General features: G+C 37.8%; 1 protein-coding gene and 1 pseudogene across 2 annotated transcripts; both read left to right on the forward strand.

The window, feature by feature from the left end:
- The first annotated feature begins 42,755 nt into the window (after positions 1-42,755).
- LOC149176816 (disease resistance protein ADR1-like) lies at positions 42,756-46,678 on the forward strand. Of its 2 annotated transcripts, none has more exons than XM_089419980.1 (5): positions 42,756-43,648; positions 43,781-44,190; positions 44,590-44,945; positions 45,045-45,256; positions 45,515-46,678. In XM_089419980.1, exons 1-5 carry the CDS (start codon positions 43,006-43,008, stop codon positions 46,351-46,353), a joined length of 2,460 nt encoding a protein of 819 aa, XP_089276106.1. In that variant the 5' UTR covers positions 42,756-43,005; the 3' UTR covers positions 46,354-46,678. The 2 variants fall into 2 exon arrangements, with proteins under 2 accessions (XP_089276106.1, XP_089276108.1); XM_089419982.1 differs by having other exon boundaries at positions 45,048-45,256.
- Positions 46,679-62,880: 16,202 nt separating this feature from the next.
- LOC149176817 (putative aquaporin SIP1-2) overlaps positions 62,881-72,089 on the forward strand; it is a 13,161-nt pseudogene continuing 3,952 nt past the window's right edge.

Here is a 72,089-nt window from a genome sequence, read left to right on the forward strand (position 1 = left end):
TTACCTCAGTCATTTTCTTTCTTCTGATAACTTCTAAAGAAAATTCTGAGTGATAACATAGTGGCGACTCCACTGGGGACTCGAATCCTCAGTCCTAATAAAGCTTTAAGAAAATTCTAAATCTACATTTTGAGTATCTTGAAGTCCTTTGTTAGAAGTTATCTTGAAAATTCTTACAAAAACAACTAAAAAATCTGAAATTCTGGCTTCGAGGAAGATACATTTTACTAGGGCTAATCCAGACCCAAATCCTACCCCAATAGTTGATAATCCCAACCTAATTTCAAAAAAATCCAAAAAAGAAGAAAGTTCAGTTAGCCAGATACCATTAGTTAAAGCTAATTGATGCCCTCATGAGTGGTTATTTTTAGAAGAACTTCTTCCCTTTGATGTGCCCTTTGATCTTTCATTATTTAGAACAAAATCCAAAAATGCACTCAGTGAAACTATTCTAGATCCTGATTTTATTGCAGACCTTGAAGTTCAACAAGCCAACAAATCCATTGATGAATACATTCTGAAATCTCCACAATCATCCATTAATATTGCCACAACCCCTGAGCTTTCTAAACAATTTTCCATTACTTTGAGTTCACCTTTATTCCCTTCAACTTCATCAATAATACCTTCTAAAGTCCATTCTTCACCACCATTTATACCTACTCTCCCTCACCAACCTATCATCTCCCATTCATCACCTACTAGTCCTGGTTCCTCATCCACTATTGCATCATCTCTGAGTACCTCAACCCCACATCTTAGCCCCTCCCAGTTTACAGCCATGGCAAATAGATATTCTCCTCTTGTTTTACCTGCCCAACTTGGTGCTATGCTAGCAGACTACCAAAGTAAAATTGTTCAATTTGATGGCACAGGACATTATACTGCACAACAACATGTTAACAAGATAACAGATTACTTTGAGTTGCATGAAATTGACACAAATAATGTTCAAATGAGACTCTTTGCCTAGACTTTAGCTAGTGATGTTAGGAAATGGTTTAGAGCATTACCTGTTAATAGTATTGATAGTTTAGATGCATTTCACCAGCAATTTTTAAACAAATGGGAAAAGAAAAAGAATCCCCTACAAATCCTTCAGAATATGAGAATATTAGAAGAGGACCTAATGAAACTGTTCAAGATTACTGCACCAGATTCAATAATATATATAGCATCATCCCAGTTAATCTTAGACCCCCACCTGACTTAGCATTAATAAAGTTCCCTAATGGTTTTGACACAAATATGGAATACCGACTTAGGGAAAGAAACCCCCCAACATTAGAAGAAATGAAAAGTGTAGTTGTTAGTGTTGAAGCTAATTTATTAGCTAAAAGGGCTAGAGTTAGAAATGAAAGAAGAGGAACTACAAAAGATGAAGCTTCACCCTCTGACATTAAAATAAATAGTTTAGCCAAAGGTATGGAAAGACTAATGGATAGAATAGATAATATGGAGAGGAAACCCCAATGGGATAACCAACAAGCACCTCCAGTTAGAAACCCAAATTTTAGAAAAACCAAAATCAAAACATTGGGAAAAATGGACCAGATCATAATATTAGGCCTCCTTTTCAAGAAAATTATGTAGAGACATCCCATCCTGAAGATCCAGAACAAGATACACAAATTAACCTAATGGGAATAAATGATGAGGACATTGTTTTTCTAACCCAGGATGAGTAGGAACAGCATATGCTGCAACAATTACAGACACAGTCTGGAGAATCATTTGATTATAAACAGGGATATGATTCTGCCATTTTTTAAGTACATTAACAGTATAATCTAAGAAGAAAAAAGAATGTTGATGTCCCTGACCAAACCAAGAAAACAGTACAAATTCAACCCAAGAAAATAAAAGAAGCCCTTGTTTCAAAGATCCTCCAAATTCTCCCTAGGCAGAACCCAAATCCTTCTTGCCCACGATTGTAGATATAACCTCTAATCAACCTTCTATTGATCCACCATCCACTTCAATTCTACGTAAAGAACCAGTGGACAAATCTCAAAACATCATATCTGAAAATCCACATAAGGAGATCCCCAACAAAGGAAAAGAAGACAAGTCTACTCAAATACCTTCTTCAAAAATTCAAAACCTTCAAACAGAAAAAGTCTCTTTGCCATTCAATTTGGGAGCTAAGATAGCAAAGCCAAAGATTTCAGTTCCTTTAACATAACTAATCAAGAATGAAACTTACAAGTCACCTATAAACCAAACCTTAAACTTTGCTGAAAATGAGGATTCTGGGAACTTGTTTGATGACCAACTAGAGCTCATATTTGGTCCTGATGTTAATGGCAAACCATTAGAAGGAGGAGTTCCACCTTTTTACATTAGCCTTAGTATCCATGACAAAATTCTAAACAACGCAATGTTGGATTCTGGGGCCTCTCACAACTTAATGCCCAAATCAGTCATGGAGAAATTAAACCTAGACATTACAAGGCCTTACAAAGAATTATTCTCATTTGACTCCAGTCAGGTATAGTGTCTAGGATTGATTAAAGACTTATGTGTCACATTAGTTCAATATCATGCCAAAAGCATCCTTATGGATATTGTAGTTGCTGACATCCCACCCAAGTATGGCATGTTGTTATCCAGATCATGGGGAGCCAAACTTCAGGCATCCTTACAACTAGATATGTCATATGCAACAATCTATGTTTTTGGACAACCGAAGAAATTATACCATGAGACCTTAATGAAATATATGGTCAGTAGCCAGGATCAGCCTCAAAACTTTCCCATATACTCCATACACTCAGATATCGATTATTTTATCCTATATAATGCTGATCAAACACAAGAAGAAATTTCAGATAGTATTAATACAGAACCAAAAGAAATTGCAGTTTCTACACAAAATGAAACTAACCAAACTACAAAACTTTCCAATAAACAAGATGGTCAAACTGCTGTAAATGATGAAACGTTTGTTGCACCAGATAGTGAAAATTATGATCATGAAGTATTATGGCATTTAGAATTTGAAGGATCAGTCAATAATTTAGGAGTAGGAGTAGGAGTGTGGATATATAATTTGGAAAATAATCACTCAGAAGGTCATGCATATAGATTGAATTTTAAATGTACTAATAATATGGCCGAGTATGAAGCATTAATTTTAGGTCTTAAGTTAGTTAAGAATCTAGGAGCTAAAAGAGTTTCTGTCATGGGAGACTCTGAACTTATTATAAAATAGATTGATGTTGTATATATGACAAAGGACCCTAGATTAAGTTGTTATAGAGGAACTATCGTAGAAATATGTAACACTTTCCTAGAAATAAAGCTTGCAGTAATCCCTAGAAAACACAATATGCAAGCTCATGGTTTAGCAATGTTTGTCAACATCTGCAAGTTACCCTTCCAATCTAATCATCAATACACTGCTGAAGTTAGACACAGACCTGCAATTCCAGATAATTTGAAGAATTGGCAAATATTTTCTAATGACAAGCAGATAAATAACTTTTTACTTTCAGAAGAAGAGTTTGTAAATAACAATATAGATACTGATACATCAATAGATCCTGACACTAAGGGTGAGATAGAAATAAATGAGATAGAAGGTGAGGAACTAAATAGACTCAACCTAGCTAAATTTACCAAGTTAGATGTAGATAACCTAGAGAAAATTGAGACTGATGACATAATCAGTGAAGAAACCGAAGTAATTAATCTCAAGGATAATTTTTTACCAAAGGGATTAACCCCTTTGGAAGATTTATTTGATTCAAATGATGTTCCTAGGAAACCTAAAATGGAACCTTTAAATTTTGATATAGAGGAATGTAATATAGGCACTGATGAAAATCCTAAGCTAATCAAACTTTCAAAATCATTATCCCCAATTGAAAAAGTGAAATACATTGAGCTAATGAAAGAGTTTCAAGATGTTTTTGCTTGGAGTTATGAGGACCTCAAATCCTATGACACCAACATCATCGAGCACACAATTCCTATTAAAGAAAATCAAAAGCCTTTCAGACAAAAACTTAGAAGGATCAATCCTGTCTTATTACCTGCAATTGAAAAAGAAATTCAGAGGATGTATGATGCAAAAATAATTGCACCAATCAGATTTTCTGATTAGGTCTCAAACTTGGTGCCAACTAGAAAGAAAACTGGTGAGATCAAACTCTACGTGGATCTCAAAAACCTCAACAAAGTGTCACTGAAAGAAAATTACCCTCTCCCCAAAATGGACCACATTTTACAGAGAGTAGTTGGAGCAACCAGAATCTCATTGTTGGATGGGTTTTCTGGTTATAATCAAATCTTGGTTCATCCTGATGACCAACCCAAAACTGCCTTTACTACTCCTTGGGGCACATTTATGTATGTGAAAATTCCTTTTGGGCTAATGAATGCAGGAGCCACTTTCCAGAGGGCTATGGATATAGCCTTTGCAAAAGAAATTCATGATTTCCTTGTGATATATCTAGATGATATTACTGTATTTTCAAAATCTGACAATCAACATTTGGATCATCTAAGACAAGTTTTTATTAAATGCAGGAAATTCGAAATCTCCTTAAACCCTAAAAAGTCCTTGTTTGGGTTAGAGGAAGGAAAGTTGTTAGGTCATATAATTTCAAAAGATGGTATAAGAATAGACCTTGCGAGAATAGAAGCCATCTTGCAAATACAACACCCTAGGAACATTAAAGAGTTACAAGCTTTCTTAGGAAAAATTATTTTTCTTAGAAGATTTATATCTAATCTAGCAGAATTAATTAGATCACTAAACAACATGTTGAAAACAGATTCCACCATAAAATGGACTGTTGAGGCTAAAAAATCCTTTGAAGATATTAAACTAGCCTTAACTAAAACACCTGTGTTAATCAGTCCTAAATTTGACAGAGATTTCATCTTTTTTTCCTTTGCTTCTAAGCACACAATTACTGCAGTTCTATTGCAGAAAAATGACCAGGGCTAAGAATAACCCTTTGCTTTCTTTAGAAAAGCCCTAAGAGATGCCCCCTTGAAATATAATATAATGGAAAAACAAGCATTTGATTTAGTCAAAGCCGTTAAGGACTTCAGGGTGTACATCTTATATTCTCATATAGTAGCCTACATTCCAAATTCAGTAGTCAAAGACATCCTAACTCAGGATGCTCCTGATGGAAAAAGGGGAAGTGGATTGGTACTATTATAGTATGATATAGAAATAAAACCTACTAAGTTAATCAAGGGCCAAGGTTTAGCCAAGCTCATGGCTGAATCGAATTGTCAGGCCTTGGATATAAACTTTATTGCAACAATAGATGATGGAGAGGAGATGGCGACTCCACTAATCAACCAGGCCTTTATTGAATCACCTTGGTATGCTGATATTATTTATGTTTTACTGAACTTACAAGCTCATCCTGAATTATCTAGAACTAAAAGCAGGTTTTTGAAGATGAAATCCTTGAAATTTTGTATATTAGACAATGCTCTGTTTTGGAGAGATCATGAAGGTATTCTTCTTAATTGCTTATTAAAATATGAATCTAACAAAGTTTTGCAAGAGTTTCATGCAGGTGACTATGGAGGACACCTTTACTAGAAGACCACTACAGATAAAATCCTTAGAGCTGGTTTCTACTGGCCTACCTTGTTTGCTAATGTCAAAAAATATGTGACCTCCTGTCACAAATGTCAAATTTTTGAGGGGAAGAAAAAGCTTTTACCTTTAACCCTCAAGCCAATCTCTACTGAAATACCTTTTCAACAATGGGATTTAGAATTCATTGGTGAAATTCACCCACCCTCCTCTGCTCAGCACAAATGGACCCTCACAGCCATAGACTACTTCACAAAATGGATAGAGGCCATACCTTCAAGACAAGCCACAGATATTGTTATCATAACCTTCCTTGAAAACAATATTCTATCAAGATTTGGATGTCCAACTAAGCTCATTATTGATAATGCAGCAGCCTTTAAATCTAAAATAATGATAGATTTCTGCAATAAATATCATATCACCCTAGGCCATTCTATAGCCTATTACCCTAAAGGAAATGGACTGGCAGAATCCTCAAACAAAAGCTTGGTAAACATCATCAAGAAGTTACTAGAGGACAATAAGAAAACTTGGAATAAAAAGCTAGTCAATGCCTTATGGGTAGACAGATTGACTACTAAGAAATCAATTGGTACTTCTCCCTATCAACTAGTTTATGGAATGGAAGTTGTCTTTCCATCCTCTTTTGGAGTACCATAATGAATATACTTCAAGAATTGTAGTTTGAACCAAATAGTATCTAAAGAAGAATCAACCAAACTATTCATCTACAAAAAACTAGAGAAGAGGTCTATATCAAGTCTCAAGTTGTGCAAGAAAGGGTTAAAAAGATTTTTGATAAGAGAACCAAGGCTGAAGATTTCTACTTGGGGGACAAGGTGCTCAAGTGGGATTCAAGGAGGGAAGACAAAGGTAAACATGGGAAATTTGATTTCCTATGGAAAGGTCCCTATGTCATTTATTCTTACAGAGGAAACAATTCTTTCTTTTTGAGAGAAATTGATGGTACGGATGCAGAAGGTGGGCCAGTGAATGGTCGAATGCTAAAACATTACTTTGAACCAAATTACTAATTTTCATTTCCCATTTGTACATACTTTATTTTACAAAGTCTCAAGTTGTACAAGAAAGGGTTAAAAAGATTTTTGATAAGAGAACTAAGGCAGAAGATTTCTACTTGGGGGACAAGGTGCTCAAGTGGGATTCAAGGAGGGAAGATAAAGGTAAACATGGGAAATTTGATTTAATATGGAAAGGTCCCTATGTCATTTATGCTTACAGAGGAAACAATTCTTTCTTTTTGAGAGAAATTGATGGTACATGTTATCTCAAAATCAGGGCCTGGAAGGCTGCAGACCAGGAAGACTTCAAGTAACTGTTTCAGACCAATCTTTTAGCTAAGGCTTAGCCTCCTTAGCCTGAGAGGGCTCTCTCAAAGGATTTAAGGTTTGTGATTATGATTGAGATGGCTAACTCTTTATGAAACAAATAGGAATGAGGCTAGTAAAATCTAAATTAACAAGCATCCATTGGGCCCATGGAGTCATATGTCATTTAGCATTAACAGTGGATTGGCTTTGCAATAAAATCAAGGCATTCAGATTTCAATATAGATAGAGTACAGCAAACACAAAAGAATAGTCTATGAGTATATGAAGGAAATTAGAACACTGCAAGTGATTTCTAAGTAATCAAAGACTCATAATACTGTATACAACACGAAAAGACAACAAGAGGAATTCATACATTGAAATCTCTATGATTCTTGAGCAGCAGAAGCCAATACTATATTACCAAAAGAAACAGAGTCTTTACATAAGCTTAACAACAGAGGTTTTTTACATAAACTTCCAACCCTGATTACATTTCCCTTTCTCCTATTTATAAAGTTCTTCTACCTGACTGAGATTCCTCCTCAAACCTGAGGGGAACTCAAAATCTATTTCTAATGACACCTGTTCAACTTTTAACTGCCTATTAAATATAACAAACTGTAACTAGACTTTCTAGAGATTTAAATCAAGTAGGAGTCTAACTCCTTATTATGCTAATAATAGCCTTGATTACAAACATTCTCATTCTTTGACATCTGGTCCCTTTTTAGTTTGGTTGTGATGAATGTTCAAAACTCCATGCTGGTCTTCAATGTCACATCTTCTCCATTGCCCTGAAACATAGGAAACTACCCTTGCTCATCGGACTTTAGTTTGCCTCAAAATTTACGAATCCAAAGAAGCATGTCCTTTATCTTTGATTATCCAAAATGTAATAGATGGCCACGTCCTTGATGTGCTGTCCACCTCTTTTATGTGTAAACGCAAAAACTCTTTCAAGCTGTTTTGACATATCTTGAACTGTGGTAAATGTGCTCACTTTATGACAAAAAATTTAAAGTTGGATTCGAATCCATATTTTCTCCACTTGTCTTGACCTGGTTGAATGTTGATAGCTTCAGATGATGCCTTGTATATATTCCCCTTTCAAAATTCCCGCTTATGTTTCAAAACTGGTTGATTGATATTAGATTGTTTAGCTTCAGCAATTTCGTAGCGCGCTACGAAACTGCTGAGCACTAGTCATCACCTTCAAAATTCACAGTTTCAACCCAAAAATTTGATGTTTGATCACTTTGTTTTTTAAACATTCTTTCAACTATTCCAATACCTTCTAACACTGAATGGGAATGTAGGATTCTTCAAGAAAGATTACACCAAGAAAAATCATCAAAATTTGAAACATAGCCTTACTTGAAGTGGGATTTCTTTAAGGAGATTCCTTCAGCTGGCTTAACTGTATTTTGAAGTCTTCAATTTGTTTCTTCATGACCTTGATTCCAGATCTGAGGTTTGTATTGACCTTTCTTATAAATTGAGCTTCCTTTATTGCAGGAGTAGTCCAGCTACGGAATTGAACACTAAAATCAACCACCTCGGGAATTTGAAATGTTTGGTCTTCCCACCGAGCTTGCATTTGGTTGAAATAAGCCTCCTTAACTGCAAATTTCCTGGCAGCTTTCTTCAATCTAGCAATTTCAAAGTTGGCAGATTCCAATCTCCTTTTCAAGTCTTCCACACTACCTTCTTCTTGAGTGGCAATTGTTTTGCCTTTATCCTTTCTTTCATGAGGTCGTGTCACCTCTCCTGTTTCATCTGCTCTTGGCGGCACCTCCTGTACTTGTTTGAACTTCCTCGTTATGGGTCTCCTGGGTTTAAAAACAAATTGATCAACTTGATCATCGAACTTGAGTTTCTTTGAGGCTTTGACCCTCTTAGCCTCCTCTTTTCCTGACTGTATCAACTCAGCTTGAACTAGTGGGGACTCTTCAATGTCAATTGCTTGCAATAAATCATTTAAGTCTCCCTTTGAAACAGGGCTTTCTTCAATACTCACTGACTTACCTTTTTCTTTAGCCACCTGGCTCCTAGTCCTTCTTCTTTGAACTCCTCCACCTGTGCTTGATTCATGTGCAGTTTCTTTGACTTGAGTTTTCTCTTTAATTGACTGCTGGGGTGTATCCTGAATAGTCAGTGGCTTGGTAGATTCTCTTACTTGGTTCCTTGCCTTTAACTTTGAAAACCTCTTGGCTCTTGTTTCTGCTTGAGGACCAGTTGTTGTTGAAGGTTCTTTTGCAGCTTGAGGGCTGAGACCGGTCTTGCTCTTGAAACCGGACATGAATATGAATGTGTCCCAGTCTCTGCCTACCCTCTAGAGTTCATGCAGAACAATCAAATTAACCAAGCCATGGTGGAACAATGAAGTATCACAGGCTTCTTTTCTCAGTTGTACCTTGTCACACATTTTACTTAAGTTGTGGAATAAGTAAAAAGGTAGATCAATAGATGTCTTCCCTATGAAATGCAACAAAAGTTTAAAATGGTATGAATACACTTTGTTATATCTCCCTTCACAGGTCAAGTACTTCTGTATACAAGTAAGCAAATGGGCATATGATTCTTTGACATAACTTCTAGGAACAGACTTGCTCAAATCTGAGTTAATGAACTCTTGCTTTAGAAATTCTTTGCATGGGTTCATGTCAAATTTGAAATTCTTGAACCAATTTTCTTGCCCTCTTGGAATCTCTGTAACTATGGATATCATGTCTGGTGAGACTTGCAATTCCAGCATGCCAACCTTTGAGTTTAGTCCTATGAAATTCAATGCAAATTCCTTAGTAACTTGTGCATGACCTCCCTGAAGCTTCTTGCAAAAATTCCAACATCCAGCTTGTTTAAATGCATGCTCGACTTCTCTGTTCTTCAAGGTTATGTCTAAACCTTCAGGCTCGTTTCTCAGACATTTTCCTGATCTGTGGTCTTTCCTTTCTGTCGATCCCTCCATGAAGATTCAGTGTAATGGAGGCTGGAAATGCTAGCACTGCTCAAACTCCAAACTCTGCCTCGCTTGAATTGTTGCCTCGCTTGAATTGCTACCTCGCCTGATAGCTGCCTCGCTTGAATTGCTGCCTCGCTTGATGACAATGTTTTTCAAATTGAAATCTTGCAAATTTGTTTCTCATGCAAGGCTTACAATCATCATTAAAACTGTGCATACCTGGCTTTTCTTGGAACTTGTATTCCGTGTGTATCAATGTACCTGGTGGTTGTAATAATGGAGATAATCAGTTGGACGTGATATGTGGAGTGCACAAACTGACAATGAATGACGCAGCCATAGATTAACTTGACATATTTAACAGTTGGGAAAGATTCGCTGCGGAATGCACGAATCTCCGATTTCGCAGCGTCGTCAGTGTAAATTTTGAATTATGCACTGCGAAATCACCTAATAACATATCGCGCTATGAAATCACCTAATGGACTTTCGTGCTGCGAAATCGCCTAATGGACTTTTGCGCTGCGAAACTGCCAAAAAGGATTAATGCGCTGCGAAAACACTTCAAGATGGTTACATGCGCTACAAAATCACCTAAAAGGCTTTGTAGTACATAGTAATTTTTTAAACCAAACTGACACATGGCTAGGAGACCGGTGATGAATGAGAATGAACAGTGATGAATGAGAACGCATACCTGACTCAAGACCCCCTAAGACGCAGACTCTTAGGAAAAACAAAATCAAACTTAGACTAACACCGACCTTTGTAGAAATTTTGAATAATTTAACACATATTCAACAGAGATTATCCTGATCATGTACTATTGTGGAATACATACACAATACATAAGCTCCTCTACGTTGATCATCAATATAGCAGCATCAATAACAATAAAACATCAAGAGCATTCACACATTAACACAGTATGTAACCCGGGGAAAGCATCTCGCTAAAAACCCCACACTATCTGTATATTAATGATTGAGAACATGTAACATTACAAAGTACAATGCTTATCACAAGCAATCCAGTACTAGCTCCACCTGTTACACACAATACAACTCAGATCTGATCTCCAAATCTATTCCACTGCTTGCCTGCCTCTCCAGCTCAATACCTACTCAAGAACTGATGAGAATGGTTTACCAAACTCGTATTTCACCTGCAAAGAATCACTCACACTCTGTTGGACATGAGCACAGGCTACAATTCTTGATATTGGCCAATTCATTGGCATACTCAATCCCTCTGATTGTGCAAATCATCATGCACAGCTATAGTCACAACTGATAGCAATCTGATTCTCTAACACCTGTCCCTGCTGAACTAAACATGCACTGACATGAAACTGAGTTAACTAATGTATTCTATAGTTGTATTATGAGTTAAAAATTAGTTTAACAACTCATCATTAGTCTATTTGCCGGTTAGACTAAATACAACTAGTTTAACAAAGCTAAACTGAACACAACTCCATCAACTGCACCTCCAGTCCACTAAACTCAACTCACTTGAGTTCTAACTGAAGTCATGCATGCAACAACTCAACTGACTCATAAGAAATGTGTACTTCCTTCTGACAGCTGCATGGGCCACATCTGTAGCTCAAACTGAAGTGCTCCAAGAGAATAAGATCAAGTTTATAGTCCAAATATTATTATGAGACAATAATATTTGACTTTTCTATTTTTGACAGCCAGTCTAAAAATAGAATTTGATCACTCACACTGCGATCACTCACACTGTGGTCACCCACACTGTGATCACTCATACTGTGGTCACCCACACTGTGATCACTCATATTGTGGTCACCCACACTGTGATCATCCCTGCTGGGATCAAAAATAGAACTTGCGCCATAATTTGCCTGCAGGCCCCCTTAATGAAGTCGACTCTTTTTACTAAGCTCCATCATCTTGTTGCAATCTCAACACTCCCTCTTGACAAGATATGGATTATCAGCAACCCCTATCCTACCTGGGTGGTACTCGAATTTGTTCCTGGTGAGAGCCTTCGTCATAATATCAGCATCCTGATCCTCCGTTGGAATGTATGAAAGCAACATGATCCTCCGCTGCACACAATCTCTGATATGATGGTACCTAATGTCAATATGCTTAGATCTATCATGAAATACAGGATTAGCCGAGAGTTTAATGCAACTCTGGTTATCACAGTAAATCACAGTAGGATCCAAATGAGAACTGAACAAACCAACCAGGATCTTCCTCATCCATATAGCCTCGCATGTAGCCAAACTTGCTGCCATATACTCGACCTCCGCTGAACTGAGTGCCACGGATCTCTGCTTCCTGCTGTACCAAGAAACTGCTGTCGATCCAATACTGAAGACCCCTCCTGATGTGCTCTTTCTGTCCGTTGTTCTCCCTGCCCAATCTGCATCCGTGAAGCCACATAGCTTCACCTCATCCTCCTATCTGTACCATAAACCATATCCCGATGTGCCTCTCAAGTAGCGCAATACATGCTTGCCCGCCTTCCAGAAGAGCTTGGTAGGCTTAACCATAGCTTGTGAAAGCTGGTTAACTGCATAGCATATATCAGGTCGTGTATTGACCAAATACATCAGCGACCCCACCAACTGTCGATAAACAGTGGCATCCACTTCTTCTCCCAAAGTGGCATCCTCCTTCCTCCAACCTCCAGGAAGAGGAGTATCAACAGGCTTGCAGCCATGCATGTTGAACTTCTCCAATATCTCTCGAGCATACTTGCCCTGAGAAACAAACAGTCCACCATTGCGCTGCCATATTTCCAATCCTAGGAAATAGTGAAGGAGGCCCAAATCCTTCATCTCAAACTCTGTAGCAAGATCCTTCCTGCATGACAGTATCAACAACTCATCACCCGTTAGAATCAAATCATCAACATACAGTACAATGATAAGCAACTTACCCTCCACCACAATCTGGTATAGGTTAGGATCCGCCTCGCTCTTGGAGAATCCAAGTCCTGTGAAATAGCTGTCTATCCGTGTGTACCAAGAACGTGGTGCTTGCTTCAACCCATACAGCGCTCTCTTGAGCCTCCACACATGTGACTCGCTGCTGAAGACCTCAAAGCCTTCAGGTTGCTCAATGTACACCTCCTCCTCAATGACTCTGTTGAGGAACGCAATCTTCACATCCATCTGATGAATGTGCCATCCCATCTGCGCTGAGAGAGCAAGAATCGTCCATATGGAAGAATACCTTGCGACAGGTGCAAAGGTCTCCTCATAATCGATCCCCTCTATCTGTGAAAAGCCTCGAGTAACAAATCTTGCCTTGTACTTCTCCACACTCCCGTCAGCTGCCTGCTTGACCTTGTAAATCCATCTCGAACCCACCACTAATTTCCCTTCTGGTCTAGGAACAATCTCCCATGCACTGTTTCTGACAATAGAATCATACTCTTCCACCATGGCGTCTACCCATGTGAGATCCTCCACAGCTTCCTCCAAAGAGGATGGCTCAGTCACAACACACTTGCTCATAAGAGCCATGTATCCAGTGTACCAATCAGGTGACTATCTCTGCCTGCGTTGGGCTGTAGGTGGTCCTACAACTTTCTCTACATCTTGAGCCAGTCGCTCAGCTTCTGTCAAGCGCTTTCGCCCTCTGATGGTTGGCGCTGCATGAGTGGTCTCTTCCACTCCATGAACCTCGTCCTGTGGCTAATCCACGTCCTGAAGCTCATCCTTAGGAACTAATAGCTCCTCATCTACATGCAAGTGTAGCTCCCTCTCAAGCGAACACTTCATGGCTTTCTCCTCCTGAAATTTTATATCCCATCGCACGACAGTTTTACCACTGTCTAGCAAATACACACGATAGTTGTGGGGCGTATCAGTGTACCTCACAAATATCCCAACCTCTGCAGTCGGCTCCAACTTCTTCTTGGCATCCTTCGTCACATGCATGTAAACGTTAGCACCAAAAATCCTCAAATGAGAAAGATCAGGCTTCTTACCAGAATAAGCCTCCTCGGGTGTACTCATGCCAAGTATCTTATGAGGACAATGGTTCTGCACATAAACTGTTGTATTGCATGCTTCCGCCCACAAGTGAAGGGGTAGGCCCTGATCATGCAACATTGCCCGTGCAGCACCCACAATCGTTCTGTTCTTCTGCTCATCTACCCCGTTCTACTGTGGGTTATGGGGAGCTATGAGCTCTCTACGAATCCCTTCTGCCTTGCAGAAATCCTTGAACTCGTCCGAGATGTATTCACCACCATTATCGCTCCTAAGAGCCTTCACCTTCTTCCCCGACTCCTTCTTGACCAGTGCTTTGAATTCACAGAACTTTGAATATGTCTTGCTCTTCTTCTGCATGAAGAAGATCCAGCACTTACGAGAGAAATCATCAACAAAAATCACATAATACCTGTGTTTTGTTGTCGAAGCAACTGAGAAAGGTCCACACACGTCTATGTTAATTCTCTCAAGGATCATCGTGGCATGACTATCCTTCTTGTGAAGGTGGCTTTCACAAACTTCCCCAAATTACACCCCTTGCACTGATCTGACTGCGCAATTGTGCCTTTAGGAAGCCCTGTAGTGATCTGCTGCAGTATCTTCAAGGCTCCATGGTGAAGGTGACCCAATCTCCTGTGCCACAACTCGCCATCATCCCGGCTCACCAATCCTTTTTCCTTGCCCGCCATTGCTGTGCATCCATCTACATGCAACTGATAAAGGTTCCTCACTCGAACCCCTATCTTCCAAGTCTCACCAGTTGTCTTGCTGCACAGGAAAGCCTTTCCCTCGCTGAAAACAACATCATACGCCTTGTCTTCTAACCTCGCAACTGAGATGAGATTCTTCTTCAATCCTAGAACATGCATGACTTCCTTCAATACGAAGGGTTTACCAGACTCCCTCTCAAAGGAAATGGTACCGATACCGGTCGCACTGTATCTACCATCATCGACCATCTCAATGTGCACTCCAAGATCTTTATCCTCCAGATCAGAGAACAAATCTCTATCTCCCGTCATGTGAAAAGATGCACCACTGTCCAAGAACCACACCGATCCCATCACACTTGAAACCAAGCATGCGATCAATGAAAAATCAAGCTCAAGCTGTGAGGCTAGAGCCTCTCCTGTTGAAGATCCAGCACCCTGCTTGTTCTTCTTCTTCTGCGGACAATTAGTGGCATAGTGTCCGTGCTGGTGACAATGAAAACACTTCACCTTGGACATATCCTGCTTCTTACCTTTCACACCAGACTGAGAAGCTTTCTTGCTCTTCCCTTTCTTTGCTTTGGCAACCAAAGCACAATTCTCTTCATCAGCTCCCTTTGACGAAGATCCGTCCCTGGTACTCTGCCTGATCTCCTCCTACACAAGATCTGACCATAGTCTTTCCCATCCTGGAAATTTCTCCCGACCATTGACAGAGTCCTGATAGGAATGCCAACTCTTCGGAAGACCAAGGAGAGCCAAGCTCACCAAGTCCTCATCATCGACAGTAACCCCCACACTTCCCAGCTCATCTCGACATTGAGTGAACTTCGTGAGATACTTGGGTATACTGTCACCCTTCTCGCATTTGATGTTTCTGAGTTTATCTTTGAGCGCCAGCTTCCTCTGATCGCTCTTGCTTTGGAGTAATTCTGTTAATGATTTCCACATCAAATATGGAGTAGCCTTTCCATGGAGGCTAGACACAATGTGATCCTTCACGCCCTCCAACATAATCCTTCGACATTTTGCGGTCTTCTTTTGCCAAGCATCAGCTTGAGTAGCATCAGTAGGCTTTGGGACATCCGTCTCTATGAACTCCTTCAGCCTGTTATTATCCAATACTGCCTCCATCTTGTCCTTCCATGCAATATAGTTTGAGTTTCCCTCAAGAGCATACTCCAATCACAATCCGTTGAAAGACATTGCTGCGTTACCACCAAGAAAACACTGCTGCAAATTCGAATTCCACCAGCAACCAACTCAACCACCTCGGATCTAAGATTCGTGAGAACACAATATTTCTCATACAGAGATTGACTGTATGGGCATTCACCGGATATCTCACCTTCCAAAGGAAGGATGAATCCAGAGGCTACCTGGCCCGATTACAGACTCTGCCTGAAGAAATAAAATGTAAACACTTCCTGAATAGTAGATCTGATGATCAACAGCTCCGATACCATGTAGAAATTTTGAATAATTTAACACATATTCAATAGAGATTATCCTGATCATGTACTATTGCGGAATACATACACAATACATAAGCTCCTCTACGTTGATCATCAATATAGCAGCATCAATAACAATAAAACATCAAGAGCATTCACACATTAACACAGTATGTAACCCAGGGAAAGAATCTCGCTAAAAACCCCACACTATCTGTATATTAATGATTGAGAACATGTAACATTACAAAGTACAATGCTTATCACAAGCAATCCAGTACCAGCTCCACCTGTTACACACAATACAGCTCAGATCTGATCTCCAAATCTATTCCACTGCTTGCCTGCCTCTCCAGCTCAATACCTGCTCAAGAACTGATGAGAATGGTTTACCAAACTCATATTTCACCTGCAAATAATCACTCACACTCTGTTGGACGTGAGCAAAAGCTACAATTCTTGATATTGGCCAATTCATTGGCATACTCAATCCCTCTGATTGTGCAAATCATCATGCATAGCTATAGTCACAACTGATAGCAATCTGATTCTCTAACACCTGTCCTTGCTGAACTGAACATGCACTCACATGCAACTGAGTTAACTGATGTATTCTATAGTTGTATTATGAGTTAATAATTAGTTTAACAACTCATCATTAGTCTATTTGCCAGTTAGACTAAATAAAACCAGTTTAACAAAGCTAAACTGAATACAACTCCATCAACTGCACCTCCAGTCCACTAAACTCAACTCACTTGAGTTCTAACTGAAGTCATGCATGCAACAACTCAACTGACTCATAAGCAAAGCGTACTTCCTTCTGACAGCTGCATGGGCCACATCTGTAGCTCAAACTGAAGTGCTCCAAGAGAATAAGATCAAGTTTATAGTCCAAATATTATTATGAGACAATAATATTTGACTTTTCTATTTTTGACAGCCAGTCTAAAAATAGACTTTAATCACTCACACTGTGATCACTCACACTATGGTCACCCACACTATGATCACTCATACTGTGGTCACCCACACTGTGATCACTCATACTGTGGTCACCCACACTGTGATCACTCATACTGTGGTCACCCACACTGTGATCATCCTTGCTGGGATCAAAAATAGAAATTGCGCCATAATTTGCCTGCGGGCCCACTTAGTGAAGGCGACTCTTTTCACTAAGCTCCATCATCTTGTTGCAATCTCAACAACCTTTATCATCAAGCTAGTATGAGAAATTTTGTCATTAGAATTCTTAAGTGATAACAGTACAGATGCTGAAGGTGGGCCAGTGAATGGTCGAATGCTAAAACATTACTTTGAACCAAGTTACTAATTTTCATTTCCCATTTGTACATACTTTATTTTACAAAGTCTAGTTTGGATTGGGTGGTGATCTTTGAAGTTGAAGCCCGAAGAGAAGGCCCTAAGATTTAAAAGATTTACTATCATAAGTATCAATAATGAAAATTTGCAAAAGGACACTTTACAAGGTAACATTAGCAACAATTCAAAGGCTACTGATCTGTAATGTTCTTGACATTTCACTAGAAAATACCATCCCCAAGTGGAGCCACTATTCCTATACCAATAGGAGTCATAATTTTGAATGACTAAGGTTAAGCCTTGTAATATGGTACATACCTTTGCTTTCTGCAAATGTTTTCCATAATAAAAAAAAAATAAAAAATGTAAAGAGGGTATGTCCTAAAGGAAAAATCAAAGGACAAAAGGAAGGAGAAAAGGTCAAAAAAATGAAAATATATGAACCCCAAAAACCAAAAAGAGACCATGGAAATGAGAAAATCTAAAATGCCACTACTATTTACTTTTATGCATAATAATGATTGTGTGCAGCTTGTTATTCATTCCAAAATCCATGGTAATCAAACTGTTTAATCTTGATTATATCATGCTTTGAATTTTGTGTTTATAGTTAGAGTAAAATCTGACCAAACAGTTTAATCTTGGCAGATCATTAGATAGGCAAAGAAAATAAAAGGAGCTCATTAGTTTACTCTGAGCCCTTGGATGATATAAGGTTAGAATTAGATAGTTTACTTTGTAAAATAAAAGGATTGATAAGGGTTTGCTAGCCTAAATGCACCCAAATAAAATGAAGAAAAAATGGTAGGGTAAGTAAATGGGTAAGTAGAAGAAAGGTTGTAGAAATATCAAGTGATTACACAAAAGCACTTATGTCATGTTTAAATACATCTTTGAAATGTGCATAAGCAGTAAACAAAGCAAGGACAATGGTTTACAACTTGGTTTATTTAATATCCCCTCAGTCATTTCACCCCTCTACTTACTAATTTCCCATAAATAAGTTCTAAGAAATTAAATCCTTTAAGTCAAAGAGCCTCTGAGCATTTCTCTGACTTTTGGAGGGACCAGACCCTCGGCTTAATGACTTATGGACAAAAAGTGTTAGAATCCCCTTCATAAAATTCATCTCCCTTCATTTCCCCTCATTAGCTTAATAAAACCCCTTTTCCTATGGTTAAATTCATTTGCCTAGGGAAAGTAAAAACCACCATGTAAATTCTATTTCATTCCAAAACCCACAAAAAGTACTTTATCCTAAGTATCAAATTCATGAAATAAAATGCGCATATTTTACATTTATGCTTAAGGAATAGTCACTCTGCTCATTTCATATTAATTTCTAATTTTATTATATAAATCCCCTGTAATTACCTTTTTCCCATATATTAATTAAATCCCTATGTAAATACCCCAAACCCTTAGTTTTAATAAAAACTATATAAATTACCCATATCCCGATACAACCTTACTTAATTTACGTAATCCCAGTAAACCTAAGTTAATCTCGTCATTAACCTCACCCGATTCCCTCAATCCGCGATTAAACCTCGCCCGATCGCTTAACCTAAGATTAATCCTAAATTAATCCCAAACCATTGTGACTAAAACCCCTAGGCCCCCCCTCAACTCTCGTCCATTTCCTTTGTGCATCTTCTTTGCCCGACTACCGTCAGATCACAAGCGCCCAAATCTAATGGACCACAGCCATATCGGCCAAGCCCGATAGCTGACCTTTACCCACCCGATAAGGCAGTTTTCCCCAACCCCCCGAATGCTACATGTCGCGCTCTAAAGTAGATCGGGTGACCCCTCCTAAAAACTGCCCACACCAAAAGCGGTGTGATAGCCCTCCAATACCACCTCCCCACTCAACCCGCCAAACCACCTGATGTTCATTCATAAAACTACTGCCAAAAAATAACCATTGCGCCATAAAAGGCTAAGAAGCCCATTTTCTCATTTTTTTTCTTGTTTCCTTTGTTAACCTCTGTGAGCCAAGGCGATACCTAAAAATAATTTCACCATTTGAACCCCGAATTCGCTCCTGAAAAATCCGCAGAAATCCCAGTTGACTTTTCAGTCCGTACTAGTTCCAATCGAACCTCTGCAGCCACGTGAACTCTAGATTTGCAGATAATTCACCCAATTCCAGGTATTTTACCAAGAATTACTACTCCCTGTTCAAATTTGGAAACATTCAGCCTATCAAGTATTTTCATTAAGTAAAATTAATTGAAAAATACCTTAAAATTGAAAACCTGCAGCCAAACCCTCTGATAGTTTCCAATTCCCGTTCAAAACCTTTGAATAAACCCCCAGAGCCTAATTCAAATCCACAAGAACTAAATAATGGCTGCCCTTGTCGCCATGAACGTCAGACCTGTTACAAATCCACATTTGGACCTAGACCACCTTCCCATTGCTGACAGGGATTTCCAAATTAAAGATACAAGTGCATCAAAGCTCCTACTCAAAATTCATTATTTGAGCAAAGACAAATACATGAACCATTTAGATAAAATTGACCTTTGGGAATCCAATTTACCCAAATATCATTTCCCCCAAGTACATATCTTCCCAGAAATTGTCCATATATTCCATGCATGCTTCGTCCTTAGCCATAGAGCCATAATGTCTCATGACCAAAAGGTTTTTTTTACTATCATAGTTGAATCCATCAATGAAATGTTACATTTCCAACCAGGACAAAACCTAATGCCACTCTCAATTGGAGATCTGATAGACCAATACACCAAGTTAAGTCCATCAAGATTGGCCCAGTTATCTCAAACATTCATTGTAGAAGAAAAACACGTTCCTAAAGATCCCTCTCCATATATGTCAGATATTTTCTCTACAAGGGGAAAGAATATTGTGACCATGATATCATGTATATTGGGCTACACTACAAGTGAATACATTGATGAGCTTATACTTGCCTTCATGTCCTTTTACACCCCAGGATAGCCTCCTCCAACCATGTATGACTATGCCTAGTTCATAGTTGATAGAATGCATGAGTTGTTTACTAGAATGAGCAATGAGAGAGTATTCAAATACTCATATGTATTATACCACCTATTTTTGTATTATCAGCCAGACAGGTTTCTTTTCACTCTCCAGAAGCTTGATACCAGAGGCCAGCCCAGGTCTATCATTTTTTGGACCCCACTGTTCCAAAAATTTGAATCACCATACACCTATTTAGATTTCATAGATTCTTTTGTTCATCCAGTCATGACTATGCTGACAGGAAATCCTCCACCTAGGATAAGTCAAGAGATAAAAAGAGTACTCCAGCTATCCAAGCAAACCAAAGTGGGAGATTGGTACCTTCACTAAAACCACACAGAGATAAGGAACTATGGGTGCCAACTTGCACCATATAAACTACCCAGATACCTCACCATGATGTTATTTTCTTTGGAGTATTATAGGCAAATAATGAACTCAGATGAAGTCAATTTTGTTTCGGCCAAGAAGAAAACCCAATTTAGAGTCCAAAATCAATTAGGTCGTTTCATTTATAATTCTAGAGAAGTAGGGGAGGAGGTCGATCTCATTTTGCAAGAAATGAAATTCCAAAAAAGTTTCATGTGGAGATATGACCCTCAAGGATTCATGACCAGACTTAGGCAAAAAGTTAAATTGGGGCCTTACATTCATCACCCCATACCTGAGATAGAAGCATATGTCAATCAATCTGAGTGGTTGGAGAACACTCTTATAGATAAAGATAGTACAAAGGTAGACATTGAAAATACCTTGATTGATTTAGAGAGGCAGCTTGATGAGAGCTCATTTCTACAGGTACCTGAACAGCAAGAAGCCACCATGAGTACCCCTCCTATCATGCAGACTCCCCAAAATGAAGAAAGAAATCCCAAGAGAAACAGAGAGGTATCCTCCACTTCAGGCATGGATACATCTAATGTACAGTGTGAAACCAGTCACAGCAAGAGGAAAAGGCTCAATTCTATTTCTGAACAGTGAGATACAGAAGGATCAACATAGGTGACCAACATTGAGTTGGACAGAAGTAAGGCCACAACCCCATCTGGGGAGACACAGGAACCATCCACATCACAAACTCAAATGTTGGAAAGGCAACTAAGTATAGAAGTGTCTTCATTCAGTGGACCTGATGATAAGGACAAAGACATAAAGGACAAACATAAAGAAATCAAGCTGAGGAATGAGAAACTGAAGGCAAAGACTTATGCTCAATATCTCAAACTCACACCCACCAATCAAACTAGGTTGATTTCAGCTTTTGACATCAAAGAGGGGAAACTACACATGTCTTTCATAAAGTCCACTGTGCAACAACCAAAGACATCTGCAAATTTCAAAAAGATTGATTTTAAGGTGTTGGCAAGGGATATTCATCCCATTAACCAAATATAATTTCATAAACAGGTCGGAGAGATGATATACTCCACCCTGACAGGTAAAGCATGGCTGCCCATCAGCTACAAAGTTCATTAACCAACATCTCAACTCAATATCAATTGGACAAGGCCTCCTCACAGGCCAAGGATACTAGAATTAAGTCTTTGGAAGACCTAGTAATTGAATTGGGACATGATCCCAAAGATATTAAAGGCACAGAGCAGTTGATTAAAAGAAAGAATGATGACATTGCTGCAATGAAGAAACAATTGAAGATACCTCAGCTACAACATCCCCAAACACAGGAGGTCTTAGAGACCCAAACCAGAGATCAAGAGTTGATGGACTTGGTCCTAAAACTTCATGATCAGTTAAGGGAGACAGAGAAGGAATTAGACACTTTAATTCAATTGAAGCAAAGTGATATTGCCACTACATTGGCAAATGTCATCCCACTGGTCTCAATAGTATTCCCTTCAACGCTAGCAGCTCATTGGCTCCCACAGCTCCCATGCCTACAGCATAGCCAGTTTCAACAGAGTCTACATCAACAGCAAGTGCATCAGGAGAAAAAGCAGCAGAGTTGGTCAAATCCATGGAGGAAATGTCTATTTAGGCTACAAAAATGAATAAACTATAAGAAAAGGTGGCAAGCTTAGAAACAAATTGCAAGCTTGCCAAGATCATGCACAAGGAAGAATTGCAGAAAGCTACCAGAATGAATGAAAGATTAAAGGCCATGGAGAAAGATCTAACACCAAAGGAACCCCTTGGGCAAGCCAAGGAACTGTTATGGGCCAATATCATTGATTCTATCAATAATATTTGGCCATCAATTCAAGTGTTTTTTGAATAGATAGACCTAATAAAGGTAGCTACACAAGCTATCCAAAAAGTCAAGGAAGAACTAGGAGACATGCCTGAAGATACAACCAGACTTATCCACTTCCTCAATATTAAGAACAAGTATGAAATTCAAGAATTGGATATAGAGGACAGAACATAAACAATTTTGGAGGTAAGAAAGGTCCTTTCCAAGAAAAAATTGATGTTAAAATTGGAGGACAAATGTAAGAACATGCAGGTAGCCATTGATAGATTCATGGCTAAGTTTCAAATTTTGAGGGAGAAAGGATTACCCAGTCCCTTGGTCATTAATGACAAGCTTATGACACAACAAGATTATAACACTAAAATTAGAGAGCTAGCTAAGGAACAGGCCAGCACATCATCAATCAAAGCATTGCCAACAGGCAAGGTCCTTTAGCAGACATTTGAAAACTTGTTTTACCTCCAGCATGAGGTAAAACACTTGTTCATCACCAAGCCTACTTTTGCCAAGTATACTGAGGCAGATGAAATTTATAGGAGGATGTTGAAAATTAAGTTACTTGATAGTGAATTTTGGGAGAAATTGACTGATTTACTATAGTAAAAAGTTAATACACAATCAGTAGGGTAAAATGTAAAGGTAGGTCAGCATTGTTAAAGAGTATGAGTGACAAAGAGTATCAGATGAAAGACAAGAGTAATTAAAGCCTCCAACGTGAAATTTCAAACAACAAAGAGCATAAAGGGCTACAAACCAAACTATAAAGGCCAGCAGTACCACAATAAATGGGACAGCATGAAAATGGTTCAATAGCTGTCTCTATCTTCTTGCAAGAAGATATTTGTATTTCTTAGATTAAATCTCAAGTTATTTTGAGATATTTTGTAATAAATTTTGTATAAATACTTCACAATTTGAAGTATGTAGTGTGGATTCTTAGACATTTCTATAGACTTCTTGATCAAAAGATTGTAAATCTATTGTATCACTGACTGGACCAGCAAGCTAGATTGATGAATAAAGACAAGATATTTCATAGGATTCATGAGTAGAGCGAAGTGCAAACAAGTATTTTCTCATGTTGTTGTTGTCTTTCTGAAAGTTTTTCCACAATCTTTAATTTATTTCTGTTTCTGAATGTTATACATGGAATGATATCTCAGAATTTGCTTAATTGCACTCTGTTTTAACTGTTATGCATTTAAATATTTTCTATTGATTATCTAAGTTAAGGAATTCTTAATTGCTCCTTAGTTTAGGTTGTCTCTCTGTAATCTATAGCAAAGGATTCTTAATTTCCCTTTGTTTCCGATTATCCTCTGTTCCTCGTTTTAATCCTGGTCTGAGAATTCTTAATTTCTCTCTCACCCTGGTTAAGACCATTTCACCCCTCTGGCCCAAAGACCTGCATTGTACTCTGCTAGCTTGCCCTTTGAACACTCCCTTTAGTGAGTTAATTCCAATTCTACTTCCCTTCTATTGACTCCATAGCCTAATGGTCTAAAGGCATCATTCTATCCATCTGTTTTAAGGATTCCACCATCTAATCTTCAATACAAATAAACCCCCCCCCCCCCTGAACATTAAGAACTAGCCTGAAATCCCAGCAAACAAAGCTAAATCATATAGAGAGAGCCCTCTCTGAGCCATAGGTTGGCTAGAGCCAATGCTTAAAAGTTGGTTTGTGGTTACCGTGGTCATTTTCTTTCTTCTGATAACTTCTAGAGAAAATTCTAAGTGATAACACGTTGCATCTAGTGCATTAGTTCGGCCCCTTCATCCAACTCGTCTGCTAACATGCACATGTTCTTCTTGGATGCGGTTGAACTAGCAGCACATTGATACATAGTGTCTGTGATGATTTTCAAGTGTTTGTTGGTGATCATGCGCATCAACTTGTCGAAGTACATGTTCAGCTTCAGTTGGAATTGCTTCTTGTCTTCGCCTTGGTGAGTGTGTTTGTTGGGTCCCTATAATACTAGTGATTACCCCATTACTATTGTATTTATACCCCTTATTAATATTTTTGTGCCCCTATTGCCCCCATATTGTTATTACTGTGCCCCATAGAATCCCTCTATTGTTATTTTTGTGGCTTTATATTATTATTGTTAGGTCGGCTGGATTATATTGTGACTCCTTAGACTCCTATATATAGAAAGGAGGTTTTGTCATTTGAATCATCCAGGAATTTTTCATTTATGTAATGTAAAGGAGGTTTCCCCCTAGAAGAGGCTGAATTCTAAGGCGTTGATCTATCTTTTCTATCTTTTCTTGAGTTGGTTTCATAACATTTGGTATCAGAGCTTTGGATTCTAGGGTTTCGCTGCTCCAAACAGGTCATCGTGGCATTTTCTCTATAACTTTTTTTCTGCGACATTTTAGAAGTTGCAAAACAAATCCATTTGAGAAGAAATCGCGCTGAACCTCGGGTCCGAATTTCAGAGCTTTTCGCGCTATATTTGCGGAGATATGATCTGAGGAAGTTGGTCTTTTTGCAGACTCCTGAATTACATTCCAAACAGGTGACCTAGGGAAAATCGTCATAACTTTCTCTCTGGGGATCGGATTGAAATTTCATAAGAAGGTACAGAAAGAGGACAGAATGTAGTTTCTTGTATGCATTTTTCAGATCCAAAGGTTGAAACAGTGACTTGTGGCACGTCGTACAATTTCGCTCTACTGAACTAGCCTATAATCAAGTCACTGTGGGAGATTTCACATAAATCTTCCTTGGAGAATCCAATTTGGGTCAGACTTGTGGCATTGGAAATAGGACATTGAAAGCTACTACAGGTCATAATTTCAGAACTGGATGATCTGAAATTACAGAGATACATCAGATTCAATATCAGGCTTCTACAAAGCGAAAAAAGGTGTGTAGTTTTTTTTTTAATTTTTGCGTAAGCTTCGTTTGAAGGAATTCAAAGGGCATAGTAAAGCATTATTATCGGTAACTGATGCCTCGAGGAAAAAAAATGCAAACACCTAGTAAGGAACCTGAAAGCTCTAGCATGACTCATGAAGAAGAGGAAGAAATGCTACATGATATATCAAAATTACAAGAACAAGTGCAACAATTGTCACGCTCACAAAAGCTAACAGAAGCTAAGATAAATGGCGTGGAATCTAAGATAAATGGCGTGGAATCTAAGATAAAGGGCATGGAAGCTAAGATGGATGATTCGAAGACAGATTTGAAGAGAGGCATGGCAGATTTGAAGACAGACATGGTAGATTTGAAGACAGATTTGACAAATTTTCTACAAGAAATACTTACTAATGGTGAAAAGGTTGTAAAGGAAACTCATGATGTGAAAAAAAGAAATGTTAATCATGATTCCATAGACTCTAATGTTGGATTGAAGACCCACCATATTCCAAAAATCGATATGAGGAAGTTTGATGGCAAGGATCTCGCCACATGGATATTACAGATGGAGCAATTCTTCGATCTCAATAATGTGCAAAACACACAAAAGGTACGTATGGAAACTTTATATTTGGAACCAAATCAGTTTGTATGGTATCAATGGCTTTGCTCTCGTAAACAATTTATCGCTTGGGCAATTTTTACGGAAGAATTGATAGCACATTATGAGGATACAAAAAGCAACACTTTTTTTAGCTAATTGATAAGTCTCAAACAAAAGGGTTCAATAATGGAGCACATTGAGGAGTTCCAAAAATTGAACATAAAGGTAAAAGATATTCCAGAGGAGCATAGGATTGATGTGTTCATAGGGTCTTTAAAGGATAATATCCAACATGATGTTCTCCTTTGGGAACCTGATTCATTAGAGAAGGCATTCAGGTTAGCAAGAAAAATGGAAAGCAAAATTATGGCAACCAGGAAGCATAAACTCACAACTATAAAGACGGAAGTGTTTTTGCCCCTAGTCTTCCACAACCTATAAGGTTGACACCACAAAAATTGGAAGAAAAAAGAGCAAAAGGGCTTTGTTACAGTTGTGATAGCAAATACACTAAAGGTCATAAGTGTGCTGAGAAGAAATTATTCTACATAGATTGTGAAGAGAAAGAAGAAAAGGAGCAAGAAAGGTCAAAAGAAGAGGATATACTCCAGGAACAAAGCCTAGATGAAGAACAAATAAATCTGACCATATCTTGTAATGCATTGGCGGGAATTACCACTCCTAAAACCATCAAGATAGAAGGACAAATCAAGAAGAAAAAGGTAATAGTGTTGATTGATTCAGGAAGCACCCACAATTTTATTCATTGTAAGGTAGCAAAAGAATTGAATTGCTTCCTATATCCAGCACCAGAGTGTCAAGTGATGATTGCAAATGGAGGAACAATAAATTGCTCTGGAAAGTGCCATAATATCAAGCTATCCATGGGAGAATATGTATTGACTAGCCCAATGCTTTCCATTCCAATGGGAGGTGCTGATGTTGTACTAGGAGTCCAATGGCTACAATCCTTGGGTACAATAGCTTTTAACTTTCAAGAACTTTTCATCAAATTTTCTACGGAAGGAAAGGAAGTTGAATTAAGGGGTATTGCATGGAAACCAGGAAAAATAATCAGCTCTAATGGTATGACAAAGCTTCTAAAAAAGGAGCAAAGAGGTGTAATTGCACAATTATGTTCACTAGATGTTTCCACATCAGAATCATCTATTTCTCCAGATCTCCAAAAAGTCTTGGACAATCATTCCAAGGTATTTGAGACTCCCAAAGGTCTCCCACCTATGCGTGATCATGATCATGCTATTCATCTGATTCCAGGAAGTGTTCCTCCAAACATCAGGCCGTACAGATATCCCTATGTCCAAAAGAGTGAAATTGAACGTTTAGTTGCAGAAATGCTAGAGGCTGGTATAATTCAACCGAGTCAAAGTTCTTTCTCTACTCCAGTAGTATTGGTGCACAAGAAGGATGGATCATGGCGCATGTGTCCGAATTATAGGGAGCTCAACAAGCTCACTATTAAAGATAAGTTCCCCATTCCTGTCATTGATGAATTACTGGATGAATTGCATGGATCAATTTACTTCACCAAGTTGGATCTTCGTTCAGGATATCATCAAATCAGAATGAAGACTGAAGACATTCTGAAAATAGCATTTAGTACTCATGAGGGTCATTATGAATTTTTGGTCATGCCTTTTGGCCTTACCAATGCACCTTCAACATTTCAAGGTTTGATGAATTCAATTTTCAAACCATTCCTTAGAAAATGTGTGTTAGTATTTTTTGATGATATACTAATCTACAGCAAGTCTTGGAAGGATCATGTTGAACATGTTGACAGGGTGCTACAACTATTGGAGGAGAAACAATTATATGCAAAAAGATCCAAATGTTTCTTTGGAGTCCAGGAGGTGGAATATCTCGGTCATATTGTATCTCATGAAGGAGTTAAGGTAGACCCTAGCAAAATTAAAGCCATTAAGGAATGGAAAATCCCCACATCCATAAAGCATCTGCGAGGATTTCTCAGGTTGACAGGGTATTATCGCAAGTTTGTTAAGAATTATGGGAGAATAGCAGCATCTCTAACAACATTATTGAAGAAAGATGCATTTTCATGGACTCCGGAAGCAACAAAGGTCTTTGAACATCTTAAAGAGGCAATGTGCCAAGCACCGGTCTTAGCTACACCGGACTTCACAAAAACCTTTATTGTGGAATGTGATGCTTCAGGAAATGGAATTGGTGCTGTTCTAATGCAAGATGAAAGACCCATTGCTTTTGAAAGTCGTCCAATCAAGGGAAATTTTTTAAGCAAAGCTATTTATGAGAAGGAAATGTTGGCAATACTCCATGCACTTAAGAAATGGCGACCCTACCTAATGGGAAGACACTTCAAGGTAAAAACGGATCATGATAGCCTTAAATACTTTTTAGAACAAAGATTATCCTCTGAAGAGCAACAAAAGTGGGTCACAAAGATGTTGGGTTATGACTTTGAAATCATCTACAAAAAAGGGAAGCAAAATGTGGTGGCAGATGCACTCTCAAGAAAGGATGAGGATGTGGAAGCATTGTTGTGCGTCATTTCTATTATCCAACCAGATTAGATAAACGAAGCAAGGGAGGAATGGAAGAATGACGAAGAAGTGTGGGCACTTATTCGAAAGTTACAACAAGATTCCAGTACGTCTGATACATTTAGCTGGCAAAATGATTCGTTATGGTACAAAGATCGCTTATACCTATGTAAGAATTCCCAGCTAAAACAAAAGATTCTTATGGAATTGCACACTTCTCCCTTAGGAGGGCACTCAGGATTTTTAAAAACTTACCACAGGGTTAAGAAGGAATTTTTTTGGGATGGCCTTAAATCAGATATTCAAAAGTTTGTGGCGAAATGTTTGGTTTGCCAACAAAATAAAGTTGAAACAATTAAGACACTAGGTCTATTACAACCTTTATCCATTCCAAGCCAACGTTGGGAGGAGGTTTCAATGGATTTTATCACAGGTTTACCCAAGTCTGAGGGAAAGAGTGTCATCATGGTGGTAGTTGACAGACTTACCAAGTATGCACACTTTTGTGCATTATCACATCCATTTAAAGCCAGTACAGTTTCTACTGCATTTATGGAAACAATTCAAAAGCTACATGGAAACCCAAAGATTATTGTAAGTGACAGAGATCCCATTTTCACTGGAAATTTTTGGACAGAATTATTTTCTTGTCTTGGTACTCAGTTAGCTCATAGCTCATCTTATCATCCTCAATCTGATGGGCAAACTGAGATAGTAAACAAATGTTTGGAAGGATATCTTCGTTGCTTTGTATCTGATAAACAGACACAATGGGTCAAATGGTTGCCTCTGGCTGAATGGTGGTATAACACTTCCTTCCATACAACAACAAAAATGACCCCATTTATGGCACTTTATGGGTATCAACCACCATCCATCACATCATATTTAAGAGAAAATTCTAAGGTTCAGGCAGTGGAACATCACATCGAACATCAACAACAAGTCCTCCAACTCTTAAAGGATAACCTCGTGTTGGCACAGAATAGAATGAAACAACAGGCAGATCAACATCGCAGTGAAAGAAGTTTTGATGTAGGTGATTGGGTATTCCTACGGCTACAACCATATAAGCAAATTTCCCTCAAGCAAGCTAAGAAGGATAATAAATTATCACCAAAGTATTATGGTCCGTACAAGGTGTTGCAAAAGATTGGTACTATGGCATACAAATTGGAGCTTCCTGTAGCTTCTCGATTGCACCCAGTTTTCCATGTTTCATGTTTAAAGAAGGTTATAGGTGACAAGCTCCCAATTCAAACAATATTGCTAGAACTTGACGAGGAAGGAAAAATTATATTGGAACCGGAAGCAGTCACAGAAACAAGAACTCGACAGCTACGAAATCGATCAATTTCAGAGTATCTTATCAAGTGGAAGAACTTATCCGCTGAAGATTCCACATGGGAGGATGAGAATTTTATGCAGAAGTATCCAGAACTACTCAAGCGTTGAGGACAACACTTTTTTGAAGGAGAGGGGCATGTTGGGTCCCTATAATACTAGTGATTACCCCATTACTATTGTATTTATACCCCTTATTAATATTGTTGTGCCCCTATTGCCCCCATATTGTTGTTACTCTGCCCCATAGAATCCCTCTATTGTTATTTTTGTGGCTTTATATTATTATTGTTAGGTCGGCTGGATTATATTGTGACTCCTTAGACTCCTATATATAGAAAGGAGGTTTTGTCATTTGAATCATCCAGGAATTGTTCATTTATGTAATGTAAAGGAGGTTGCCCCCTCGAAGAGTCTGAATTCTAAGGCGTTGATCTATCTTTTCTATCTTTTCTTGAGTTGGTTTCATAACAATGTTGAATGGGTTGGATTACATGCGAGTGCACAATGACATGCATGTTGCTGAATCCCTTTTCTACGATCAACAACGTTGTTCACCATGTCTGCTCCGTGTCAGCTATTGGGATGGATCTTTAACTTGTACAAGTGCAGTTTCATCCGTGAGTGCACATTGCACCCATTGTTGTTCCTGATCCTGCTGCAACTCATTCTTCTATCTGTGGAGCTTCATGTTCTTCCTAATTTGTTGCTTCAACACATGCAACTCCTTCTTTTTTCCATTCCCTATCTTCACGCGATCTTCATGTCACACTGTCACCTCATATCTTGAGTCTCCAAAGTTTCTTTCATCATCAGTGGATTTGCTTGAGCTTGCAACTTTGTTCCACCTCTATGTTGTCAACAACCTTCCTCTTGCATTCATTACATCCATTGCATTCACTGTCTTCGCTACACTAGTTGCATTCGCTACATTCATTGCATTTGGTATGCTACCTTCGGCTGTTGTTCATGATGTTTCTTGTTGTGATGTTGTTGTTGTCATATCTTGATGTCCTTTTCTACGAAAAACTTGATATCTTCGTGAGAAGGCAAGCTCATAAACATTTGATCAATTGCATCTCCAGGTGTGCTTTGGATGGTGTCTTCAACTCTGCTCTCTTGGAAACCATTGTATCTGCACTACTAAGAGGCAGATGAACATCTGCAATACCTGGAGACATGGAAAAGCTCATGGTAATCAATTTATCAGTCGAAAACCAAAATGAACTTGAGAACTAACTTGCAACATACCTATGTGACTGATCATGAAGGTTGCACAATTTTGGACAAGAGGTCAGGAGACCGACTGCCCAAGGAACAATCTGGGCTACTGGGAGACTGACTGACTGTTGAAACTATGCAATGCATAGTCCATTCTAGCATCTGACTGCAAGGATTACGTAATGCACAGTCTCAATTGGCATTGGTTGCAGGCTCAGTGACTGCATTGTGCAATTTTCTTGGCCAGCAGTCACTGTCCCTCAGGATTGCACAAAGCATGCCTCGGGAATAGTTGCAGGGAAGAAATGCACATTTCTGGAGAGGAAGGTAGAGCCTTCCCTCTCAGGATTGTGCAATGTTGTCTTGGTGAGGCTCTTGGTGAGGCAGAGTCCCGGCCAAGGCTACCCAGACTCGCCGACGGGCAACTGAAAGTGAATGTGAGTGTGAATGCATGATGATACCAAGTGTAAGCATAACTAAATGATCATGCACACAAATGGTGAATGACAGATTCATAATATGGAACAACATGCATGTGGGTGAGGTGAGTCGCTGAATCGGTGGTCGTTCACGAAAAAGATTTTTTATTCATGCGACAACAATGCGATGTTGAAGAAAACTAAAACAGTGCTAGGATAAGCTAATATACATGTAAATGATAGCAGGAATTCAAAGAAATCAAGAAAATAGTACTCATACAAGTGAAAACGCAAAAAGCGATAGAAATGAAACACAAGGTATGGGAAACGGGCTTACCCCAAAACAGTTGAGTCGAATGTGCTGACTATTCCTAGATGTGATGTGGGATGTTAGAGTTGCAAGGTTAATGTGAGGAATGAGCTCTGCAATGTCCGATTGATGAGTTTTGATAACATCGAGGTTGCGATGCGCATGCCACAAATCTAGGGGAAGAGACACTTGGTGGGAGGCTTCTAAATCGATTCTTGCACATGTAACCTCTAATTGCTAAACATAGATCCCTAAAACAAGGGATATCTTTGCATGTTGCCTTGGTAGAAGTACCCCATGCATGCAAGTCAATTTTTATTGGTCTCAGAGGGAGCCGGTCAACTCAGCTGCACATGCAATAGGTTGTTCGACTACTTGAAGGAAATGCGCATTTCTGGATGGGAGCTAGGCTGACTGCCCAGGAGATTTGCACAATTTCTGGGTAGAGCAGCTGACTTCTGCCCATATTTGTGCAAATTCTAGGTTAAGCAGTCTTGCTGGGGAAAATTGCACAATTCCTGCTGGAAGTGTTGACTGGCAGGATTGCACAATCTTGGAGCCTAGCAGGCTGTCAAACAGTATTACACAATTTCTAGAGGGAAGGTTGGTTGCCCTCTATAAATGCACAATTTTCTAGCGGAAGCTACTCAACCTGCAGCTCAACCAAGTCTGGGTGAACAACCTATGATGGAAGTGCATCGAGTTTTGATCGACAGGATGCCTTTGTGCAACAAAAACACTAAAGCTTGTGAACTTGACGAGGCAAGGCAAGCTGTTGTGAAGGTTGGAAGGGAGGCTCCAAAATGAAGCTAAGGCAAAATTTTGGAGGGTGGTTGTATCCGCTACAGCACTTGCCGACACACTGGTAGAACTCCAACTCTCTAAATGGACCTTGTTCGTGATAAACAAGCCTAACACCTCCAGAAGTATTGTTCAATTCTCGGATCCTCTTGGTTTCCACACTAGATTGATTGTAGGATGTAGCATCTACCAAGCTCTTGGTTGATTGACACACATTCCAAGCCAAGGCAACACAGTTGTTTCAATTTGGGTTGAGGGGTAAATTGGTGCACAAGCAGTATAGTCGTTAGAGTCTTAGTTTCATCTTTGGTGTTTCTCCGCTACCAGCAGGCCTCGACAGTACCCTGGCGGAGTCACATAGTAACACAAGCATGGCTCCGATGCTAGCGAGCTTGGTTAGTACCCTGGCGTAGTTACTTGCATCACGTCTCTGCACAGGAATCCTTTCTCTTCTTCGCCTTATTCATTTTTCATTTTTTTCAAACTTTTTTCATTTTTATTTATTTATTTATTTTTATTTTGTAACTATGCATAGCACTTATTCATTTTAAAGGTGGAAGAGGGATCTAGACTTATTGAGAGCAGAAGAGGTTGTTCCAGCAGAGAAGTAGTTTATTATTTCTCTAATGTGTCTGTTAAGGTTTTTCCCCCTCACCTTACTCTACTTGACTGAGCCAATAGGGGTTAACCCAAAAACAACCGGCTAGAGTAGGTGACATTAGTTAGCGCGCAAGCATTATGTTTTCACCAAGGTTCACTTCAAATAGTACGTATTTTCCATCAATGTATCGTGGACTAAAAGTAACAAGTTCTTCATATAGAGGCAGGATGACACATAACCAAGTAGTGATAGCAGAACAAGGCATTGTACTTTACCCAGCTTGCTTCAAGAGTCATACATGGTTTCATGTGAAACTATCCTATGAATCGAAACAAGCGAACTAACAAACAAAAAAGCAAAGCAAAAGCGAAAGCAAAGAAAGTAAAAAACAAGCAAGAAAACAAACAAACAAACAAAGCAAGTAAGAAAACAAGCATGCAAGCAAACAACTCAAAATAAAACACTAATCCTACTCCTAAGCTAACAGTGCATGGGTCATCTCACGTGAAGTGATACTTCCAATGAAACCACCGATGAATTGGTTGACCCATGTTGGTGAAGGCATGGTTCTTGAACAAGACAATTGTATGAACCAGTAAACACACTGGCCTTTCTCTTTGTATGCTACTTGACCTTACTAGAAGAGCTCTAGCTAGGAAGAAGCTCACCGAGGATGCGTAAGCAGGCTCGACCATAAGGGAGAGGACCGACAGGCGCTCGACTAATAAGGAGAGGAAACCTGATACCTTCAGAGAAATGAGAATTGTGAGGTACTACGAAAGTTGAAGTCAAGCCCTCCTAGCAGCTCTTACCGAGAGGAACTGGCATTTGTTCTTAAGGAAGCTAGCCTTGTTCTATTATGCTAAATAACTCTTTCATCTTCTCAAGCGGCAAAGCCTCAATGCCAGAGTGCCGTTTAGCTTAGTCTGAGGAAGATCAGTCTATGGGACTAACTCTCTTAGTCTGAGGAAAGACCATCTCTCTCTGAGCATGAGATTCTCCAAGCCAGCTATCCCTCTGAAGCTCACTCTCTTAGGCATGAAGTGAAGGAAAGGAGCTCTCTATCTTATCAATGGAACAATCCTAATCTCTGGTCTGAAGAAGGAACACAAACACTAGGTTGATCGATCCATCAAACTCTGAGCTTGAACTAAGGAACGGTTAGAGCTCTAGGAGTTTGAGTTCAAGGCCTAAAAATCCAACCTCTAAGACAAAACACGCTTGATTGCTACTTGAAATCCACAACGAGGAATCTATCGTCGATATACCCAACGTCGATATACCCAAACTAGTCATACAGCCCTCGTTTGATGAATAATTTGATGTTGTCTGGCCATTAGCGCAATATCACCTTTTTCAAGAAAAAGTGCGTTTATCGCTAGTTTGTCGAGATCCATTATAGATTATTTCCAATATGAATTTTTTGATTAGGGAACCTCATCATTTCTCATACCATTTGAAGTAGGATCAGTTTGATCTTCTCAGTCGGCGAAGCCTCACTCCTTTAGGTAGCTCGAAGAAAGAGCTCTTTGGACTCTCTATAGCTCATCAGACTATCTCAGGAAGGGTTTGAATAGAGACAATCTTCATCTGGAAGGATAGGAGCCTCATGCTCAAGGCAAGGACCCCTGAGGTTGAGCTGCCCAAACAAACGCTTCAAGTTCCGTTCTCATACCGCATTCCGATGGGTTAGCCTCCCCCCTTGCGGGGGCCGTCTGGCTCTACCCCTGCCTGTTGGTTTGAACTTCAGGTTCTGGAAAGATTGAGAGGTGTTCTCCGAAGAGAGTTGGTGCTCTCCGAGGGGCCGGACCTTGAGGTGTCCTCCGGAGGCCGGGCACCATACTGAGAAGCTATCTCTCTATCATCCTTCTCCCCCTCTTTGTTATTGGGGCCCCTCCCCTAATAGAGCAAGCTCCTATCGTCGCTTCCACATTCTATTACTTCATTTACCATCTTCATAAGGCTAGGTTCATGTGGGATAACTTGATAGGCCCCACCCTGAAGGTGAAACTGTTGGGAATTCCTACCTCTATAAAGTCAGCCAAGTAAATAAGCAAGCCATAACTCCATAGATCACTAGGCGAAGTGTTGCTTCTTTGTATAACGTAAAAAACGATTTCATTTCGGTCACTAGCCAGGTATCTAAATGCATAAGGATCAGTTGGCAAGTGAAATCCCGCTAGCATTCGCAAGAAGAAAGTGTGAGTTCGGGCTTTAACTGTAGCAAAGCCCTGTAACGTTACGGAAGGCAGGGAAAAGTGTCTTTTTTCTGGGTTATACCTTACCTGAGCATATCGAGTTCGGAAATAACTGAATCCACCCCGCCCGGTCAACTTGCTTTGTAACGGACTATCCAATGCTTGTGGGGTCTTTCAATTTCGATATGGATCTCCACCTGGGTCGAGAACTATGAGTGTGAGTGCTGGAGGTAAGGTAAGGGGTAAGGATCACTTACATTGCAAACTAAGTGGTTCCTGATCAATTGGACCTGGAACGGGGTCCGGATCAAACTTATGGTGGTGAGACAACCGGGTCTACGACGGATGCTTCAAATATGGATTTGGATCTGCCATGGTGGTGAAACTCTCATTTTTTATGCTTCTATCGTCTCTGCTCCTGGTGGCATTTCTTAAACTTAGTCCACTGGTCCCGGCACCTGGATAGGCATCCGTTATCACTACTACCTAGAGCTTCACAGTGATATCTGGGCATGGAACTCAATCTGCCGTCTTAAGCCTTACTTGTCTTTTTAGAACTAACAGTGGCCCTCAAGCCAAGTATCTTATCTGCCCTGCCTTACTCCAGATACTTACTGCCTACATGCTCTGCCCTCCCACAGACGGACGCTACATGCCCTCCCTCTCTCTATATGGCCCTCGGCTGGGCCCTTCTTTAATGCTGCGCCAGCTGACCGAAGTGGGATTGATATAATAAGCTTCTATTTCCTGAGGTCAGATGAGAAATATGATCCAACACGCTCCTGCATAATGAACAGGCTCGGTATACCTTGGTCCTGAATAAGGGATGCGCAGAGTACTTATACCAGATGGAGGGCTCCTGCTGTTTCGAGTGCTGCTCCTCTTTGGACACTATTCACTATTATAGTGTTATTACATATATAATGAATGACTGGAAAACAATGAATTCAATGATGTTATTACGATGGAGCTTCGCTGAGCCAACTTCCCCCTATTACTACCTCAAATTCATGGAACTATCCATCCTTGATAAACACCTCCCACTTCGTACTATCTACGTTACTATAGGCCTTTTATAACTGCTTCAAACCTCAAGTCGCCCTTCCTACAGTGCGGTATTTTGATATGAAGGACCTGGTGGCATTCATCAATGGTTGGTGGTTCATTATATGAGCATTCATTGTGTGGTGGATAATAATCTTAATTCAGAATTTCATTCTCTATACATGGACAACCTTACCTAAATCATAAGAATTATTGTGATTATACTTATAAATATGTTTATTTATTTTTTAATAGGGATTTTAAATATAGGTTATGATTCATAATATATTCACAAAGCTATTATAAAGTTGACTTAATTTTTTATAAAGTATATTTGTAGATGTATATATATTTAGGTTAGCTGAAATGTATAATAAAATAATTTTAGTAAATCAGTATAAATCTATTTTAAATATAAATTTAATATAAAGACAGAAGAATACAATTTTTAGATTTTTTAAATTTTTTTATTTTGAAATTTGATGATAGAAAGACACTTTTACACATCATAGTAAACTATAAAATAAACTTTTGAACGCAATAAAATAAATATTTTATAATTTCTTTATTTATATCTGCTTTAATGATACCAATTTTACCAGTTTCATAATTAATTAATTTATAATTATGTTTTAAAATAACTTGTAACTTCGAGATAAATATCGATGCAGATAAGAGACCTCCTTGACTTGAACTTCAGGTCACTAACCATGAAGATCTCTATTGATAAGAAAGAATTTGAAATGTAGTAGTCTAGCGAGGAAGGCCACAATTTCAAATTTCAAACTAGCTGACAATATGAATGTTGCTTCTTCAATTTTAAATTTCATACTAGCTTGGAATATGAATGGAGGGATTCAAGCTCTTGTTTGGGTAGGTTTGCAAATGCAAATGAGCATACGGTACATTGCATATTTAGTACCATCACGGTTAGAGTTTGGATTCCTCATTATTTGTAAAACAATATTTTTTTTTTTTTTTTTTTGGGTATTTTCATTAAGGAATATTATGTTTAAAATTTTTCTCTTTAATCATCATGTTTTGATAATAAATTGACTTTCCAATAACTGTTTCATTAAAAAATTACATTTCAATAATACAAATGTTAAATTTTTTTCACATATTTATTATAAGAAAAAAACAACATGACACACAAATGACTTATTGAATCATGAAGTCTATTTACTCATTGATGGGATCCACATCTCCCAAACCATCGAGATTCCACTTATCAATTCTTCTCCAAAACACATGGTACAAAAATTATGCACAAATCTAGAAGCCATCGTCCTCTCCATCATCATAATTGCATGAAATCGATCTGGGGTCAGAGTTTGTAGTAATTTCCATCTAGAGTTGATCAGGCTATCCTCTAGGCTCATCGTCCTCTCCATCATCATAATTGCATTGATCTGGGGTCAGAGTTTGTAGTAATTTCCATCTAGAGTTGATTAGGCTATCCTAGAGTTTGTAATAATTTCCATCTAGAGTTGATCAGGCTATCCTCTAGGCTTATCTTCCTCTCCATTATCATAATTGCATGGAATAGATGTGGGGTCACAATTTGTAGTAAGGTAATTTCCATCTTAAGGACTCTGGAGTTTATCATAGGCTATCCTCTAGGCTCACTGTCCTTTCCATCATCATAATTGCATGGAATCGATGTGGAGTCAGAGTTTGTAGTAAAACCAATACGATGTATTAAAAGTGTTTTAATATTTCGTAAAGTTTTCACATGGGAGTGTTGGTTGGTAACCTATTATCAACAGATGAAATATTGAAGTTAGAAACAGAATCAGTACATATGACATGTATAACCAATTCAACTATAATCTGCCATATCATTACTGTAAAAACAATTACTACGCCTCACATGTATAACCAACTCACCTATAATCCACCCTTATTAAGGAGAATTCCTTCTCCTTAGGAGCCAAATCAGTGCCATAAAAAAAATTACTACATGACATGTATAACCAACTCACTTATAAAATCAATGCTATAAAAACAATTACTACATCTGACATGTATAACCAACTCACTTATAATCCACCCTTTTTATTTTCCTTTTCGTTAGTGAGAAACAATGAGACAATATATGGCTAGCTTACATCATTCACATGGCAATTTTTAATTTCTAGAATGTAGTAGGTGGTCAGTCATAAATAAACAACTATCGTTTTTAACTGTGTTCTTTCTACTATTAGTTGAAAGACATCCTCAAAATTTTAAAAATATCTATTTGAGAGATGTTACATATGTTAGATCTTGGATATATTTTATGGATGGTGGTGAGTTCATAAATAAACAACTATCGTTTTTAACTGTGTTCTTTCTACTATTAGTTGAAAGACATCCTCAAAATTTTAAAAATATCTATTTGACAGATGTTACATATGTTAGATCTTGGATATATTTTATGGATGGTGGTGAGTTCACACGACTTTTGGAGGCATTTTCAATTGTAAAAATTTTGGCTTTGTTGTTAAGTGAACAATTCCTGAGGTGTACTCCTGTAGACAATGGAATAGAGGTTCCTTGTGTGGATATTCTGTGAAAAATGTAAATCTAATGTTGAATTTGTGGAATTTGAGAAAATAAATGAAATCTAAAGGTTGAAAATATATCTCGTTGGACGATTGTTCTTACTACTACTCAAATTATAAATTATTATAAATGTTATAAAAAAAATTGTCCTTGGTTGATGATGAGAAATTTGTAGCATAGGCTTCTTGAGAAAAACAAGGAAACAAAAAGAACTTATAAAAATAAGTTGTAGTTGTTTGGGTAAGAGGAAAGTGACTTTCCAAAGCTTGCAACTTAAAGAGAGTTCCCTACAATACTAAATTACTAATAACAAACATATAAGGGTAGTAAGAGTTGCACTCCGGTAGAAGTCACAAGTGCTAGGCAATATCCCATTCTTAGCATAATAATTGTTGAAGGCATAGGAAGCATGGGCATGTACATTATCAAGGTCAAAGCACATTTCACCTTGTTGTATTGTAGTGCAATCTGCGCCTTTGAAGCCACAAACATAGTCTAGTGCCATCTACGAGTAAAGTTATGCTACCATCTTCCTCAACCCAGTCATCAGTGCCTTCGAGAGGTTATTTTCGCATTCCAAAGCTTCTCAATTATTCTAGAGTGCTATGTGGATTTCTAAATTTATATAATTCAAAATCTTGCACAATTTTTCAGAGAAAAAAACGTTCCTCGAGCTCTTGGTAGTTTCCATGTGACCATCCTATCAGGGGTGAAACTTGAACTAGGAAGGGCCAGGGAGAATTTGGAAGTTTGACATGGAACTAGAATTTGGTAGTTGAGTGATTATTGAAGCATGGTAATAGTGTAATAGTTCTAGAAAGTATGTTGCTTCCATAATATAAAAGTTCCGAAAAATTCATGATCCATGCTTTCCCTAATAGGGACTCCACAATGTCAATTTTATGGTAAACTTCCACCACATGCATATTTGCTTCTATGTGTACTTTTAAAATAGTTTGGGCATGTGGCTTGGATGAAGATGCAGTTGATTCTATCTTAAATTTTTAGTGTCTTTTGCATACCCCTCCCTTTCTAATAATTTTATCCAATAATTTATGCATTTACTCTACTAGCTACCCATGTCACTTGCTCGATATCTTATAGTCACCTCCCATTTTCAATTCCAATTTCAAACTTTAATGTCAGCCAATTTTGTCATTATAGATATCTACAATAATATTACAATTATATTCATTCAATAACCTACATTGATTTTGGATTGATAAGATACACTTGTTAATTTGGCGCTAGAATCTGAAAAAGTGATACCACCTACTCGCAACGACATCCAATTCGATTTGTTTCACTTTGTTTTAGATAAGAATTAAGCAACTTTGAGTGTTTCACTTTGTTTTAGATAAGAATTAAGCAACTTTGAGTTGGTTCAGAAACCTTTATATACTTACTAGTTATTTTCATTTATTTTTGTTTCTATAACTACAAAATTTTATTTAAAATAATAAACATAACCATAACATAAAACCATGCTAAATAAAATTTTAATAAAAAAAATTACATATAATTTTTACATGGAAAACTTTAAGTAACCTGAACTAAAGTTTTTTTTTTTTTCTTTTCCTAAGGTGGCAAAACCTATCAAACTCAGGTGTCAAACCAACAGTGAGGACAACCATCTCTGGCTGCTATCCGCGAATGTCGATTTGACTCATCACTGTTATCAAGGAAAACCACGCCACCTGTAATAACCCGCTGGTGGTCCGTAAGGGAGCAGGCTTTCACTCCTGCCAGGGTCTTGGGCCGTTAACCTGTTTCCTTACGTCCGAGGAAGACGAGCTCTTAGCCAAGCAGAAGCAGTTTTACGGCATACTCCAGGCCGAACCTGAACTTAAGTTATTTAAATAAAAACAATATTTTCATTTATTTTTGTTTATATAACTCCACAATTTTATTAAAAAAATTAAACATAACCGTAACATAAAACCATGCTAAATAAGTAACCTGAACTTAAGTTATTTAAATAAAAACAAATATTGTGTCACCAATTCTAAATATTAGAGCTCTTAATTATTTCCGTGTCGATATAATACATCACGAGTATCGGCCTGAAGTATGCCGTAAAACTGCTTCTGCTTGGCTAAGAGCTCGTCTTCCTCGGACGTAAGGAAACAGGTTAACGGCCCAAGACCCAGAGGCATCTGGCAGGAGTGAGAGCCTGCTCCCGATTACGGACCACCAGCAGGGTTATGTCAGGTGGCGTGGTTTTCCTATTTAACAGTGATGAGTCAAACCCAGCATTCGCGGATAGCAGCCAGAGATGGCTGTCCTCACTGTTGGTTTGACACATGAGTTGATAGGTTTTACCACCTTCGGAAAAAAAAATACATCACGAGTAAAGAAATGCCATCAAATTCCAGGCCTCCTGCACAGGTGCAAGTGATTTGCAGCTATTTGGAAGAGGGCAGTAATGACGTTTTCGGTAATACATCACAAGAAACAGTTTTTCAAAATATTTAAACTTAAAATACTATCAAAATGCTCGTAAAATTCCAACCCTATATACCGCCGCACTTTGACGGTCTGGTGCGCACTCGGTCTGGTGGTGGCGGTGGTGATCAAGGCGGATGCGGCTTACTGGAAATCTCTCAGGCATAGTCATCAAGAGAAGCTGCCAGAAACGCCATGCTATGACCATCCATGCAATGCCACATCAGCATCCAAAAAGTCTAAGTAGACGACGCCCTTTTACATTGTTAGTATATGCTTGGCAGTAGAGGAGAGGAAAAGAACGATAGATAATATCTTGTCTTTGAGGTTTACATTATTGTTTAAATTTTGTTTAAATTTTCTTCCGGATTCATCGCATAAGGATTCTTTTCCATCGCATAAGGATTCTTTTCCATCGACGTTACAGAGCGCGTCTCTCAAACAACTCTCAAACAACTCTACAATGGACCATTCATGACGGTTATACAGCAACTGTAAGTAACCCGCAAAGAACCAATGCAGAAACAACTAGGAAAGGAACAAACTCTTTCGTTAGCCGCCACCGTTCAACGGCTGACCAGTCTCTGTGACCACGGACACGCTATCAACGATCCACGAAACGATCATGAGAGTTGTAGAAAATTCATTGTTCAACAAATCCGGGTGACGGAAACGATTAAGAGACTTGCAAGAAGCAAATAGACGAATTCATTGTTCAATCGCCAACCAATCACTGTGACCGAATCATGTTCCAGAATAACCCAGAAGGGCCATCATTACGCGACACAGCATGAAAGGGGCGCAACATTATTTTGATTTTCTAATGAAATTTCTTAATAGGTTTCTTTTGCTGGGTAAGATTGGGATTTTTTATTATTTAAATTATATATAAAAAAAATTAAATTAATATTTAAAATTTTGAAATAATAAACGTATGAAACATGATAAACTAAAATTTTATAATAAATTTAAACAAAATAAAAAAATAATAATCTATCCTGAAAATGGCCTCATTAGCCGTGTGGAATCATCTCGTGAGCAGTTTGAATTTAAAACATACACAGATCCAACCAAGTCATAGATGGCGTTCTATGGGCAACCGCGGGGTCGTTATTGAGTTAAGTCATCGCTTACCTGCAAACGTGTCGGTTGTCTTGCCGGCCACGCACTCGGTTTTTTTCCTTTATAAGGCATTCCAAAAGGTAATGTGCTCCATGTTATAAATTCTCGAACCTCTAAACATCACCACAAAAAGGCCATTTCCATACACCATAGATACCCATATATCGGAGATATTCTTTTGTTTTGTAATTCTAAAGAAAGTTTAGCTTAATAGATTTTCAGAAGCAGTTTAATAGATAGGTTTCTGTGATTCATATCAGGTTAGAGAGATTTTTTTTAGCGAAAATCACAAAACGTATTTCGAACCAACTAATATGGTTCATCATTTACCTTCCTAATCTCTATTTAACGAAACACCCCTTACAAGATGATGACAGGGCTATGCCGTACATTAGAATCGCTGCTGGCAGGCCTTATTCAAACGGTTGGGCACCTCCGTTTGCTGAACATACAAAATAATGAACCGAATCCCCTCTACGAGAAGTCCCTGAGCATCCTCAATAGAGGCGTTCAATTGGTGAAAATGTGCGAGAAAACCAGCCCTCTTAATACTTTCCAGAGCCTCAGATATGCTTCTGAAATCCACCAGCTGGAAAAGGAAATCCGTGACTTCGTTCAATACCAGATACCTGACCAATTATCTCTTGAGTTGGCCAATATCATCTCGGAGTTCAAGAGTCTTCGCCATCTGTACGAGTTGGAGGCAGTGGATGAGAGAAACGTGAATGAAACAATCGTTCCCAGGCTCACCAATGATCCCGATGAGAATGCCATGATGTTACAACAAATGGGTCCACATGGTATGTTTGATGGAGCTTTTGACGAAGCTTCTACTTCTAATTGTAGTGGCTCAGTGAAATCTGATTTTGTAGTGGGACTGGAGAAAAATATTGTTAATGTTAAGAAGATTCTACTCCAGAGAGAGGTGTCCGTAGTAGCGGTGCAAGGTATGGGGGGCGTTGGCAAAACAACTATGGCATTGTCCCTCTGCAATGATCAAGAAATTAAAGGTAATTGAGGATTTTAATTATTCAAACCATTTTCATTTCCTAAAAGGCTATCTTTTTCCATTTAATAAATTTATATTTCTGTTCAATTTATGGAATTTCCATCCTAACAAATTGATCTTTTATGTATGGCAGGTGCTTTTCAAAACAATATCATTTTCATCACGGTCTCACAATCCCCGAACCTGAAGGAAATTTTAGAGACCATGTGGGAGAAGATTGTTCGGAGGAAGAAACCTGATTTTCAGAATATCGAGGATGCACATAGACAGATGCAGCAGCAGCTGCTCAGGCGAGGCAAGCGAACTCTTGTGGTGTTAGATGATGTCTGGTCTAAGGCAATTTTAGAGAAATTGTTATTTGAAGGTGAAGGTTATAAAACCCTTGTCACAACACGAGATCGTTCTATCATCCGCACAACAACCTCTACCAGGCTTTATGAATTGCCATTGCTGGATGATGCTGATGCTCTGCCTCTTTTCTGCTTTTGGGCTTTTGGACAGAAATCAATTCCAAGTAATGCGGACGAGCAGCTAGTCAAGCAGGTATGTCTCTTACAGTACTGGAATGCTATTTATATGCAATATATTGTTTTACTAAGTTTGGTTCAATTTAATGATTGTGAGACAGTGTTCTCCTAAATGTCCCTAATTACAAGCAATTACTACAGTGGCATATCATATCAAGATATCGTTATAGTTTCACATAATTCCATATTAATAGTTACTCTGCCATTAACAATGGTATCGGTAATCCAGTGAACAAGATTCTAGTCATAGACTTAATTGTATATTCATCTTCATAAACAATCAAACAAAAACCTGTGAATAAACTTTAAGCTTATGAGGCAAAATATTCATGCTTTCAACAACTTTTGTTTTTGGTATTTGATTGGTTTCCACCTATAGAATTTTCAATTAGTGTTGCTGGTGTATGAATCACAGGTGCAAGCGGAATGTAAAGGCCTGCCACTTGCTCTGAAGGTGATCGGAAGCTCTTTGTATGGTCAGCCTCATCCAGCCTGGGAGGGTGCCAAGAACAAGCTCTTAAATGGGGAATCGATATCAGATTATCACAAAGAAGGGCTTCTTAGATGCTTGGAGACCAGTATTGATGCCCTGGACGAGGAAGCACGGGAGTGCTTCTTAGACTTGGGGTCATTTCCAGAGGATAGAAAAATATCAGTGGATGCATTATTGGATATTTGGGTTTATGTGCGAAAGATGGAGTGGCAAGATGCTTTTGTCATCTTGTTAGAGCTTGCAAGCAGAAATCTGTTGAATTTAACAAGCAATCTCAGGTAAGCGCCTTCATTTCTAATTGTTGTGTGCTCAAGCTCATTTAATCTTGGCTTCCTCTGTCTTAAACATTGTGTTGTTGTCTTGGTAATTGGATGTAGTAGGAGCCAAGCAATCAATTATGGCAGTGCCTCTGAGCTGTACTTTTCTCAACATGATGTAATGCGGGATTTGGCCCTATATTTGGCATCCCGAGGCAGCATAGCTCGTAGGAAGAGGTTGCTTATGCCCAAAAAGGAGGACAGTTTGCCAGCAAAATGGGAACTGCTCAAGGATCAAGCGTTTGATGCTCAAGTTGTTTCCATTCACACAGGTGGGTGATTTTAACAGCTTTGCTTGAAGTATACATAATTTTTTCTAAACATGGGAGTCAAAAGAATTGTCACATGCCAACCTTATCCTACACCAAATAGGCGTTTCACTCTGTGATCTGCAAGAAAAGATATGTAATGATATCTAGGTGTTGATCATTGATTCAAAAGTTCTTAGAAAAGATATGCAATGATTTCATAGGGTGTGCAATAACCTATAATGTTCTAATCTAACTTTGCATCTGTGGTTATCTCTGCAGGTGCAATGGAAGACGATCAGTGGTGTGAGATGAATTTTGGTGAGGCTGAGGCTTTGGTTTTACTCTTTTCTGCGAGCAAATACTTTGTTCCATCATTTTTGAGTTCCATGAGGAAACTGAAAGTCCTCATAGTGTTTAATTATGGGTACAAGAAAGCCACAGTGAACGGTCTACCAGCCTTATCTTCACTTACTCAGCTTAAGACTATTCACTTGGAGAAGTTGAATGTGCCCCCACTTCAAGAGCACAGTAAAGTCTTGCAGAACTTGGAGAAGCTATCTCTGAGATTATGTGAAGGGCTTGGAAATATGTCCAGGTTCAACAGCTCCCAGTCAAGCCTAAAGCTTCCCATAATGCAAGATTTTAACTTGGACCACTGCTGTGATTTAGAGGAGTTACCCCCTGGTATCTGTGACATGTCTTCAGTTGAGAAGTGGTCTATCACTAGCTGTCACCTTCTACAAAAGTTGCCTGATGACTTGGGGAAGCTCGGCTCTTTAAGAATGTTAAGCGTATCTGCATGTCTAGGTTTGAAAGAGCTTCCAGCATCTATTGGAAAACTTGGGAAGCTGGAATATCTGGACATTTCGCTATGTGAATGCCTAAAAGAACTTCCCGAAGAGATAGGACAACTAAAGAAACTCGAGGAGCTTGACATGAGAGAGTGCTCCCGATTGAGGAAGCTGCCTAAATCAGTTGGAAGGCTGAAATATCTAAAGCATGTTATCTGTGATGAGAAGATTGGACAGCAATGGATGCGTTTCAAGAGCTCTGCTATTCCAGAGCTTAGAGTTGAAGTGGTAGAGGCACACTTCAGTCTGGATTGGCTGGATGCTTGATATCTTACCTACACAGCAAGAAGTTAAATCATAAACTGGTAAGAAACCAAGACATGGGTTTATGAATATGGGAAAGGTTATGGGTCTTGAAAAGTCTCCAAGTTCCAGTTCAGCTGATCAAGATGACGATTTGACTTCTCTTAGAAGGATTATTATTATTATTATTTTAAATATCTATTTATCTACCAATAATCTTGAAGTGAAGTCCATGAATGTAGATGTAAATGGCCACTTCTGTTGTCCTTGTTCCAAACAAGGATCTTTGTAATGTTTTGCTTTATTTTATGATAATAAAAGACATGTTATTCATGTCCCATTTCCATTATTACCATCTCTAAAATCTAGTTATCCACATATTCTAAGGGTGCAATAATCTTGAAGTGAAGTCCATGAATGTAGATGTAATGGCCACTTCTGTTGTCCTTGTTCCAAACAAGGATCTTTGTAATGTTTTGCTTTATTTTATGATAATAAAAGACATGTTATTCATGTCCCATTTCCATTATTACCATCTCTAAAATCTAGTTATCCACATATTCTAAGGGTGTCTGTAAATTCCTTGGAGTCTATCACTGGGATATGCAACAGTGTTGGTTAGATTATTCTAAGGGTGTCTGTAAATTCCTTGGAGTCTATCACTGGGATATGCAACAGTGTTGGTTAGATTGATTGCAGGTTTGATAAGTTCCTAATTGGCATTACATTTAGAGTTCACAGTCTGAACTAAATTTGCTTCTCTCTTCATTTTATACGCAAATCCCATATTTATGCATATTATTGGGATACCACTCGATTGTTATCACAAGATTTATTTATGTGTAATCGCATGTACATTTGATTGGGATGCTACTAGACTGTTATCACAGGCTTTATGAACATGAGAGCCGATTTTTTTTTCCTTGTTGGCTGTCTTCTCCACTACAAATTTGGCTGTGATATATGTATATATGTTTTTGTGTATTCTTGTTATCTGCGGGTTAGACTGGGCATTTAATCTGCAAGTTTTATCTGTTTTAAGAGGAATGTTTGCGTCTTGCAAAATTCTAAGAGTTCATATATTTTTTTTAAGTGAAACTTAAAATTTAATCTTTAAATTTTATACAAAACTGAACATATTTAAAATTCTAAGAGAAATGTACTCTTTTGTGATTAAACAGATCCACAGGGATTATCACCACCCATTGAGAAAACTTAGTTGTAGCTTTTACTGTTCGATTTCAAGTTGAGGGAAATGAAAACTCAGTGAGACTAGATGCACATCTTACTTGTGAAATCAGGGTTAGGTGTTGATATTTTTGCTCTAGGAAACGAGCTGTTGGAAGACCTTCCAAGTTACATTGGGAACTTGGGTTTATGTTGGGGCAAAATTCTGATCATTGAAGTCGAAGCCAATTAGCAATCCAGTATAGTTGGTCAAATACAATTATAAAAGGGATGAAACCAGATACACTAAATGGTAAAGTTTTAGATTCGCTTATCTAAAATATAAAATGAAAACGTTGGTCCAACTATTAAAGGGACGAAGCCGAAGAAACCAAATGGCAAAGTCTTAGATTCGCTTCATTTGAAATAAAATATGAAAACCCTGGCTGTGTTACTATCCAGTTGGTCGAGATAGCTAATACCAAAGCTAATGCATCCCTGTTATGATATGCACCAATAACAACAGCTAACAGGGCTGTCAAAATCGAATTCAAACAGAGCACAAAGGTAAGAATTGGAATCACGCACATGCGATTTAAGATTACGGGAATTTCAGATTTACAGAACCAACACTTAACATTTCAGTTAAAACGATAGGTATATAAAATCACAAAGATATGCCTCAATCGGCTTAAACCACCAGTGACAATAACTATGAATTTCTTCCTATACTAAAAAATAATGTCTTCTGGTCGTAGTGTCAATCAGGCTTATAATGATTCAAGAAGAAAACAAAACAATAAGTCTTGAATTTCCTATGTCTCACTGGTTGAATTTCCTATGTCTCACTGGTGCAAATTCTTCTTTGGCTTTCTGCTCCCCGTTCTGTTCTCTCATTCACTCTTGTGTTCACTTTGCTCCCTGTTCTGTTCTCTCCTTCACTCTTCTCCGTTCTGTTCTCTCATTCACTCTTGTGTTCACTTTGCTCCCTGTTCTGTTCTCTCCTTCACTCTTCTGTTCACTTTTACAAAGAGATGTTGAAGAACTGTCCTGCTCATAAGGGTTTCTCCTTCATGTCAAGTCTGAATTATATTTGAAACAGGAAATCTATCCAAATTCTGGTTAACAACTAATACTCTGAAGTGTTAACTGAACTGTTAAAAAATGTCGTAAGATGCGTAATATTAAATGTTTATAATTTACATGCAATCCTATTTAGCCTATTCTGAGCCCATTCTTATTCTGAGTAAATTTTAATTAGTAAACATGAGATTAGTTACACTCTATTATTTTTTTGTAAACATGAAATTAGTTATGAGTAAATTTTAATTAATAAACATGAGATTAGTTATACTCTATTATTTCTAAAGATAGATCTAGATTTAGATTACTATTCATAATTTTACTTTTACCAAAAAAATTTCCAACTAAAAACAATAACTATACTATTCATTTAAAAAAATATACCAATAGAACAATACAGACTTATAGTGATAATAACAACATATGGCAGAAAGAATTTGAAGGCCTATGCTTCTCCTCTAAATTGGTCTAAGTGTTTCTTCTCATTAAAATTTTCCTTTATTCCCTAACTGTTTGATGCATTTTCTTGTCTTCTTTAACATAGTTATAACTTTCAATTTCTTTTTAATATTTTTCCAAAAATATTTTAATTACCGTAGTATTTTATATTATGAATATAATTTATTACTTAAACGATCTAAATAATAATAATAATAAAATAATTGTCCTTTACAGCTCAGTATATGAGAAAGTTATTTTAAAAAATATGTAACGTTACATTAAAAAAATATATGTATCAGCTAATATATATTAATTAAATAAAAAAAGTGTCAGCTAATATTAACAAACTCAATTTTGAAAACGATCTATATACAATTTAAAAAGAGATCGATTAGCTTATTCGTTGAATAACAAAGAAAATAGGTAAAGGAAGTGGAGGATTCAATTGGTAATAATAAGTAGGTAAATTTATATTTCGTTCCGTTTAGGTTTTCAGTTGTAGGAAGGTAAACTCAATATAATGGAAGGTGCTCAATAAAATTAGTAGGAGTGAGGGGAAATATTGAGTAGAATGCAATATTTAAGGTGGGGTGTGACCTGAAATATTAGGTAAAATTTAATAATATTACATTTTAATTAGTATTTCTCCCCTGGCCACTATTTAATTTATTAGGCAGGTGTGGTTATAAATATTGGGTAACATATAATATTGTAATATTATATTTTATGTAATCAATATATTTGTAATAATTAATATAGATCTGTTCCATCTATAAATTTAATTAATAAGCAGATAAAAACTTAATATTTACAACATGAAAAGATCTTTGATCATGAATATTTACCAGGGATATTATTAACTTCTAAGTAGGTTTTTTTACAATACCATGGGCCAATACCCACAAGAGAAAGATAGAGAGGGAAAGGAGAGATGAAAATTAAAATACCATGGGCTACTACCATGGTTTATCAATACCGTGGGCCATCTAGACATTGGATTATTATCTTATGGATCTAGGCTTTTAATTGTTACAATACCATGGGCCAATACAATGTATTATCAATACCACATGCCCCAAAACATTAACTTATTTCAAAATAAAAATATTTTAATTTAATTTAATTTTATAACATTTTTTAATTAAATCCAAGAGCAAAATGATTATAATTACTAACAATATTTTCATAGAGATTAAATGGAGGTTTTAATAAATTAAAAAATGAGAATACTTTTATATATACATATGTGAAATTTATATCATATATATATAGAACTAGGATTGATGCATCTTCACCAAGGATCCAAGGAATGAGAAATAAAAGTGATTAACAATAAAAGTGATTAACAATGATAAAGGAAAGATAATGCGTGATTCTTTTAATTTTTTTGTTATTGTATTTTCTTTAACATGATTGATCCAAAATATAGTTTTAATATTTTACAACCATTTATGTTTTTTATTAATTTAGATACTTTTTTAAATACAATACAATGGGATCATATTTAAGAAAGAGACTGAGATGGAAGGGGGAATAGAGTGTGGGAGAGAGACATAGAGGTGAGATACACAGTGAGAGAGAGAAAGGAAGAGAGAGAGGAGGGGGAGAGAGGGAGGGAGAGAGATGGATTTGGAGGGGGAAAGAGAGGGAGTGACAAGGGAGAGATGAAGATGGAATGAGGGAGAGAGGAGACGAGGGAAGAGAGAGAAACGGAGAGGATAAAGAGAGGGAAAGAAGGGGAATAGAGAGATAGGGAGACATAGATATGGAGGGGGGAGAGAGGAGGAGAGAGGGAGGGAGATAGTGACAGAGTTGGAGGGTGGAGAGAGTGTGTGTGTATGATGGGGGTAGAGACGGAGGGAGGTGGGAGAGAAGGCGAGAGAGAGGAAGGAAAAATAGAGAGGACTTGAGAGAGAGGAGAGAGGGAAGGGGAGAGAGAGATGGAGTTGGAAGGGGAAGACAAAAATAGAGAGAGAAAGGTGGAGAGGGAGTGACAAGGGAGAGATGGAGAATTAGTGAGTGAGTGAGTGAGAGAGAGGGAGAGAGGGAGAGAGAGATAGATTTATATGGAGAGAGAATGTGTATGTTTTGGGGGTGAGAAGGAGAGAAAAGGGGAGATAGAGATATAGATGGGGTGGGGGACGTGGTAGAAGAGAGAGGCAAAGAGAGGGAGGGAGGAAGAGGGATAGATGAGAGAGAGAGAGAGAGAGAGCATGACATATGTTTAGGGGGTTGAGATAGAGCTAGAAATAAGGAGAGATGGAGCGATGTATAAATATAGATAACAAGGGGAGAGAGGACAGAAGAGAAAGTCAGAGAAAGTTAGGGAGAGGTAGATAGAGTGAGACGTGGGAGAGAGGGAAGGGAAGAGAGAGAAGGAGAGGGGGAGGGAGATAGACATAGAATGGAAGGTGGAGAGAGAGGGAAGAAGAAAGAGTCTCACAAAGGCAAATACAGACATAGAAGTTAGATCTAGAAAGTCATGAATATTTTAGATTTTCAATGTGGTTGTTAATTTCTAATCCTATTTGATCACATGCACTATATGCATTGATTTCAGTGTAGATGTTGATTTATAATTCTGTTTAATACCTTACACTAGATGCATTGATTTCAGTGTCAATGTTGATTTCTACTCCTATTTGATCACATGCATGATATGCATTGATTTCAATGTAGATGTCGATTTATAATTCTATTTAATACCATACACTAGATGCATTGATTTCAGTGTCGATGTTGATTTCTGCTCCTATTTGATTTATTGCACAGGATGCATTGGTTTTAGTGTAGATATTGGTTTCTAATCCTATTTGATCGCTTTCACTAGATGCATTGATTTCAGTTTAGATGTCGATTTCTAATCATATTTAATACTTTACAGTAGATGCATTGATTTCAGCGTAGATGTTGATTTCTACTCATATTTTATTGCTTGCACTAGATGCATTGGTTTCAGTGTAGATATTGATTTCTAATCCTATTTGATTGCTTGCACTAAATGCATTGATTTCAGTATAGATGTTGATTTCTAATCCTATTTGATTGTTTGCACTAGATGCACTGATTTTATTGTAGATGTTGATTTCTGATTTGATGCAACAATGTGTATGATATACATTAATTTCAAAGTAATTAGATTAATAGTGTGCATTGATTTCAGTGTAAGCACATCTCTACCTCCTCTATCTATATCTCTATCTCTCATTTTCTCTCCTTCTTTATCTCTCTATCTCAACCCCTAAACATGCACACTCTCTCTCCATATATATCTATCTCTCTCTCCCTGCCTCCCTTTCCCCTCCCTCTCTCTTCCCCTTCTCTCTCTCTCTAACATTTCTCTCTCCATATCTATATATCTTTCTCCCTCCCTTTCTTTGCCTCTCTCGTCTTCCCTTCCGCCCCCCCATCTATATCTCTGTCTCCCCTTATCTCTCTTTCTCACCCTCAAAACATACACACTCTCTCTTAGTGTAAGCACCTAAAAATTATTCAACCATAAATACAATACTTGAATTTAAATACTAAATAAAATGTTTGATTACCCCAAATGTTTTCTTCTTGAAACTATAAACTATTTATTATTGGGTACATTCTTATTATTCCCATTTTCCATCATTCAACATTGTTAATTACTTTGCATTCAAATGTGGTAATAGAAAATAACTACCATTGAAAATTATTTGGGGTTTAACACTCCATAATTCACAATGATTGAATTTCGTGAAAATTACTATTAATATTAGAGAGAAACATAGACAAGGTATGTTGTTTACTACAATAGCTCGAGTTAAATATTTGAATGGTCTATGATTCCAACTACTCTTTTCATATGATAGATATGAGAAAATGGAAAAACTAATAGGTGTGACAATAGGAACAGTAGAAGAAAATAGTTTCAGTTTGATTGCAATGAAAATTGTTTGTAATTTACTATATTCTTAGTATTCACATTTTCTATCTATCAAAATTGTTACATTGACACTTTGCACTCAAAATTTGTATTTCATCATTTTCATCATTCAAGTTACTAACAGTCCCTCTCATCTCAACAAACTGAGGTAACTAAGTAAATTTTAAATTAAATTGACCAAATTAATCTTAGACATATTTAGCATATTTAAAATGATCAAAATAATTAGATGTTTAGGAAATTTTATATGACATGACTGAAACCAGCCTAGATCTATCTTAACACCGGATCTATCAAGCGTCTAGAGGGATCAAATCTCTTGAGGCACAAACCTTTTCTCAAGTTTTGCACTCAAAAAATAAGTTTACACCTCGAGAGATTTGATCCCTCTCTGTGCTTGATAGATCTAGTGTTAAGATGGATCTACGCTGGTAAATAATAATATGAAGTTAATAATAAATAAATAAATAAAATATTTCATTAAAAAATAAAAATAAATTCATGGAAACAAAATCAAAATTAATAAAAGTAAATGGCTAAAATAAGTAAAAATAAATTATAGAAAAAAGTTAAGTTAAGAAAAATTAAGGAAAAAAAAATAGAAATTGCATAATAAGACATGGATTATGTGTATGAAGAATTTCTTTCTATTTTTGGAATAAGTTCTTTTGTTTAATGGATGAGAAGGAGGATGTGGGACATTTTTTTCTTAGGAGAATTTTAGGATATGAGAGATTCATTAGTAGATGTAGTTGATTGAGGGCTCAAGGGTGGCCAATTGTAGAAAGACATAGTGCAGTTAAATCTACAGCTAAGTGGAGAGTCATCCCCAACATGGTTGTGGTGTGGATTATGGAAGCACAATGATTTTGAAATCACAAGTAAGATATTTCTTTGTTTTACATGTAAGTTTTTATATGTTGTTGATTTCGTAAATTATATGCTAATTAGTTGAAATATTTCTATTCACACCTAATCTTTGTGATTAGGTAAATCCATGTAAATAATATAAATAGGAAAATAAATAGAATTGGAAGACAAAGAGACATTGGGAGATGAAACCAAATAGTCTCCCTCTCCATGTATATATTCATGTTTCATGTTAATGAAAAAACACAATCGCTTTGACTCCTGGTTTGAAATGGTATCAGAGCTAACCCCATTTTTGGCTTCCTTCCTGCCCTTGTAACTCCTTCCTGCCTTTGTTCTTCATTTATGCAGACTGACACCTTTGTCATATTCCTGCAAAATCCCGTGCATTGTTGTTGAATGCATTGGTCGAGACTGCATGTCATATTCCTATTGTTGAAAGGGTCAAATTGCTACATTGAGGCATTGCGTTTCTACCTGGTGCCTAGAAGGTTGAATCAATGTGAAGACTGGAGTGAGGTGTTGCGTTGAATGGTTCAAGTTCAATGGTTTTTGGCATGTGGTAAGTCTGTTTTAAGAGCCTCAGAAGTTTGTTGATAAATTTTAAGAGCGTATATGCTGGAGTTAAGTTTGTTTTAAGAGCGTATACGCTGGATTTAAGTATGTTTTAAGAGCGTATATGCTAGAGTCAAGTCTCTTTTAAGAGCGTGATTGTGTTTGTGTATTGCATCAATGCATGTTTCCTGCACATTCGAGCCCCCGCTTATTCCCACAACTTATCACCACTTACAACCTCTCTGCCTGATTCTTCTCTACATGTCTCACAAAGGCTTCAACAATCAATCCAACGTATAACTTGGTTGGTGCAGACTCTTCAAGCAATTAATGGAGCCTCCCACTCCCTATTCCAAGTCGAAACTCGCTCCTAGGGAGAAGGTGTCGATTACCCCTCGCCTTCACCTCCATGTATCTCAGTGACTTGGCCATCATCGTTGCCATTACTTTTGCGTTGAATTCTCTTCATACTATTACCTAATTTGTAGCTAAGTTACTGAAATCTTTGCAAAAACCCTTCAACAAATAGGCACCTTTGTGTTGAACTTGCTGGAGTGATTGGTTCTGTGCGGGATTGCAAAACTGAGTTTTGACTTGTAGAAATGTCTATATATTGCTCCATCAAACTTCGTTGAAAATTATCGCAAAGAAGATCGACATCAGTTGAAAAATCCAGAAGGTCGGGTTGCAATACTGTAGGGATTAAGAATCACAAGGGTCAATTATCAGTAATCTATATGATTTTCCCCCGGAGAAATGGGTCAGATTGGTAAATCTTGCTCTGTGTGTTTGTGGTGCATGGTGCAGCCTTGGAGCAGTCTTGTGTTGAAGAAAATGGTGCATGAATGGTATGTCCACTCCTTTTTTAAAGATTGTGCGTATATGTTGACTGTGTTGTGTGTATATGGTGAATGTATTGGTGGTATAAGTGGCATATAAAGTGCGTTGAATGATTTTTATAAGGTCATGGCTTATAAAGTGAAGGTTTTGAAAAAAAAAGGTTTGGTATATTATTTATATGGTATGAAATTGCATGGATTTTGGAGGAATATTAAGGGTTTAAACTCTTAATTGAATATTTTTTTTTACATCAATCTTTTTTGCAAAGTATTTTGAGCACAAATAAGTTTTTATGATGCATTCACTAATTTCCATTGTGGGAGTAGTTCTCTCTGGCAAAGAGAACTATCTCGAGTGATCCTGGAAGATAAAACACACCCTCATTATCAATTAGTTGTGGAAACGGGTTTGTGAGGGACAAGGAGACAATGCACCTGTAAAGCCCACTTCAAATAAGGAGCTTGCCATTTGGGAAAACAAGAATATCAAGGCCTGTGCCTTGATTGCAGCCTCAGTAAATGAAGAGGTGAGTCACCATATTTCTCCATTTTCAAATGATTTTGAATCCTTAAAGAAGTTGAAGGAATTGTATGACTCACACTTTGAACTTGAAGTTGTTCAATTGATGATTATGTTATTCAGTCTTGAATTAAAAAATGATGACCCTCTTACCTTAGCATCAGAATTAAGATCCATTATGCATGATATAAAAACTACTAGTGTTGAAATAGATATTCCTCTCATAGCTTATATCAAGGCACTATATCCCACCTAATCACATTATCTTGAGTCATTGCAATCCAGTGGAAACCTTAAGGAGATTACCTTTGACTCTCTTTAGAAGAATTTTGTTGAGAGAGAGAAGGATTTTGAGAAGAAGATAGCTCCTCAATCTCCTGAAGAAGTTTTGTGTCTTGCACATAGAGAGAAGAATCATGCACAATATTCTTCTAGAGGAAGAGGTGGTTGAAGAGGAAGAGGAAGGATGAATTTTAGAGGCAGGGGGGAAGACAGTTCCAAGGAGAAAAGTTTGATCTTCATTGCATATGATGCAATAGAGATGGACATGATACATCCACATGTAAGTTGTCTTGGGACAAAATTGAGTAGGAACAAAATGGAGGCAAAGGAAAAACCAATGACAAAGGGAAAGGTAAAGCACCTTAATCCACTCACTATATTGTGCCACATTGTTAATGGAGTATCTGAAGACTTGTTTAATGCTTCACTTGCTTCTTGGAAAGATGATTCGTTGCTTTATTCATGAGCAACTTGCCACATGAATTTTAGGAGATTTTTTTTTAACAACTCACCAACAATGTTGATGGAGCAATTTACTTTGCAGACAATTCAAAACTCAAGCCATCAGGGCTTGGTAGCATCAGGATCAAACTAATTGGTCTTCCATATTTTCTTATGCATGATGTTTTATATCTCTCAAAGCTAAGGAGAAACTTGGTGTCTTTGGTCCACATCCACCAGCGAGGGCACTCCATTCATATGTTTGATGGCAAGGTTGGGGTCAAAAAAGCATCCTTGTCATGACAGGGATAGAAGAATAAATACTTCTGAAGCTGCAAGGTACCTCTACTCATGCACAAAACTTTTCATACAGTTCTCACTACGATGAAGATACATTTCCATCAAGTCTTTTATTGCATGCTATATTTGGACACTTTAACTATGAAAACCTTCATTTTTTGAAGAAAAATGGTGTTACTGGTTTGCCTACAATTCCTAGGAAACTTAATTAATGTGATGCTTGTATTCTAGGAAAGCATAGTAAACAATGTTTTCATGATACTCATTCCAGAGAAAATAGAAAAATTGAACTCATTCATTCAGACTTATATGGTCCAATGCTTGTTCCTTCTGCAAATGGTAATAAATATATGATGACATTTATTGATGACTACACTAGAATGTGTTGGGTTTATTTATTGAAGAACAAATGTGATTCTTTTGAAACATTGAAGAACTTTCATGCATGGATTGAAAATGATGCACAATCTCATATTGGCTCTATTCAAACTGATAATGGAAAAGAATACACTTCAAATGAATTTGAAGACTATACACCAACATGGGATCAAACATCAAACAATTGTGCCTTATAATCCCCAACAGAATGGAGTAGATGAAAGAATGAACAGGACAATCTTAAATATGGTACATTCCATGACGTTTTCGGTTCATGCAGTTCTGTATGTTGTGTATATAAAGAATAGGTGTCCATCTAATGTTATAAAAAACAAGAGTCCTTATGAAATGTGGTATGACCACATTCTTTCGGTGAGACATCTCAGGGTCTTTGGTTCCACCTATTATGCCTTGATACCCAAGGAACAAAGAAGCAATCTCGGTGCAAGGAGACACAAGTGTATCTTCTTAGGGTACTCAATACCTCCAAAGAATACTGTCTCTATGATGAAGTGAACAATAAGTTTATAATATCTAGAGATGTGATATTTCTTTAATCTTCCTAGACTAACAATGTTGTTGAGCGACAACTTGATCACTTGGATAGATTTGGACATGCAAAATATTTTCAATAATTTAATAATGAGATTCCACAATTGAAGGGGGGATTCCTATACTAGATCAATCTATGAAATCTTCTTCTAAAGCATTCTACATCTCATTTCATCATTTCATACTTAGCTGTAATTGTGATTATTTTTCCCCAGGAAATTATGTCTTAAATGGTGTTCAATGAATCTATTTTTGGGATTATTACAAGGGTATAAAATCCTATAGATTCACAAGCTCATGCAATGTACTAAAGCACATGACAAGAATCTACTTCTACTTTCAACCAACGGAACACAATAGATCGATGAAAACAAAATGCACAAGAAGAAGATAAATCAATGGCACATAAAACAAGATGTATCTAGGGAAAGCCATTTTCAAAACCCCGCTATCTGTATTGCATATATCAGAAATATGAGTGAAGTTATAAAGCTTGTTCTCACTAGAAAAAATTTGTACAAGTATGCTCAACTCTCTTAACTCATAAGCTAGCTCAAGCCAAACCCTTAGCCTATTCAACAGCTTTCCAAGCCCCTAATCTGTTGTGTAATTCCTAGGATGAATAGCCTGTATTTAAAGGGAATTCATGCTTCCAAAACTGCGCAATCCAAACATAGGATCAATCTATGATGCATGCATGATATTTAAACTCTAGTAAATAATACCACTGATACAAAATTGTCGTTGCACTCTAGTCTCAACTGGGTCTTTCTCAGAATCGACATGCATGAGTTTCTCATGAGGGAATCTTCAATTAACTGAAGTAGCACTAGTGGATGCATTTAGTGCACCAACTCACTATTAGTCCTCTATTAGTTCCAAAAACACTTTAGAAATAATTTCACTGAACTTAACTCAGTAAACTGAGCGATCTAATTTCCAACTCAATTTAAACTCATACTAGACCCATAAAACTTAGGGAGAACATATACATGACTACATAAAGACTTCCAACTCAAAATTCATAAGCTAATTAAGTTAATTAAACTTAATTAACTATTTGGAAGTTGCTATGAGAATAGAATTTTATTTTAATTCTTAGTTTAATTCAAGGACAAATTAAATCGGAATTTCTTGTTGCCATTTCTCAACACTCCCTCTCAACAATAAAGGGATTATCATCTACCCCGATCCTATCTCTGAGAAACTCGAACTTACATCTTGACAATGCCTTTGTCAAAATGTCAGCATCTTTCTCCTCCGTGGGAATGTACTCTAACAACATAATTCACCTCAATACACAATCTTTGAGATGATGATATCGTTCGCCGAGAGAGCACTTCTCCAAAAGTGCCTCGCGCTCAAGCGATTCGCCGTGCTGAAACTTGGTCGAAAGGCCCAGATAACTGGGGCCGAAACTTGGTCGAAAGGCCCAGATAACTGGGGTTGAATCAATATGCTTGGACCAATCATGAAAAACTAGATTTTTAGAGAGTTTGATACAACTATGATTATTGCAATAAATCACAGTTGGATCCATATGTTGACTAAACAAACCAACTAGGATCTTCCTCATCCAGATGGCCTCACATGCTACCTGACTCGTGGCCATGTACTCTGCCTCTCCTGAACTAAGTGCAGCCAATCTTTGTTTCCTGTTGTACCAAGAAACTGTTGCTGACCCAATATTGAAGATCCCTCCTAATGTTCTCTTCCTATCAGATGAACTCCCTTCCCAATCTGCATCAGTGAACCCTTGAAGCTCCACTCCCTCTGTTCGTCTGTACCATAATCCATACTGAGAAGACAAATTAATAAACATAAATTTGAATAATTTTGTCTATGATTGTCCTTTTCGAGACCCATTATACTTTATTATAACATATATGCAGTATTCTAATTGTTTTGGTGGTACCCATTATACTTTATTATACTGTAGTATGTTAATTCTTTTGTTAAGTGTTTTGGTTGTTTTTTTTTCAAATTTTGATAGAAATTTTAGAGGAATTTTTTGTAATTACAAGTTGATTTGTGAATTTAATTTTTTTAATGTTGGAAAACAATTTAACAAAAAAAACAACAACTTAATCTTTGTGTTGTGAAGTATATCAGGAGATTTAAGTTTCAAATCTTAAATAAGAAAGAAAAAAAAAACGAAAATATTTCTCCAAAACAATCTAATAAAAACCATTTTACCAAATTCCAACCAAAATCTTTAATACTTAAAATAGTTAAGAAAAACTCAAATGTGAATAGAGATCCATCATAATAGCTATAAAAACATTTCTTTTATATATCATGTATTAACAAGGTTAAAAAAAATAATTAAATGGCAATTTTATGTAACATCTCTCTAGCAACAATTTTTTTCTTTAGTATTATTACTATGGACACCTATTTATGATGGTTTGTTTTTATTTGTTTGAAATTAAAGGTTATTAACACTTTATTATATGAATATTTTTACACTGTAAGGTGTTCTCTTTGAGAAGAATTTCCCTCCCTCCCACCTATCATCATTTTGCATCTTTGGATTATATATTAGACGATTGAAGGATGTTCAACCATTAGATCATCATGAAAAGATAGTTGGAAGGATTGGTCTCAAAATCTTGATGACCTACCGAGCATAGCTTCTTTGCTTCATCTTTGGAGCTTTAGGGTTTTTGAATACGAGATTTGTCATGGATAATGTTGTATCTTTCCATCCATTATCATCGCCTTCATAGGTATTATTTTTCACTTGCAAATTTCATCTTGACCTTTGCAATGATTTCAATCTCATCTCTAACAGAAAAACAAGGTTTCCCGTCTCGACGAAGCTTTCCGGGTTACTAAACAAATGGTGATGGAATACACAGCTCAGTGTGTTTCTCATAGGATCTTAATATGGATGCCCATCTATTCAATCCTCTCTTTTTTCATTGATTTCAGTCAAAGATGAGAATTTGGGTGTTTTTGTTTCATAAGATCTGGGAGAGTGCTGATGTACATCTGGCTAAGGGTACATGGTAATAGGATGATGCCCAGGCTTATGCCACCTTCATTTTTCTCTAGAAATGATTATCCAATTTGTATATTAGTGTCTATGATCCGGTGTCTTGTAATTATTTTTATTATTTCAGAGCTCAATAGTTCTATTGTTAATTCATTATTGTATTTATTAGTATGAAATCATGAGCCCCATCATCTGTTGCCCTCTTCAAATCTATTTTATAGATGGGCCCAAGGAATTCAATGTAGATCATGGAATAAACAGATGGTGAGGGAATACGAGGCTCAGAACATTTCTCTCATTGACCATTGCCTCGGAGCCACCATTGCTCTCAAATTCGATCGAATAATGGCCGAGGGGGGTCTTAATATGTATGCCCATTTGTTCAATCCTCCCTTTTTTTCATTGATTTCTGTCAAGGATGAGAAATTGGGCATTTTTATTCATAATATTTAGGAGAGTGTCATTGGACATCTAGCTAAGGGTACGAAGGGCGATGCCTAGGCTCAAGTCGCCTTCATTGCTCTCCAAAAATGGTTCCCCAATTTGTATATTAATGTCTATGATACAATGTTTTGTAATTATTTTTATTATTTCAAAGCTCAACAGTTCTATTTTTAATTCATTATTTTATTTATTCAGGTGAGCATGAGCCCCATCATTTGTTTACCTCTGCAAATATATTTATTAATTGCACTAGGAAAATGGAATTCAAAGTAGCTCATGGACTTTATCAATGGTGGTCAGGAGACACATAAATGCAAACAACACAATACAATTTGAATGTGTAGGAGTTTGTAGACCTTGTGAATATATTTGAGGAAGTTACAGTTTTTGTTAGCTCTTATCACTAAGTGGTACAATTTGAATATGCGAGAGTTTACAGATCTTGTGAGAAAATTTGAGGAAGTTACAATTTCCAGTACCTCTCAGCATACTATGTAAGGTTTTATAAATCAAAGGAGAAAATTTTGAATTGCCTTTACAAATATGAACCCTAGTAATTCCATGCTTATTGGGTATTCATGTTTCCACCATGAATTTGGTGGAGGTCCACAACAACTGTTTTGGGCACTTTCATGACCAAAAATAACTACTGCCTGTAATTAAGGATTTGGGTCAGCTTCGACAGAAAATATAGTTCCTCTCAGGGAATTTTATGAAGGAACAAGAAATAAGCTTCTTGTATCTGATTATTAGAAGAAAGGAAAATTGGTTGGAGGAACTATTACTATGAGGCTTCTCAGGGAAGGAACTTGCAAGTACCGAAAATAACTACTACTTGTAATTAAGGATTTGGCTCAGCTTTGACATGAAAAAAGTTCCTCTCGGGGAATTTTATGAAGGAATAAGAACGGAGCTTCTTGTATATGATTATCAAAAGAAAGGAAACTTGGCTGATCTTCTTCATGGTAAATTTTCATTTTGGAACCCAAGGTTATGGAAGAATTTCTCTATTGTCTTTTCATTTTGCTCCAAAAATAGGAAGCTTGATTAGATTACATTCTCATAGGATATTAATTATACATAGATTACACAGATGCAAATAAAGTTTGTCCTTGAAATCTAGCTTTATCCTCTATGACTAATAAAACAACATTTTTAGGGCCCTTTGAAGCAGGCCATTGCACTGATATATCTCATGGCCTTTTCGACCTCTACATTTTAGAATTAATCTATTGTTAACAAGACATGAATTTCACTTCAAAAATAAATGCAATCCTCCCAAAGATATAACACAAGCAGAAATTAGTATCACCTTACCTAGAAAGTATCCACATTATGCTTCCACTTGCAAATTGAGGTGCATATCATAAGATTCAAGAAGCCAAGTTCTAACCAAATATTAAAAAAATGAAGAATGTAAGAGTTTTGCATCTCACATACACATAAGTTAGGCTCTTGATTCAATGTGAAGTCTTTGTAATTATCTCTCCACCATTAAGGGAAATAATCATCTTACAGAACTATGGGCTCACTAATTACTTTGTTTTACTAATGCAAAAGGATCCTTTATTTTATAAATGCTCGAGGTGGGAGGCCCTCTTTGAGTTGGGCTCACAGGCACAAGATTGTTCTTGGAGCAGCAAGAGGACCTGCCCACCTTCACATTGGGCTTGAAACACTTATCATTCATGGAAACCTCAAATCCAAGAATGTTTTCGTGGATAAAAACTATGTGGCACATTTCTCTGATTATACTCTAGATCGGTTAATGACTTTGTCATATGTTGCTCGGATGATGAATGCAACTACACTTGAGGGCTACAAGGCTCCCGAGCTTCAGAAGATGAGGAAAAATAATACCAAGGCAGGTATATACATCTTTGGCATTCCCCTATTTGAAATACGCATTGGCAAGAAACCAAGAAAAAATGAGAGCTTTGATGAATTTGTGGATTTTCCATCTATTATGAAGACTATTGTATTGGAGGAGAGTATGTTGGAGTTGTTTGATGTTGATACCTTGAGGGGATTGAGAAGTCTCGTAGATGATGGATTACTTTGAGCAAATCAACTTGCCATGGGTTGATGTGCACCTTCTCCATCAGTGAGACCAAATATTAAGGTTATCATCCAACAACTGGAGCAGATAAGGATTAAGACTCATTCTGCTTTATATACTCCCATTGATACTAGGGGTTAACTAGAGCTTTCATTTTAGCTTCATGTTAATTTTTTGTACTCACCTTTAAGCAGTTTTTTGTCTTTCCATTTTCATGCTTTACACTGTTGTTTCTATTTCTTTGATAGCATCTTTAGTGTAGAAGTAATATTTCAAATCCATGGGAGTAAATTCCTGAGGAGGAAGCAATGGAAAAGCCCACAGTTGGCATGGTTAGACCTTAACAGTAGGGATGAATTTAACTAAGTATCCACAAAGTTGAGGCATTAGAAGGTCTTTCCATTTTATTTCCTTTGGGAGGACCTGTGTTTGGCTTTAGTGTCTGGGGATAGGTGAAGAAGTTCACTTGAAATGTCAGATTAAACTCCAACACAGGGTTCTCCCTAATGGAACACAATGGAAATATTAGGGCCTGCTAAAACCTTGGTTCATTAATGGAAAGGCTTGTCAAATATGTTTTTGAGAGTAGCAACTGTGGAATCGATTCAAAATAATGTTTGGTAGTACAACTGATCCAAATTTAAACATGAACGCAACAAATTATAGATATAACCCTAAACACAAAGATGCAGTGGAAATAACACTTCATTTCATTAATATCGAATACTAAAATATGCTTACAAACAGAATGGAAATAAGACTAGCTTGGGTGATGGTAGCTTAACTATGAGAAGAGATGTGGCAGCTACATGCCTCTGAACTGTGTTACAATGAGGCTCAAGGGCCTATTTATTATTGAAATACATGAGAAAACCCTAAAACACCAAAGCCCTATCCCCAGGAGATGTAACGCCAACAGTTTATAGGCCTTGTTGGGGTTAGTTGGGCAGCCAACTTCTTGGGGTCGTAACTTGGTCATATTATCTTCGTTTGGCGTGTAAAATACTTTGTTGGAAAGGTATCTTTGAGTATTATAGTTTTTTCTAGAGGCCACTTCCTATGGATATGGGCTTGTAGTGGACCGCAAAAAAACATCATTTAGGGGGTCAAAATTACTACGAAAGTTCAGGACCCAAAAATTGTTAAAAATAGTAAATTCTGAAATAAACAAGGAAACAATTGAAATCGTCTAGAAGTCTAGGTGGAATAGGTGGGTGGCCACCAATATCCACCTAGATCATTCCTCCCCCCTTAAGAAGCAATGGTCCCCATTGCATGCAGAGCCTCCATGAGGTGAGGAAATTTTTGTTGAACCTGGTCCCTGGTGAGCCACTTGCCTAGGTGCAGGAGTTGGCCAACTTTGACAACCCGATATAATTTGATCTTCTGCTGGCAAGTGTTCTTGACTGGTGTGTCCATACTCCAATCAGTTGTGGCATGTTCCATGCAGTATGGATTTAACTCTTTTGGTGTGAGTTTTTCTTCAATGTCTAATGTGCCTAGTAATGGGGGAAAGTATGGTCGAAGGCAATCCACATTGAACACTAGGTGAAGACCAAGGAATGGGGGAATGCTGAGCTCAAAATAATTGTCTCTCATAACCTTGGGAATGGTGTAAGTACCATATCGGAGTGGTCTGAGCTTCCGATGGGCTCTGGTAAAGGGTTCTTTCTGCAAATGCAACCAGACTTTGTCGCCCACCTAAAACTTGTGTGCCACCCGATGTTGATCATGTCACTGCTTGTACTTGGCATTTGACTTCTCTAGGATGTCGTGAACCTGTTGGCAGATGTGTTGGATGCATTCAATAAATCTGGTCACTCTATCAGCCTCGGATGATACATGTGTGGATTATGTCTGTTTAGTCTCCTGAGGCATGACAACATCAATCAGACAAAACGGTTGAAATCCTAGACCCACTTGAAATGGACTGCGACCAATCGAGCTATGGAGAGCTCTATTATAACTGTGTTTCACATATGGAAGACTCTCATCGCAGGTTTAAAGATGATTAGAGTTGTACATGCGGAGTATGTGCACTATCATCCTGTTGACGACCTCCGTTTGGCCATTCGTCTGGGGCTGGAAAGTAGTTGACTTGGTGAGCTTGGTGTCCAATAGTGTCCAGAGGCTTGACCAAAATGTGCTCAGGAACCTGCTATCCCGATATGATATAATGGTCTGTGTTATCCCAAAATGTACCCATACTTGTTCAAAGAAGAGTTTGGTAGTGACCTCTGATGTGATAATTTTTTTGCAGGCTGCTAATATAGTCATCTTAGAAAATTTGTCCACGACCACAAATACACAGTCATTACCATGTTTGGTAGAAGGGAGGCTAGACATATAGTCCATGGAGATGGATTCCCATAGCTGGTTGGTAGTAGGAAGAGGAGTGTACAGGCCTTGCTTCTTGATGGATGGCTTGGGGATGACGTTGGCAGTGCATGATCTGATATATTTCCCAACCTCCAGTCAGAGTTTGGGCCAATAGAAGTACTTTTTTAGTACAACCACAATTTTCTCCACCCCAAAATGTCATTCGAACTGACTGTAGTGTGCCTCCCAAATCTGCTTGGCACACTCGCTTGAAGGAACACAAATGTGGCCTAAATAGCATAATAATGTGTGCTGGAGGTGGAAATAAGGAACTTTCTTCCCATCTACTAGCATCTGGTATGTGGAGGTGAGCTATAGATCATTTATGTATAGTTTCGGGCATCCATAGGTCTCCTGACCACAAGAGTTGAGAATAGTAGTCAGTGTTGCAACTGGGGGTCAGCTGAGGTAGTGTGCACATGATTAGTGCTGCCCTTTTTGTATTTAATGTTCAAGTGGAATTGTTGCTGATATGTAGACCACTTATGATGGCAATCATTCCACAACTTCGCCTATGTCTGTATAAACTGAAGAGATCGATGATTGGTGTGGATGACCATATCCTTCCCCAGAATGTAGTGCTTCCACTATTTGCAAGCTTGCAGGATGGAATACATTTCGTTATCATAGGTGGGGTACTTCCGAATTGTATTAGAAAGTTTCTCACTATGATAGGCCACTATATGCCTGTGCTGGGTGAGAATTGCACCAATAGCATAGCCTGAGGAGTCTATCTTGATTTCCAATGGTTGTTGCAGGTCTAGTGGTATGAGTACTAGTGCAGAGTAGAGGCAATGCTTCAACTCAACAAATGCCTTCTGCTGGGACTGAGACCATGAAAACTTTTATTTTGCCTCGCCCTTAATAATCTGTCTCAAAGGCCAAGTGATATGGGATAATCCCAACAAGAACCTTCATTAAAAATTTGCAAGGCCCAAAAAGCTACAAAGCTCTATTAGAGTGGTTGAGGTTGGCCGATCCCGCATGACTTGTATATTGGTTGGATCAACATGCATGCCACGCTCATCAATGATGTACCCCAAGTATTGGACCTGGCTCGTGCCAAAGGTGCATTTCTCTTAGTTGGCACACAGTTTGTGCTGCCAAAGGGTTTGAAGGATCTGTCGAATGTGTTGCAAGTGTTCTTCCCAACTCTTGTTGAAGATGACGATGTCATCTAGATAAACCACCATGAATGAGTTGGTGAAGGGCCACAATATGTCATCCATTAGCCTCATAAAATTACCGGGGGAATTTGTCAACCTGAAGGGCATAAACAACCACTCAAAAATACCTTCCTTGGATTTAAAGGTAGTCTTCCATACATCTATGGGATCTATTGGAACTTGGTGATAACCAAACTTTATATTGATCTTGCTAAAATACTTGGCCCCCTTAAGTTGGTCCAGTAGGTCATCAATTCATGGGATTAGATAACTGTTCCTAACAATGATTTTGTTTAATGCTCGATAATAGTTGCAGAGCCTCCAAGTTCCATCCTTCTTCTGTATTAGTACAATCAGACTCCCACAAGGCGACGAACTTGGTCAAATGTGCCCTTTTTGTAGCAACTCCTGGATTTTCCGCTTGATCTCTTCATTTTTTAGGATAGAGCGGCGATATATCGGCTCGTTGGGCAGAGGTGCTCTAGGAGCCATATCAATTGAATGCTTGACCTGACAATGCAAGGGTACCCCTGTGGGTGAGGAGAAGATGTCCCTGTATTCTTCCACGACCGCATCCACCTTCTTCTGTTGCTCTGAGGAACCCTTCCCGAGGGCTATGGACGTGGCTATGACCTTCCCCTTACTTTGAGAGTGAATCACAAAGAAAACAAATTTCCCAGTCTAGGAGATGAACTTACTGCATTGCTTAGTAGAGATCAAAGAGATGGTGGTAGGTGGGGCTACCTCCGGTATGCTGTATAACTTAGTCCCCAAAGAAATAATAACAGAGAGAGGTCTAGACTCATATACAACATGTCACTTCCATAAGTATGATTGTCCTAATAATACATCACAAACTTTAAGAGGAGAAACATCACACAATACCTCATCCGTGAAGGTCTTGATGCTATAGGGATGATGACATTATTGGTTGATGCAGAGATCTCGTCCTTGGTGAAGACACCCAACGGTGTACGGATGTGGATGTGTTGTAGTCAGTAGGTCCAACCGCTTCACGACCTTTGGTGAAATGAGGTTCTTTTGGCTCCCGCTGTCGAAAATGAATTACATCATAGAACCCTTCACCCACATCTGTGATTGGAATAGGCGCTCCCCCTCTTGTGGATCTTCAAGCTCAATCTTCTGGATCTTGGTGGTGCCCATAGTGGCACTGGGATCCGTGTTAATGATCTTCTTCCCTTTGTCATTCCCCTTGTCGGGTTCTCACTTAGAGTTGGAACATGTGTCTAACTCAGAAGCTTTCAGCTCGACCACCAGTGACTACTTAGCTCGACACTCGTGTTGTGAGTGCAACTCTTATGGATTTCACACCAATTTCCTATGTTCTTCTTTGTCTTCGTCACATTGTTCTTTGCTTGTGGCTTCGGCGAGTTATCATGGGTCACCCCACCTTAGATTTTCCTTTTCATTTGTGGCTTAGGGGCACCTTTCCCTTCGGATTCACAAATCCAAAGTCTCACTCTTTCTGTTTAAGCTTTTTCTCAATCTTGACAGCGTATCGGTATGTCATGCCAAGCGAGGATATGTCCAGGAACTCCATCTCACCTGGATGTACCTGTGTAGGTAGCTGCAGTACTTGAGTACCAAATGTTTCTCAAAATCCTTGATACCCAATTTCATGCGAAGGGTATGAAAAACATTGCTAAACTCTGGCACATCTTGGTCCCTTCCCTGTCACAGTGTGGTCCACTTTACGTATTTATCATCATATCTCCCAACAAAGTAGTATTGTTCTTTGACGATGTCCCAGAATGAATCCCAAGTGAGTGCGGCTGAAAATAGTGAGGGTGTAATTTCATCCTTCTGCTCGCAGTAGGTTTCCCACTAGTCCTTGATGTAGCCGGCAGCTTTGAGAAGAGAAAAAGTAATATTTTCCCAGTTGGAAAAATCATGAACATAAAAATATCCTTCTAGCAGATTTAACCATTTATCTATGATGTCTGCATCTATCTGACCCTAAAATATGAGAATGTCAAAGTTTACTTGTACCTTAAAGGGTGTGGCACTTCTAAAGTAGATGTTGGAAGTAGATGCATCACCCCTGGGTAGCCGCTGAAGGATCTGGGAAAAGTTGTCCATCATCGTGTTCCTTTGTCACTCGAGGGCTTCTTCGAGAAATATTTTGATAGGATCTCCTGCCCCCTCATCTTTATTTTCTTCTGCCATGGGAGGGTGTCAAGATTTGCGAGGCTGGTCTTGCAAAGGTTCAACCAATTCAAGCCCTAACTCCTTATATCCCAACCTTGTTGGGGATGTACAAATAAAAATAGAGAAAGAGCAGACCGCTATGATACCACTAATCTGAATTTAAACACGAATGCAACAAATTACAGATATAGCCCTAAACAAAAATATGTAGCAAAAATAACACTTCATTTTATTAATATCAAATACTGAAGTATGCTTACAAACAAAATCGAAATAAGACTAGCTCGGGCAATGGTAGCTTATCTCTAAGAAGATATGTGGTGAATACGTGTCTCTGAACTATGTTACAATGAGGCTCAAGGGCCTATTTATTATTCAAAAACATGAGAAAACCCTAAACAACCAAAACCCTAACCCAAAGAGATGAAACACCAAGAGTTTATGGGCCCCGTTGGCGTTAGTTGGGTAGCCAACTTCCCGAGGTCGTAACTTGGTCATATTATCTCCGTTTAGCGCATATGATACCTTGTTGGAAAGGTCTCTCTGAGTACTACAGGTTTTGCTGTAGTCCCTTGCTTATAGCTATCGGCCTACAACGGACCTAAAAAAATGTCTTTTAGGGGGTCAAAATTGTTCCGAAAGTTCAGGACCCGAAAAACTGCTAAAAATAATAAATGCTGAAATAAACAAGGAAACAATTGAAACCATCTGGAGGTCTAGGTGGAATAGGTGGGTGGCCACCAATATCCACCTAGATAAACAACCCATGTCTTTTTATTTACGATTTCTTATTGAAGAATAGAACGAATTGAAGTTCTAAATAATTCCTATTATGATATGTTTGCATTTGTGGCCTTGTTTGGTTGGTAATGTGAAGATAAAACACATCCTTCCATCTAAAGGTCTTTCTCTTAAAGTATTCATGCAAAATGATGTAAATAAACCTGTGAATAAACTATTTTTGCAAAATGATGTAAATAAATATTACAAAGATTACAAATAAAGTTTGGCCTTTAAAGTTGCATATATCCTCTATGACCAACAAAACGACATTCGTAGGGCGCAGTGAAACGAGCCATTGCACTGATATATTTCATGGCCTTTTCAGCCTCTACATTTTAGAATTTCTCTATTGTTGACAAGATATGAATTTCACTTCAAGAATAATGTAGTCCTCACACAGATATATCACAAGTAGCAGATACTATCACTTCACTTGGAAAGTATCCACAATGTACTTCCACTTGAAAATTGAGGTTCTAATTGCAAAAGTAACATTCAAGAGGCCAAGGTTTAACCAATTATTACAAAAATGAAGAATGAAAAAGAGTTCTGCAGATGCTCAGGGTGGGAGGCCCTCTTTGAGCTAGGCTCATAGGAATAATTTTTTTCTTGGAGCAGTAAGAGGACTTTCCCACCTTCTCAATGGGCTTGATTCATGCATCATTCATGGCAACCATAATTCCAAAAAAAATTTGGTGGATGAAAACTATGTGGCACATTTCACTGATTATAGTCTAGCCCAGTTAATGGCTTTGTCATTTGCTGCTCAGATGGTGAATGTAGCTACACTTGAGTGCTACAATGCTCCCTGGCTCCAGAAGATGAAGTGGATCAACACCAAGACAAATATATACAACTTTGTCATTCTCTTGTTTGAAATACTCATTGGCAAGAGTGAGAGCACTGATGAATTTGTGAATTTTCCTTCTATTGTGGAGACTACATTTGTGGCCTTGTTTGGTTCGTAATGTGAAGGATCTAATGAAGGGATTAATCCAATGAACATGCAATTTCCCCATGTATTATGCCTATTATTAACATATGCCCAACCAAATTCCTGCAAATATAAAAATCCAATTTAAATGTAACCCCAAATATAGTAATTCCATATAAATGCCAAGAAGAACCAACATATAAATGCAACGTCAGAAATGTGAGGTGAAATGTCAACATTTGCACTCAAAAACTATATTTCAATTTAGGTTGGTCAGAAAATGTAACCATGGAATGTAGTATTCGTATCTTAGGTCAGTGCATGATGAGCATTAGAAATGGAGTATTCAATGAATAATCGGGCATACAATCAAGGGCAGTTTGATCCCTGTTATGGTTTCATGATTAGTTTTCTAGGATTTGAGAAAATATACACAGAGTTTATTAAAGGAGTGGTAGAGACATTGAGAGGATTTTTGTCATGAAATTTTGGCAATACTCTCATAATGAACTATCTTCATTCTTTCATATGTTTTTTGCTCTCTTTTGGTCCTTAAGATATTATGTTGTATTTGAGAACATAAATCCACTGATGTGATTTAGGGACAAGGTATCAACCTTTTATATTTATTTTTTTCGTTGAGAGTGTGTTTCTTTGTTAACCTTATTTATCCATTTTTTTATTTTTAGTTATTTATTATTTATATCATATATTTCCTTGATTAATTGTTGGTTTTTGATTGAAAGGCCATTGTACTCATGTCCATTTTTCTCGATGTTTGTTGATGTTTCATGTAGAGGCCATTTCACTATCTTCCTCTCTTCCTTGGGCATTAAGTTTCAGTGTTACATATAAAACGTCAAAATTTTCAGGCTTCCCTTTCATTACCTTGGTGAATGGAAGAGTTATTTTTTGAAAAGAAGAAAAATTCATGCAATTTTTTGATGAACTCGGTGGAGAAAATGAGTCTTAAAGTCCAAGTTGCTAAAATGAATCCGATGAAGTGAGTAATCTAATAAACATACAACTACACCCATGTATTCTGTCAATTATTGAAATATTCCCAACGAAATGCCTACAAGTAAAACAATCCAAAGTAATTGTAATCCAAAATATAGTAGTGCCATATAAAGTCCAAGTAGCAGGAATATGTAAATCAAGTGTAAGAAATGTCAAGTGACAAAAACTAATGAAAACATAGAAAAAAAATTGCAAGCCTATAAATACATATATTCAGTTGGTATTTGCAACCTCGTCATTTCTAGACAAGAAAGGTTGCTTCAACATAGAATATTTGAATTCAAAGATATCAATCACGAATATTACTACTTGAGTAGAAAGTTGCAACTAGGATCTCGATGATAACATGCATCTCTTGCTAGATTTGTCCTGTGAACATTTTAGATATATCTTAGAATGCTCACATTCCCAATGTTAAATTTGCTAGCTATGTTTCTACAGGTATATACATATGTAGATAGGGCCTT

This window comes from Pinus tabuliformis, chromosome 4_1 (genome assembly GCF_031772625.1).
Source record: "Pinus tabuliformis cultivar Carrire ecotype Pingquan chromosome 4_1, CPIR1, whole genome shotgun sequence".
NCBI lineage: Eukaryota > Viridiplantae > Streptophyta > Pinopsida > Pinales > Pinaceae > Pinus > Pinus tabuliformis.

Bases quoted from the DNA above. Each gene is read 5' to 3' on its own strand.
- LOC149176816 (XM_089419980.1), top strand. From the start codon at position 43,006: ATGATGACAGGGCTATGCCGTACATTAGAATCGCTGCTGGCAGGCCTT. The intron at 43,649-43,780 runs GTAATTGAGGAT...TATGTATGGCAG, and splicing joins CAATGATCAAGAAATTAAAG to GTGCTTTTCAAAACAATATC. The intron at 44,946-45,044 runs GTAAGCGCCTTC...AATTGGATGTAG, and splicing joins AATTTAACAAGCAATCTCAG to TAGGAGCCAAGCAATCAATT.